General features: G+C 35.3%; 3 protein-coding genes across 4 annotated transcripts; 1 reads left to right on the top strand and 2 right to left on the bottom strand.

Annotated features, from left to right (window-relative positions):
• Nucleotides 1-14,344: 14,344 nt before the first annotated feature.
• Nucleotides 14,345-29,836, bottom strand: LOC131644459 (uncharacterized). 2 transcript variants are annotated; one of them, XM_058914969.1, is made up of 8 exons: nucleotides 29,522-29,836; nucleotides 29,167-29,298; nucleotides 29,005-29,085; nucleotides 28,727-28,827; nucleotides 15,611-15,733; nucleotides 15,448-15,534; nucleotides 15,234-15,333; nucleotides 14,345-15,124 (listed from the first exon to the last, which is right to left on the bottom strand). In XM_058914969.1, the coding sequence occupies exons 5-8, from the start codon at nucleotides 15,640-15,642 to the stop codon at nucleotides 15,008-15,010; spliced, it is 336 nt and encodes a 111-aa protein (XP_058770952.1). In that variant the 5' UTR covers nucleotides 15,643-15,733; nucleotides 28,727-28,827; nucleotides 29,005-29,085; nucleotides 29,167-29,298; nucleotides 29,522-29,836; the 3' UTR covers nucleotides 14,345-15,007. The 2 variants fall into 2 exon arrangements, with proteins under 2 accessions (XP_058770952.1, XP_058770953.1); XM_058914970.1 differs by having other exon boundaries at nucleotides 15,611-15,656.
• Nucleotides 29,837-39,315: 9,479 nt separating this feature from the next.
• On the bottom strand, nucleotides 39,316-43,458 carry LOC131657233 (uncharacterized). The gene is made up of 4 exons (XM_058926697.1): nucleotides 43,426-43,458; nucleotides 39,861-40,376; nucleotides 39,663-39,798; nucleotides 39,316-39,521 (listed from the first exon to the last, which is right to left on the bottom strand). The coding sequence occupies exons 1-4, from the start codon at nucleotides 43,456-43,458 to the stop codon at nucleotides 39,316-39,318; spliced, it is 891 nt and encodes a 296-aa protein (XP_058782680.1).
• A 15,613-nt stretch (nucleotides 43,459-59,071) lies between these two features.
• Nucleotides 59,072-60,246, top strand: LOC131657223 (zinc finger BED domain-containing protein RICESLEEPER 2-like). Its single transcript, XM_058926687.1, has 3 exons — nucleotides 59,072-59,185; nucleotides 59,477-59,963; nucleotides 60,005-60,246. Exons 1-3 carry the CDS (start codon nucleotides 59,072-59,074, stop codon nucleotides 60,244-60,246), a joined length of 843 nt encoding a protein of 280 aa, XP_058782670.1.
• Nucleotides 60,247-72,089: the final 11,843 nt, after the last annotated feature.

The following is a 72,089-nucleotide window of genomic DNA, read 5'->3' as shown; positions in this document are numbered from 1 at the left end:
GCTTTGACGATGACATGACTTTTTCTTAGAGGGTAATCTTCGAAAGATAATCTTGATAATATTGATTTAGGCATGACGTTGAGAGAGGATCCATTGTCTATTAGGAATCCTGTGAGTGTATCACCCATGCAGCCAACTGAGATGTGAAGTGGAAGATTGTGGTCCACTCCTTCTTCGGGAAGATCTTCGTCACAGAAACTTAGGCTAGTTCCCGCAGAGATGTTGGCAACGATGTTGTTGAATTGGCTTATTGTAACACTTGGTTCTACGAAAGCTTGTTCCAAAACTTTCTGTAGAGCTTCCCTATGAGCTTCAGAACTCAATAGCAGGGAAAGAACAGAAATCCTAGACGGAGTATGTAGTAATTGGTCTACAATGTTGTATTCACTCCTCTGGATTAACTTCAAGATCTCATCATTTTCTTTCGCTTGAACAGCATTGGTCGGATGATTGTCTTGCCTATGTGGTACTTTCTCCGAAGGTTTCTCCACATTTTCTGTTGTTCTGTTGAAGACTCGTCCACTTCTGGTGACTCGACTAACATCAGCAACGTTGACAACAGATGGTAATGGTATTTCCTTACCATTTTCAATGAATGTAGCGTTGTACTTGTATGGTATGGCCTTGCTGGACTCATACGGTACAGGACCTGGTAAGTAGATGACTAAAGGAGCAATTGCTGTCTTCCTGCTGTCATACTTAACTTGCATAGGTTCAACTTGATTAATTTGAGGAGATACGGTAAAGACTTCATCATCTTCTCTGTTGGCAAGAACAGTAATGGTATTGTCATCCATCAGCTTTTGAATGTCGTTGCGAACACGCAAACATCCTCGTGAATTTCTTCGATAGATTTCGCATCTACTGTAAGCGTGGAAATCAGTTCCAAAGTAGGCAAGTCCATTTAAAGTTTTGTGGAACCTGACTACCGATCCTTCAAGGTCTTCAACTTTGTAGATCTTGTATTCTCCTGGACATCCTTGAACCATGTTGATGTCGTACTCAGTTCTGACTCGGATATGTTGAATCCATCCCAAGTCCATTTGTTCTTGTAATGCAGCTTGAACTATGGCACATCCTTGATTATTCTTTGGACAAATTTCACATGTGAAGTAGTTGTGAGGTGGTACATGACCGTACCCAGCTTGTTTAGCGTGCATCTTGACAAGATTTTCCCCTATCTGACGAATGTCGTAGATTTGAATGACGTTGGGGTGTTGATCTATCAGATTTACTGAAGCTTCTTTATGATGCGGCAAAGGATTTGCTTGGACGTTTGGATTAGTATCTTTGAAGGATAGCATTCCGCTTTTCACTAATCGTTGGACGTCAATCTTGAAAGGGAAACAGTTCTCAATATTGTGACCTGGTGCCCCCTGATGATAGGGACAAGATTGGTCAGCCTTATACCATGGTGAGGAACTGTTTGTAGGATTTGGAGGACTCCTTGTCTGAATGAGTCCTTTTGCCAGTAATGTTGGAAACAATTCTGCATACGGCATTGGTACGGGGTCAAAGGCAGGATACCTTGGGGCCCGATTGTTGTAATTTGGAGGTCGAACCTGCTGCTGAGGTTGCTGCGACCTTTGTTGAATTTGTTGTTGCGAGACCTGAGGTTGATAAGCTGGCGCTGAGTTAACAACCGGAGTTATTGTTGCAACTTGAGGTTGGAATTTCTTCTTGATTTTGTGCAAGACATTGCTGACATCTTGATCCTTTTTCTTCTGGAAAGAACTTCCATACTTCCTTGGACCAATAGAAGATTCTGGTTCTTTGTTCAAGCGTCCTTCTCGAACTGCTTCTTCTAAACGTACACCCATGTTTACCATCTCGGTAAAGTCACTTGGTGCACTTGCAACCATTCGTCCGTAGTAAAATGGACTTAAAGTTTTGAGATAGATTTTTGTCATTTCTTTCTCTTCAAGTGGTGGACAAATTTGAGCAGCAACTTCACGCCATCTCTGAGCGTATTCCTTGAAGCTTTCTCTATCCTTTTGAGTCATGGCCCGGAGTTGATCTCTGTCGGGAGCCATATCCAGATTGTACTTATACTGTTTGACGAAGGCCTCTCCGAGGTCTCGAAAAGTACGAATCTCTGAACTGTCCAAGTTCATGTACCATTTGAGTGCAGCACCAGTCAGGCTGTCTTGAAAATAATGAATGAGCAATTGTTGATTATCAGTCTGAGTTGACATTCTTCGAGCGTACATCACAAGATGACTTTGTGGGCATGAATTCCCTTTGTACTTCTCGAACTCTGGTACTTTGAATTTGTGAGGAATCTTAACATTTGGAACCAGACAGAGGTCTGCAGCATTCTTTCCAAATAGATCTTGTCCTCGGAGAGTCTTGAGTTCCTTCTGCATTTGCAGAAACTGTTCTTGGAACTCGTCCAATCTTTCATACACGCCAGCATCCTCACTTGGAGCGTGATGATATACTTGTCCGCCCTGCGGGGGAAAAGTATGCATAATGGGCTGTGGAGAAGTCATGACAGCAGATCTTGGAATCTCAGCGTTCTGTTGTGCGAAACCCATTGTCGTTGCTCTTGGAACTTCAATTTCCAGAGGTTTGTAACCCTCCGGTGGACGCATATCCATGGTGACTTTTGGAGCTTCAGAAGCTGGAGGTATGTACCCTTCTGGAGTAAAGTTATACGGCATGCCCCAAGGTCGATCAGGCGGCATGGTATACTGAGGAATAGGAGTAGAAACAATCTCGGAAACCACAGTCCTTTGTGGTTCTTCTGGCGTTGGTCGATTCTGCGCAACTACCAGGGCTTCCACCATACTATTGAGTCTTTCAACAGTACCTAAGAGTATTAATCTCTTCTCTGAGTTCTTCATTCTCTTGCTCAAAGTCTTCCATTCTTTTCTTGCGATTTGAACGAGTGTTGTATGGATGAGACAGCTTGAAAGTCTTGGTTCACCTCCTTCTCCTCCTCTCTTTCTGGAGAAAGGAAAGTGACTATTAGATCCGCGACAATTCTCGTGTCAGTGCGTACGACTAAAGCGATGTATGATATGCAATTAAGTTATTATTTTTCAAGGAAACACCATAATTACGTTATGAAACATCAAACTTTTATTAATTAAGCGAAAACGCTATTTTTACACACTTTGAAAATGGAAATACAGAGAAACTGAGAGAAAGGACTCTAAAACTTTGACGATGAGCCGACTTCACGTTCTAACATCTTCTTCTGTTTCTTGAGCTGAGCGTTCTCTGACGTGAGCTGATCGATGATCCAGGAAGCAGGAGGGATATGATGAGAAAGTGGCGTTTGTGACACTTGTCGATCGAGCACTTCAAGTAACTCATCCTTCCTTCTTAGGATGTTATGAATCTCAACGTTTTCCGTGTTGACAATTCGATACTTGTTCCTCCAAGCATTCCTTTCTTGGCATACTTTGTTTAATGCTGCTTGCAGTTTTTCAACATCGGTGGAGAAAAGGTATATTGGTTCCCTCAGGGGAATGGGTTCCTGATGTTGATATGGCATCCTAAGCTTGAATGCTCTGACGCGTACCCATTGAAGGTAAGGATCCAGGGAGATGCAAAGATGTTTTCCTAACAATCTTCTCCCTTTGCTATGTACAAGACGCCAGGCTTGGACAATTTCCTTCTTCAGCATGTTGCCATGATCGTCGATGTTCTTGAAGAACAGACCCTCCAATTGAATGTTACTTGGTATATTTTTCATGGGATAGCCGTATTGACGACGGGCTAAAGCTGGATTGTAACTAATTCCTCCCTTAGTTCCAATAAGGGGTATGTTGGGAAAACTTCCGCAACTGAAGATGATCTTGGTTTCGTCGTTGTCAGGACTACACCAATCAATGTCTGTATGAGTGAGAGACATGATTTTCTGTGACCAGTAAAGGCCATCCCTCATATTCCAGAAAGTGCTAGACTTTGGCAGGTGCGAAACGAACCATTCGTATAACAACGGTACGCAGCATGTGATTAATCCTCCTTGCTGCAGGTTTCTTGAATGCACAGAGTGATAAGCATCCGCAAGCAAGGTTGGAACTGGATTTCCAATTAAGAAGATCTTAATTGCGTTGATATCGACGAAATCGTTAATGTTAGGGAACAAAAACAATCCGTAGATAAGCAAAGCCAAGACTTCCTCAAAAGCATTCATATCTTGGATGCTGACGAAGTACCGAGCTTGATCAAACAGGAATTTGGAGGGCAATCCTTGAATTCCTCCTCTACTCACCATATGAGTTCTGATGTCGACTACGTTCAAAGGAGTAGTTGCAGCAATGATAATGTCGTCAGGATTCTTTTCCAAACCGGAGTACGGATCTTGCGCGTACACGGGTATTCCAATCAGACGAGAGTACTCCTCCAACGTAGGCATGAGCTGATAATCTGGAAAGGTGAAGCAGTGATACGTTGGATCGTAAAACTGTACCAAGGTGGGAAGGATCCCATCCACCATGTTGGTATTGAGCAAAGGCAGAAGTTTTCCATACTTCTCCTTGAAAGCCTGGGGGTTGACCACCAGTTTTCCGAGCTTTCCCAGTTCCTCGACCTGGGGAATCTTGAAGGTGTATTTCCTAGATCTCTTTCTTCCGTAATCCATAATATAGATCCTTAAGTCCTTTCTCCGTTTCTCTCTTTCTCTGAAGTTCAAAACGTTCGTTATTTAGTTTCCTTGAAAAACGACTCGAAAAAGACTCTTTTTGTTTTTAGTTGTTTATTAATGAATGATGCATGAATGCATGAATGCACACACAAGAGTTTTAAACAAACATGGCGTTGAAGGGTATAGTGGTCATGAAGTCCAAACGCAAACCCCGCCCCAATGGTAAACTAAGGTTAAGGATTTTTGTACCTGTAGAACGGGTTCTAGGGGTCTCAGAGTTTTTGCTCAACCTTAAAGATACGTTGATTGGTATCTATAAGAGAGTTTTCTCTGAGTGTAGTATCTGCGTGACAATTACTTCCGTAATCACCGCTCTACGTCCTAAAAAAAAGGCTTTAAGTGGGGTTAATGTGTTTCTAGGTCCTCCTGGTACAAATCAGTCTCGGAATGCAGTGGCGCAGTTAATCACAACCAGCCAGGCAAATCCCAAGAGTAGACTTGGAAACCAAGATTAGAGGGCCTTCACCGGGAAGACATCCTCCATCCTATCTTATGTTGCACTCAAATCCGGGTATAGGATTTCTCACCACAAGGGGGAATCAAGCCCTTTCCCGATACAAAATAAACAAAATAAACAAATATAAATGCAGCAAACACATGAAATGACACAGAGGTTAGGCAGGACCAGCAACAGGTCAACCATTGGTTTGGATGAAAAACCAAGGTTTTTAACACTTATATCCCCAGCAGAGTCGCCATTTTTCTGTGGTGGTCGTTTTCTTTACCTCCCCGTTTCACTTGGGAGGACGGCACGCTAAACCCTTCACGCGAAATTTGGAAGGAGAATGCGCCCGTGGTGGGATGAATTTTGTTTCAGTTCTTCCTACGATATCACACGAACTTTCTTATTGGTCCTACGAGTAGGAAAGGGAAAAAAAGATCTCAACTAAACCCTAGGAGTTTGCTAAGTGTGGGGATTTCACCTAGACTAGAAATTCTGGAGTCCGGGGGGTCGGTTATACATAGGGAAGTGTTTAAACACCCTACATATCTGTAGTACTCTACAGGAACCTTCTCTGTGTCATTTGTGATTGTGTTTGCTGCTAATGATTGGGAAAGTTTCTCCTTTGTGTTAGGAGAGAGAATTGAATTAATTAAAGAAAGACAGACAGACAGACTATTTTTGGTATTTTATTAGCTCGCTGAGATTCCTTGTGAACCTCATGCCTACATATCCCTAGTGGAAGTCAGAGCTTAATGTAGTTCGGGGAACTAACTAGGGAAATTAATTATTTTTGGTGCCTTGCTTGAAGCTCAAGGTTGAAGCTTTGAATTAAATCTCTGTTTACAGTAAAGAGACATGAAATCATCTTTACAGAGAGGTATTTGTACTATTCTACCACAAACATTTAAAGGAGTGACAGAATAACTGGATTCATTTCATTCAAGAGGGGGACCTTACTTGTGTGTGCAAGTATGCCAGTCAGATGCCTCTATAAATGAAAGAAAGATGCTCGTCCAAATTAGGGAAAGTGTACAAGTCTGGGGATGTGCCAGAGCATGTCTTTCAGAGTCCTAAATGGGAGACTTTGATTGAAATTGAGATTGAAATGGAAATGTTTGTTTGTTTGAATGTGGTAGAGTAGTAAAAATATCTCTCTATAGAGATAAGCTATGTCTATCTACTGTATAAAAGATTTGAATTTAGCTGGCTTGTATGAGGCCCAAGCTTGAGGCTTTTGATTGATTAATTAATTATTATTGACTTTGGGAGATGGCTTCACTGGGGATTAATTACAGGGTATTTTTGTGTTCTGTACGAAGCCCAGAATTGAGGCTGACTCTGTTTATTTGATGGATTTTTATTTGGTGTTCTGTACAAAGCCCAGAATTGAGGCTGACTCTACTTAGGGAGACTATATTTGTGTGCCTTGTACAAAGCCCAAAGTTGTGGCTGACTGCTGAGGATAATTGAATTTTTGAGACTATGAATGACTCTATTTTATGTGCCTTGTACAAAGCCCAAGGTTGTGGCTTACTCTAGCTAGGGAAAACATTATTTTCTGCCTTGTACAAAGCCCAAGGTTGTGGCAGACTCTTAAATAAACTGAGTATGGATGACTCTATGGGGAAAAGATCCTAGGTGTTAGGAATCTTTGACACATGATAATATGGTTTATCTGCCTTGTATAAAGCCCAAGGTTGTGGCTACTGAGTGATGAAGAACTCACTGGGGAGACTCTATTATCTGCCTTGTACAATGCCCAAGGTTGAGGCTGACTCTTGACAGGGGAGTTTTATTGTTTGGGTGCCTTGTATGAAGCCCAAGGTTGAGGCTAACTGTTTTTGTTGGTTTTGACTCTACTGAGGAGGTTTTATTTATTGAAAGACTGTTTTTTCTTTGGAAGCTAACCCTTTCCAGGGATTTTGACTCAGCTGGTGAATTTGTCTATTAAAAGACTGACTTTATCATGTTTTTGGAGGCTGACCCTTTCCAGGGGTTTTGACTCTTTTGGGGAAATTATCTCCTAAGAGAAATGAATCCTTATTTTTGACATTTTTATTAATTGACTTTGGAGGCTAACCCTTTCCAGGGAATTTTATTGAAATGATGGATTGATTTTGGAGGCTAACCCTTTCCAGGGAATTTTGATTAAAATGAAGGAATGTGTGGAGGCTAACCCTTTCCAAGGGTTTTATGAAAATGAAAGAACGATTTTGGAGGCTAACCCTTTCCAGGGAATTTTGATTAAAATGGATGGCAGAAAGATTATCTAATGGAGACTTCTTGTTTAAAGCCCAAGATGAAGGCTGACACATGTTGAGGAGAAAATAAACATAGATCCTAGACTCTGCTAAGGAAGATTGATGAAGATAAGGGTGACAGAGACTGTCCATGTCTCTCATTCCAAAAGGTGTACTCAATGCAAAATTGAGACAAACTTAGCTTGTTTAAAGTCTGGTTTAAATTGGAAGAAACTCACCAGGGTAGGCTAAAAGGTGACTAAAGACCTGTTCCTATGTTTATAAGAAACCTGATGGGTCCTTGTATACAAGCTCAAGAGGAAGCTGGAAATGCTTTTAAGAAGCCTGTGGGTCCTTGTACAAAGCCCAAGAGGAGGCTAATCGAAGGTCCTTGTTATAGCACAAGAGAAAGCTATGTAGTTTTGAACTTATTTTGGCTCTAAGCAAATGGGTAAGAGGTTTCACCGGGAATAATGCCTCTTTGGGTGGATGTGTCCTATTATTTGGATTCTAAGGTTTTTGCCAAGATGTTTCACCGGGAATAATTCATCTTGGGGGTTTGAACTACAGATCTCTAATTAGGAACGAGCCTTCACCGGGAAGACATTCTCAATCCTAGGTCATATTCCTATAATATATATATATATAGTTTTAACTGTCCTAGGGTTTACACTCAAACGTAGTTTTAAACTAATATATGCACAGTTTATATTTGACAGTAATTTAAATAAAGACTGTAAATTGAAAGCTTGTAAAGCCTAACCTGGATGGAGTGGAGGCCTTTGGAGAAGTATGTACAGAGCCTCAACAGTAATTTTGTTGTTTTGTTGATAACAGTTAAATATATATGATAAACAGTTAATGGTTTTTTGAAAACAGAAGAAGTGAAGATGGACAAAGGTCACATAGGTATCTGAAGAGTTTCACCGGGAATAATGCCCTTCAAATACCAGAAGAATGTTTTGAAAACAGAAAGAAGATTTTGAAAATACAGTTTTGAAAACAAGCTAAGAAGAGAAGGTTTTTGGGACTTACACTCTATTAGAGGCCCAGTACTTTACAGTACTGGTGTAAAAGCAATTTTAAAAAAATGATTTGGAATGATACAAGGTTTTGTTGTTTGAAAACCTTAATCATTTGATTTATTCGGAGATTGAAAACAATTTTGAAATTTGACAAAAAGTCAACTTAATTAAGGTAAAGATGAAGATCTATGCCTAATTAAGACCTAAACAATTAGGGTTTTATCATAAACTTTATTTACAAAATGATTAGGTTAAAACAAAGTGAATGTATATATTTAAAGTTTTTAATAAAGCACTTAAAACATATTATTTTAAACCTAATAAAAATATATGAAATAAATAATATTTTTATGATTTTTTGATTATTCACAAAATAGATGTATTAAATGACAAGTGTGTGAAAAATGAAGTGAAAATAAATTAGTTTGATAGGTTAATTAATTGTGTGAAGTTGTGAAGAAAATAAGTGTGAAAAGTGGTAAAAAAAATAGGAATGTCTCCACCAAGGCTTGAACTCACGCCCTTATAGTCACCACACCAAAACAAAGCCAACTGAGCTACACGCTCAGTGTGACTAAAGAGGGATCCCAGTTGTTTATATGTGAAACACGCGCGTTAAAATGGAAAATAAAAACAAAAGGTCCGAGGGGGGGATCGAACCCCAGACCTTATGGCAAGAGAGAGTGGAAGCGCATGTGACCAAGTGAGCTAAACGATGTATTCGTTTAAAACTCGCTTTCAGTTAAATATATTTTAAACTTCCCACTGAGAATTCAAAAATGGCGCGCTTCACCATCTTCATCTTCAACCTCAAGCTCCATCGATTTGAAATTATGAACTTCCTCAATTCTCAACCATTTGCAATGATATAAAAACCAAACTTGGTCTAAATTCACTCACGATTCTAGATATGTAACTAACATGGATTTATATTAACTGTATCTACTGAATTATCTAAAATACGTGAAGAACCCTAAAATTTGGAATTTAAATTAAATGACTATACTGAAGCATAAATGACTGATGATAGAGGGTTTTTGATCCTCTTATGATGCTGAATAGAATGGTGTTGAGTTTTAGCCAGAAAGATACACGAATTAGAGGGATGGAGTTGAGAAACTTACCTCTGAAAATGAAGGTCGTGAGGATGTTAGAGAGCACCTGGGTTTGAATGAATGATCTCAATAGCTTCCTTGAGACTCAATGATGCTAACTGAATGCTTGTTGGAGCTTGAATCCTTCTGAATTGCTCTATGGACCTCCCTCGATTTCAGCTTCAAGTGAACATGGAGGGTGATGATTCTCGAGTTACAGATGAGCTGCAGCCACCTGGTTAGCTTCACTATGACCTGAGGAGTGTGTCTGGATGATTGGCTTGGCTTGAAAACTCCTGAATTACTCCATGGTCCTCCAACTGCAAGTGCTCCAAATGAGAGGTGAAGGTGATGATTCTCCACTCCCAGAAGTGTTCCAGAGGTTTGGATCACTCCCAAATGCCTCCCTCAATGTGTTTGAATACTTACTTTCAAAGAGAGAGCTTTGGTTTGAAGAATCCGAGTCTTCTTGCCAAAGGACCTTTGAAAAAACTAAGTATGAAGAAAGAAAAGAGAAAGCAAGAATTCTGTTGCTTTGGTGTGTTTTTTAAATGAGAATGAGGCCTCTATTTATAGGCAATTGGTTCAGTACTGATTGAGAGAGTGAGCTTGCTTAGTGGGAGAGTTTTGGTTTCTTAGCCATGAAGAAATTCAAAGAATATCCCAAGTGCAATGATGAGAATTTTGATTCCATTTGATCAATCCTCTAGCCCTCGATTTTGCTTGATCTTAGGGAACAATTCTGAGCCAGAAATAAGCTCTAATTGGTTGGTGAGAAGATTCCTTGGGTGATTCATCAATTTGCCATAAATTCACAAATGTAATCATTACATAATCACATGTTCTTGTTTTTAGAATCTTCTTCAATTCTTATGGCATGGTGAAAATGAATGCATGGCATTGTTTCAGACATGTTATGGGTCGTGTAGCATCCATAATTGAGGTCATGTGCACAAAATTTCAAAGTTCAAAAATGATGCATGACCTATAATTTTACTTCATGAGGCCAACTTTGAACAAGCATAACTCTTAGCTCAAATTGAATTTGGAGAAGGCTGAACACAATTTGGAAAGCCCTAAACATCTACTTCAAATCATTAGTTTATGTCTTCTTCAGAATCATTTGGGAAATTTGTGAAAAATGAGCCCAAAGTTGGATGAAAACTAGGTTAAAACACTTAGAAAATTTTCTAAGTGTTTATGACCTAAAACTTCAAAATTTTCAAAACCCTTAAATGGTTGATCTTTTGAAAAAAGTTCTTATGTAAGATGTTGTTTTATTTTGCAAGATCTACAACTTTCATGTTGGAAGTTTTTTGAGTTGTGTAGGTGAAATTTTGAGTTCTCACCATGCCCTCAAAAACCCTAATTCCCGACTTTTTGCTCCTTGATGAATTTCTTTGAATTTCTTTGGTCAAATGACTTTGACATCCATATATTGGTGATATTGATCTTTGAAAGTCATTTTTTGACCAAAAACCTTAAAAGTCAATGATGATCCCACACAGTTGACTTTTCCTGACAAAGTGAATTTTTGGGCTTTTGTGTAGGAACAAGATCTTTTCCTCAAATGAATGATGTAAATGGATTATATTGAGGTAGTAGAGACTCTTGAATCATGTCTTGAGTTTTGGATTCATGCCCTGATTAAAAAGTCAACTATCTTGGGGAATTAGGTCAAAAACCCTAATTGTCGACCAGATGAGAATGATGACTGTAGACTTTGAATTGAGGTGTGATGTCCAGTGGATCTTGCCATATGGGTTATTTGAAGATGATTGATGTCTTTGAATGATCCCCTGGGGCTTTTTATGGTTTCCCAAAGGTGATCCCTGATTTTAGTCCTTGATGAGGCTCAAAACCCTAGTCTGTGGATCTGAGTAATTCTGTGTTTAGATGACTGGGTGTCTTAATCAATCATAGGTGAAATAATGAAGCTCTTGAGTCTCATGATTGTGTTAGAGACTAATCCTCCTATTGATTGATCCTTTGCCTGAGTTTTCTTGTCTTTGAACACCCTCGATTGAATGTCAGGTTGCTCTGGGTACTTGCTTTGACTTGATGAAAATCCTGAAGATATGTCATCTCAGGGGGGGTCAAAAATTAGGGTATGACAATCACATATGCATCATAAATCGAATTTGAATACATGTTTGTGTTTATAATCTTGTTCAGAATCTCCCTGTGTCATTTAATTAAAGTTTTATTGCAGGTTTCGTGAATCACCATTGCTAGGGTTCTTGAGCTCTGATTTGGGGATTGTTAATTAGGGACGGAATTAGAAAAGATTAAGGACATTAATGGACTCGGGAGGTTATGCACGGTTGATTGGGGTTATTATTTGTTATTAATTGATGATGAATCGCAGGTTACTTAGGAGGAAGGCTGAGGCCGGTTGAAAGTTTCTGCGGTTCAGGAAAAAAAGTGGAGGAGACGAAGCTACAGTATCGGCGTGCAGGTTTTAAATTTATGAAGCAGTTTTGTTTAATATATCATGTTATCGATGCATCTTTTAAACAGACGGATTTCTTGGTTGGAATGGTAAGTGGGGTGTTTTGAGGTAAGGGGCGTGGTTTCGATCCCCACCCTCAAAATTATTTTTATTGAAAACGCATGTTACTTGATCTAGTGCCATGCGTCCTCATTGGCTTATGACGCACCATCCGCTCTCACCACTGGATGAGCAGTTCATCAGATCTAACGTCAGCAAGGAAGAGGTTCATCATGCACCCTCAAAACCTCAACATACATGATTACTACCAGGTTTTCTTCATATATTTATTTTATTATTTATTTTATTTAATTAGGTTAATTGTTTAGAATTAATAGTTAATTTAATTTAATTAATTCTTTTTAGGGTTTGGTGAAAATTAGGATTAGAATAGTAAACTGGGATTAGGTTTAAGATTATCACCCGATTATTCGATTATTTCGGTTAATTTATTTAATTAATTTTAACTATGATAAATCATAAAAAACCCTAGGAATGTGTAACCAATAAATTAGGGTTTGCCCAATCCCACTGGCCACTTGGCCAAAGTTTTAGGATTTAATTTGTTATTCGTTTCGACTAAATCTATTAGTCGCAATGATTAATAATCGATTAATTTAATTAATCAAATCCAACAATAAAACACATTTTATTTTGCTAAATGGTTCTAACCAAATCTATTGGTTACAATGATTAGCATACTTAACTCGTTATCGTGTAGTAATCAAACCTATTGGTTATGAGGAATAACGATAAATAATTTTAATTACAATATTAAAATATACTCCATTTGTTGTCTGTGACGATCGAATCTATCGATCAGAGCAACTAACAATACATTATTTAATCCGTTAACTATAACGATCAAACCTATTGATCATTGCAACTAACGGTGACATATTAAACCAGGGTTGTATGCCAAACATTTAAAACACACTAAACCACGAAACTACGGATTTTCATCTCTTCAATACTGCGATTTTCAAATCTGCGATAAGGTAACTCAAAATGCCTTCGAACTTCGCATTTCAAAGCTACGATAGGCCATTCAAAAAGCCTTCAAACAACCTCATACTAATTCTAAGGCGTACAACCCTGTGCCCGAACTACGTTGACTCTGATTCTCCCTAAGGAGATACGTAGGCACTTGGTAACAAGGCGAGTCCCCTTCCTCCAAACTCTAATCATGTTCAAATATTTGCCTTTAACTCTATTAACTGTCTGTCATCTTTATTTATTTTAGCCATAAACCTTAACTTTATAATGCAGACCTTAGGAAAGGGTTGAGGGTGCCTAACACCTTCCCTCGACCTGATTATAATAATCTTACCCCGATCTCATAACTGCGTAGGGTTTCCTATTCGCCCTGGTAGAATAGGTGGCGACTCTAAAAAGTTAATTTTAGGGCAGGTTGCTACACTTACGTTAACAAAGATCCATCCTCTGCTGGAGACAAACCCTGTCCTTGCAAAAGATATATTATAGGCATGATATTTGCATTAAGTTGTATGTTATATATTTCGACCATATAGTTATATTGTTTTTGATAGAGTATGGATTATCAATCAAATTAAAAAGTCTTTTATTTCCTTTTATGATGCAGTTATCGTGAAAGGATTGATGCTGGTAAAAATACGGATGCTTATAGGTATTATGTGTGGAAAAAAGAAATCAAGTGTGGGAAGACTACATCGAATAATGTCTTTGTAAGGATATAAACATTTACATGTAATTATATAAGTAAGTGAATTTATTTAGAATTGTGTTTATTGAAATATCCTTTGTTTTGTTACGTGTAGCAATTCCATCAGAAGGTGATAAAGAACTGCTTTTCATTTGGTCAGAAGAGCATTCAGCTGTTGGATTCAGATACAAGGAAAACCTATGAATGCAAACTTCATAGCACAATGAAGAAGTATTATGTTGAAAGGTACATTTGGGAGGGCCGGACACAATTTGTGAAGGACAGGGGGCTGAAAAATGGTGATAGGCTTGCGTTAACGGTACGGGACCCTCCATCCAATATGCTTGGAGTGGCTCGGAAGAGAAAGATCCTGGATAAGTGAAGGTGGTTGACAATGTTTGTGGGTGTGGTTTTTTGATTTAGTATTTAAAAACAGTATTTAGTTATATTGGCAATGCTTTTGTGGATGTGATTAATGAGCTACCAAGTTTTTAATCATCATGCATTTGCCATATAAAATATTTTGTCTCTTATGTTTGAAAACATGCTTTATTTTGTATGTAATGTTAAAAATATTTGGTTTTTAATATTGTATTTTGACATTATTTAATATTTGGTTTTTAATGTTAAAAATATTGTTATGGTATTCAATGTTATATGTGTTGTTTGTAAGAGACTGTTTATTGGGACCACTTATAATTGGTTTGATGAGATGACAAAATGGGATAGTTAGTAAAGGCAAAATACAGGAGAATATTTAAAAGCAGCTTTGGAAATTACTTGAGTTTACAAATTACTTGATGTATGTTTAAGGAATGTAGGATCATAATTGGTAAAATATTAATGACATAACAACATGAATAACAACATGTAAGTATGTCGTCATTATATGCAATTGTTGTAATGGAACGTTGGTTAAGGTGTTGTGAAGAATTGATTTATAAATTAATCAAGCAATGGAAGAAATTAACCAAAGTTTTTAGACAAACAAAGTTCTCACGTAAAAACCTTACACAAGGAGGAAATTAACCAAAGTTTTTAGACAAACAAAGTTTAACATAACACTTGTTTAACATATAAGTTGGACAACAATAAATACAAGAAATTCATAAAAACGTAACAATTAGTACATCACATAACACTGGTTCAACAAGATATACAATCACATAACACTTCCAAAAACTAAATTACATCATTGTTCAAAAAAATAAATACATCCTTGTTAAAAAAATAAAGCAATACATCTAAAAACGATAATATTTGGATTCAACGGTACAAACAAGTCACGGTCATGCGTCTAGCCGGGGGATATTTGATGCTAAATCCCAACACATCTCCTTTTTTTAGCCGCATGAACTTCTCCATACAATCCTACTTCATACTTGTGTGAAGATCACAAAGACAACTATCACCGATCGCAGAATCAACAAGCTCTATACAACTGTTTCCTATTAAATCACAGGTCTTTATCACTGACTGAGGTAATTGCTGCACATTTCAAAAGCAACCGTCAATTAAATTAAATGAACATCCTTACTACAATAACATATAACTATCAATGTGGCAGGTTGGATCACTGAAACAATAACTATCTTACCAGAACAATTTTCTCCATAATCTTGGGATCATTTACTTCTATCTTCCAAAGGCACCATGTTTTCCTTGCGGCAACATCACCAATTACTTCTTCCACATTGCTGACCAGAAATAACATGCAAACCAAATATGGAGTTCAAATATTTCTTATTTAACTCTAACCATTACAGATTTTTAGATCTACTGCTTTAAAATATCAGCCTTTGAAATTTTACCTTGACTCTAACCATTCAAACTCCTCAAAGTTATCATCCATGTACATTATTCTCACATCTATTAATTCTACCACCTCCTCAAGGGATCTGGAAAAACGGATATTAAAACTACATACCAACAAAGAATAATCGACATGCAAAATGAATATTGACAAAATTTTACCTTGCCATGCCGATTGATTTCATTGATTCCATGGTAGAAAAATGGGCTGCAAATGAGTAGTTGTTACTTGTTGCTTGTTGCAAGTGAAAGTGCTTCCAAAGAGTAATTATATCTTACCAAAACCTTTCACCATACCGAGAACTGTTACCCATTAACCTCAGAATACGTATAATCATTACACCTATTAATTCTGATTTTAATTTTTTTCATTTTCTTTTACTTTTAATACTTCCATTTTCTTTTACTTTTAATTTAGACCAATAGTGGCTTTTAACACAAGTGACTACTCACTTTTCTATTTATTGTGCACCAACATTTGCATTTTTCAAGTGCATTGAATACACAAAATCTGAAATGACTATTGGCATTCTAAACAAGCCAACTGCCTAAACATTTTAACTAAGCACTTTCTCTTCCAAAACCTCCCAACTTCACAACTCCATTTACATTTGAAACACATCACAACTTCATAAACAATCAAAATAAAGCAAACTTCTCCAGCAATGGGAAACAGGCGTACAAAATGCAACAACACTAAAGAGAGTTCAACATATAAGGTGAACAAAAAGACTTCAAACATTTCATCTCACTCCAAACAAATTAGGGATGGATACTCTAAGTCTCGCATGAAGCACATACAAACTGAGATTATCGATATGTCATCCGGGTAATAAATCATTGTTTCTTATTTTCTACTATAGCAGTCTATTATTTTCTTCCCTTTATACTTCACATATTGTGGTTTGAAAATGCATAAGAACATTGGTAAGTGTGTGTGTCTGTGCACTGAGCTATATTATTTTAGCAACAAAATTTGAGTTTCCAATGAAATTCTAAAGTCAAGGAAACTAGTAAGCAATGCTTTTCATTCATTTTATGTAAACTTACTTCAAAATTTGTAAGGAAGTTTCATTCATATTTATGAAAAGGTTCTTCCCTTTATACATCACAAATTGGTTTGAAAACACATTAGAACATATATAAGGGTGTGTGCCTTGAACTATCTTTTTTTACCAACAACATTTTAGTGTATCCAAAAATTTATAAACTCAAGGTCTTAAATGTGTTTGATTGATAATTTTTTGAATTTGAGAATCAACTTTTCAATTTCATATATGTTAGTTATAACACACTTGTTAGAACAAGATTTGTTCTGATTAATATTCTTGTTTTGATGATAACAATATATATGAATTTTGTATAAGACAATGTGGTACTCTAATCCTTTGCATTTTCCATTTCAGGAAATATATAAAGAGTATGCACAATTCAGCGCTAGAAGCACTGACTCAGAAGGTTCAAGATTGCAACATCAGAACATGCTCTCGCAAGACATCAGAAGATGGTCAAGCAGAATCAGAACATGGTCTATGAAGCATCAGAAGAACATGAGATCAGAAGCAGAAGCACTGAAGTTCTTATGGTATCACGCTCAAGCACTTCAAAGTCAGAAGACAAGAAGATGCTCTGCACCAAGCTGTTTGACTCTGATAATTCAAACGTTGTATCTACAAATATCATATCAGAAGCAAGTACAATATGACAGGCTACGCTGACTGACAAAACTAATGTTAGAAGCTACAAAAGGCAAAGTCAGTAAAAGTAAGAAAAGCAAGGCTCGAGGTAGTTGACAAAAGTGTGAAACATTAAATGCAGAGCTGTACCGAACATGCAACGCATTAAATGCAACCCAACGGTCATCTTCTCAAACTCCTATATATAGTGAAGTTCTCATCAGAAGCATAACAACAACTCTTGCAAAATACTGAAGCGCTGCTGAAATCAATACTCACGAACTTCATCTTCAACCTCACTACACTTGTAATATCTTAGTGAGAGATAAGCTTAGAACTTAAGAGAAATATCATAGTTGAGATTATAGCTTTCTAAGAAGCATTTGAATACTCTTGTAAACATTTATTTTACAGTGATTGTAAAAGGTTCCTGTAGTGATCAGTGAGATCAGAATACTCTAGAAGACTAAGAGGTTATCTAAGTGTTGATATCCTAGAGTGATCAAGTTGTGATCAGTATATTCTAGAAGACATAGAGGGTATCTAAGTGGAAAACCATTGTAATCAAGATTGATTAGTGGATTAAATCCTCAGTTGAGGTAAATCACTCTAAGGGGGTGGACTAGAGTAGTTTCGTTAACAACGAACCAGGATAAAATAGTTGTGTTAATTGTTTTTGTCTTAAGAGTTTTTAAAGTCACACTTATTCAACCCCCCCCCCCCCTTTCTAAGTGTTTTTCTATCTTTCAATTGGCATCAGAGCGACTGTTCTAGGTGCAAGCACTTAATCGTGTTAGTAAAAGATTCAGGGAGAAAAACACTAAGTCAAGATGGTTGATCCACCAACATCTACATCTGGTTCTACTGAACAAAACAATGGAAATGGTAACAACAATGGCTACACTAGACCACCAGTGTTTGATGGTGAAAATTTTGAATACTGGAAAGATAAAATTGAAAGTTACTTTCTTGGTTTAGATGGTGACTTATGGGATCTACTTGTGGATGGTTACAAACATCCTCTAAATGCTAGTGGAGCAAAGATATCTAGGAAAGAAATGAGTGATGATCAAAAGAAGCAAGTCAAAAATCATCACAAGTCAAGGACAACCCTGCTGAATGCTATCTCTCATGCTGAATATGAGAAGATATCAAATAGAGAAACTGCCTATGATATCTATGAATCATTGAAGATGACTCATTAAGGAAACGCCCAAGTCAAGGAGACTAAAGCTCTTGCATTTATCCAGAAGTATGAAGCCTTCAAGATGGAGGATGATGAAAACATTGAAACAATGTTTTCAAGATTTACTCTAACTGCTGGATTAAGAGTACTTGACAAGGGATACACAAAGGCTGATCACGTCAAGAAGATCATCAGAAGTTTGCCCAGAAGAGGGTCTAATGGTGACTGCATTCAAAATTGCCAAGAATCTGAATGAAATCTCTCTTGAAGAGTTGATCATTGCTCTGAGGAGTCATGAAATAGAGCTGGATGCTAATGAACCTCAGAAGAAAGGTAAGTCTATTGCGTTAAAATCTAACAATAAAAAATGTACTAACACATTTCAGGCTGAAGAAGAAGATTCTGAAGAGTCAGAATCAGAAGAAGAAGAAGATGAACTGTCCATGATCTCCAGAAGGGTAAACCAACTCTGGAAGAGCAAACAAAGGAAGTTCAAGAACTTCAAAAGCTTCAAAAAGCCTGAAAGAGGAGAATCTTCTGGAATTAGAAGATCTGATAAAAAGAAGGTTATGTGCTTTGAATGCAAGGAGCCAGGACATTACAAGAGTGAGTGTCCAAAGCTTCAGAGGGAAAAGCCCAAGAAGAAGTTTCATAAGAAGAAAGGCCTTATGGCAACTTGGGATGATTCAGATTCATCAGAATCAGAATCAGACTCTGAAGACGAGTAGGCAAACATTGCGCTGATGGCCACTGTTGATGATGGATCAGAATCTACATCAGACTCAGATTCTAAAGAGGTATTTTCTGAACAATCTAGAGAAGAGTTAGTTTCCAGTTTAACAGAACTTCTCGAACTCAAGGCTCAGCTTAGTATCAAATACAAAAAGCTGAAAAAGCTATTTGAATCTGAAACAAAGAAGCTTGAAGTAGAAAATTCTGAACTAAAGGAAAAAGTTTTAAAATTATCCAAAGATGTTGAATCATCTCCTAGTTCAGAAAAGTCCACTTTTAGCTTGACAATATTCTTAAAGAGTATGACTTGAGCTTTAGAAAGTTCTTATCTAGAGGTATTGGAAGAAGTCAACTTGCCTCTATGATATATACTGTTAGTGGAAACAAACGAGTTGGCATAGGCTATGAGGTGAAACCCCATACAAACTTGAATCTGTGGATGATATGAAAATCTCATACAAGCCATTGTATGATCAATTCAAGTATGGCCACTCTCATGATATTAGGCTCACATCACATGCAAAGAGTTTTCACATAGCACACACTAAGAAGCATGTGACACAACCTAGAAAATATCATGTTGCTCAAGCTAAGGAATATCATGTTGTACCTCCTGTTATTTATAATGCTAAACCCAAGTTCAATCAGAACTTGAGGAGAACTAACAAGAAAGGACCCAAGAAATTGTGGGTACCTAAGGAAAAGATTATCCCTGTTGCAGATATCCTTCGCTGCAAAGAAGAAAAAGGAAAACATGTCATGGTACCTGGACTCTGGGTGCTCGCGGCATATGACGGGAAAAAGGTCTTTGTTCCAAGACCTGACGCTTAAATCTGCTGGAAAAGTTAAGTTTGGAGGGAATCAGAAGGGCAAGATAATTAGCTCTGGAACCATAAGTATTGGTAACTCTCCTTCCATAACTAATGTTCTGCTAGTAGATGGATTAGCTTATAACTTATTGTCCATAAGTCAATTAAGTGACAATGGTTATGACATAATCTTTAATCAAAAGTCTTGTAAGGCTATTAGTCAGAAGGATGGCTCAATCCTATTTACAAGCAAGAGAAAGAACAACATTTACAAGATTGATCTTCAAGATCTTAAGAATCAGAAGGTAACTTGTCTTATGTCTGTTAGTGGAGAGCAATGGGTCTGGCACAGAAGATTAGACCATGCTAGTTTGAGAAGGATTTCTCAGATTAACAAACTAAATCTGGTCAGAGGACTCCCTAATCTGAAATATAAATCAGATGCTCTTTACGAAGCATGTCACAAGGGGAAGTTTTCCAAACCTACATTCAAGTCTAAGAATGTTGTCTCTTCCTCTAGGCCGCTAGAACTTTTGCACATTGATCTATTTGGCCTAGTCAAAACAACATCAGTCAGAGGGAAGAAATATAGATTAGTCATCGTAGATGATTATAGTCGATGGACATGGGTAAGTTTCTTGAAACACAAGGATGAGTCTCATACATTGTTCTTTGATTTCTGCACTCAGATCCAATATGAGAAAGAGTGTAAAATCATAAAGGTCAGAAGTGATCATGGTGGCGAATTTGAGAACAGATTCTTTGAGATTTATTTCAAAGAAAATGGTATTGACCATGATTTCTCTTGCCCTAGAACTCCATAGAAAAATAGAGTTGTAGAGCGAAAGAATAGGACTCTACAAGAAATGGCCAGAACCATGATCAATGAAACCAATATGGCTAAGCATTTCTCGACAGAAGCAATAAACATTGCATGTTATATTCAGAATAGAATCTCTATCAGACCTATTCTCAATAAGACTCCTTATGAATTGTGGAAGAACAGAAAACCCAACATTTCATATTTCCATCCATTTGGATGTGTTTGTTATATTCTGAATACTAAAGATCATCTGCATAAGTTTGATTCTAAGGCACATAAGTGTTTCCTTCTTGGATATTCTGAACGCTTAAAAGGCTATAGAGTATACAATACTGAAACATTGATTGTTGAAGAATCAATCACTATCAGATTTGATGATAAGCTTGGTCTTGAAAAGCCAAAGCAGTTTGAGAATTTTGCAGATATAGAAATCTCTATTTCAGAAGCTGAAGAACCCAGAAGCAAAGTATCAGAAGATCAAGTTGCTGCTTCACTAGAGAATCTCAAAATTTTTGAAGAGCCAACTATCAGAAGATCTTCTAGACTCAACTCTGCTCACTCAGAAGATGTTATTCTTGGAAAGAAAGAAGATCCTATCAGAACAAGAGCATTCCTTAAGAACAATGCAAAATGTCAATTTGGTGTTGTATCTCTTTTTGAGCCAACTTCTATTGATCAAGCTCTGGAGGATGCTGACTGGATAATTGCAATGCAAGAAGAACTAAATCAGTTTACAAGGAATGATGTTTGGGATCTGGTTCCTAGACCAAAAGGATTTAACATCATTGGTACGAAGTGGGTCTTCAGAAACAAGCTAAGCGAAAAAGGAGAATTTGTAATAAACAAAGCCCGACTGGTTGCTCAGGGCTATAGCCAGCAATAAGGTATTGACTATACAGAAACCTTTGCACCAGTGGCCAAGTTAGAATCTATTCGCTTATTAATTTCTTTTGCCACTCAACATAACATCACTCTCTATCAGATGGATGTTAAGAGTGCCTTTTTAAATGGTTATATAGATGAGGAAGTTTATGTCCACCAACCTCCTGGTTTTGAAGACTCTAAGTCTCCAGAACATGTTTTTAAACTAAAGAAGTCAATGTACGGATTGAAGCAAGCTCCTAGAGCTTGGTATGAAAGATTAAGTTCTTTCCTTCTGGATAATGGTTTCACTAGAGGAAAAGTGGACACTACTCTCTTTTGTAAAACCTTTAAAAAGGATATTTTAATTTGCCAAATTTATGTTGATGATATTATCTTTAGAACCTCTAATGCTACACTTGGAAAGGAGTTTGCTAAGTCTATGCAGGATGAGTTTGAAATGAGCATGATGGGAGAACTCAAGTATTTCCTTGGGATCCAGATCAATCAAACGTCTGAAGGAACTTATGTTCATCAGACCAAGTATGTGAAAGAACTTCTGAAGAAGTTCAATCTTTCAGATAGCAAAGAAGCAAAAACTCATATGCATCCAACGTGTGTCCTAGGTAAGGATGAGGTAAGTAAGAAGGTAGATCATAAGCTCTACAGAGGTATGATTGGATCTCTTTTATATCTTACTGCTTCTAGACCTGATATTTTATTTAGTGTTTGTCTGTATGCAAGATTCCAATCAGATCCTAGAGAATCTCACTTAACAGTTGTTAAGAGAATTCTGAGGTATCTAAAAGGTACTACTAATGTTTGTTTAGCCTACAGAAGATCTAAAGAATACAACTTAGTAGGATATTATGATGCTGATTACGCTGGAGATATAGTTGAAAGGAAAAGTACTTCTGGAAGTTATCAATTTCTTGGAAGTCACCTGATCTCCTGGTACAGCAAGAAGCAAGCTACAATATCCCTCTCTACAACAGAAGCAGAATATGTTACTGCTGCTGGATGTAGTACACAGATGCTTTGGGTGAAGAGTCAGCTAGAAGATTAACAGATATATGAGAGTAACATTCCTATCTTCTGTGGTAATACTTCTGCTATTTGTTTATCTAAGAATCCTATCTTACATTTCAAAGCTAAACATATTGAGATTAAACATCATTTCATTAGGGACTATGTTCAGAAGGGTGTTCTATCTTTGAACTTCGTGGATACAGACCATCAATGGGTTGATATCTTTACAAAACCCCTTGCTGATGATAGGTTTAAGTTCATTCTGAAGAATATCAGTATGGATTTATGCCCAGAATGAAAGGATGAGAAGTTCTGATATATGGATTGGATTTGAAATAAACAGTTTTATTTTCTTATAAGAAGTTCTGATGTTGATCAGTTAGATATTTTGATTCTGTTATTGCTAACGTTTCATATGTCTAAGTTGATTCAGAATCTCTTTTAAAGCAAAACAGCTGTCACCAACTATTCCAGATGTTGAACACATGTTCATTCTATTTGGACAAGCACACGTGCAGTTGAGGAGATGCCGCCCTATGTAACTGTGCAAATCATTTCAAATATCATGTTTTACCCTAACGTCACTCAACATTAAATGCATTTGTTTTCTGCATCTTGTAACTGTTCACTCTCAAAAACATATTGCATTTCATTTCAAATCTGTGCCTATTAAAATACATCCCCATAAGATTTCATCTTTTTACATTCTCTCTCTTTGTTCATTATCTTTTCGCTCATCTCTCTCTTGTTCTGCATAAACCCTAGTTACTAAACCTTAATCTCAGTATCCATGGCTTCATCCTCGAATGTTCAACGCAAGGTATCATCGTCTCATCAAATTCAACCACCTCCACCACATATTCTTCATCCTCCTTAACCTCTTCTACCACCCTTGCTTTGTTCTCAAGAGAATCAAAACCCTACAGTCTTCCTTACCCTGACTATCGTTTCACTTTCAATCCTCCTGAACCCTCTGTTAACTCTTGTTATGACTTATTGATGGATAAGGTCAAAACAGGGTTGGAAACTTTGAAAGCTGCTCATGAATCCAAGATGGATCATGTTGTTCTTCGCAAGTTGTGGAGAATATTTAAGAAGGATATTTAGACTGATTTTCTAAACATCCAGAAGAGATGCTTGACTGATGCATTAGGATCTTCTGGTTATTTTCTAAACTTAGATGATGGTAAGTACTATCAGCCCATCACGAACTGGATATCTCTTGAAGAGAAGAAATTTATTGATGAGCTCAAAGAAGTACATCCACTTGCTATGGTTGTATGGAAGCCTCATTACAGTGTTCTGACGGGAGACTTTCAGTTCTTATTTAACTGGCTAAGGGAGAATCCCTCTGAGAAAGCGCCAAATATGGTATATCCAAAAGTTGAATACCCATCAGAACCCCTTGCTCCTACACCTCCAAAGAATTTGGCTGAAATTCTTCTGGCTTTAGAGAATTCAGAAGCTGAACTCCCTTCTCCTGATTATGCTAAAGCTGCTTCTGAATCAGAAGCTGATGCTGGGACCTAAGATGCTGCAACTCAAGATGCTGAGAATCATCCTGCTATGCAACCTCCTCTTAAGGAAAATCAAGCTGATGTTCTCATGGTCGATGCTCCTGTTGAGAATCCTCTTCTGGACAATAGCTTTGATGCTTCTTCTACTGGACATTCTGTTCTGGTGAACACCATGAAGGCCATTCAAAAGAACCAAGCTGAAAGCTTCTAATCTAGGCTAGTCGTAGTGTGTCTTGGTCTTAGATGTTCTCTTGTTTCTTGCATCTTTTTCTTGCATCCGCTTCTATCCCTTTTGTACTTCTGATATATTTTCTTAATCAATGAAATATTATCTTCTTCACGTTATGTGTCTTTCATCATCTGAATCTTTTAAATGCTTTTTGATGTTATGACAAAAAGGGGGAGAAACATGATAATTGATTTGGTTTATTATATCAGTTGCTGGGATTAAGTCTCAACATTCCTAACATTATTTGCAAGTTATATGTCTTTGAGATTTTTTGCAGGATTGAAGATATTCTGAAAAAGCTCAACATGAGAAGCAAATACATGGGAAATGCAATTCTATAAAGAAGCATGTTCTAGGATATTTGAAGCAAGCTTAGTACTGTGAAGCTTCAAGATCAGAAGCAAGAAGAATGTTCTGATATTCTCTTTGAAGAATATACTCTGATACATTTTCTTCTCTCATTTGCTCTAATACATGTTCTTTCTTATAAGAATGTTCTGATCCATTCATGATCTGATTATTTTCGTCTAGTATGCTCTGAAACATTCCAGGATGTAAAGATGCTCTGATGATGCTCTGATACATTCAAGAATGTTCTGATTCAATCAAGCATGCTATGATTCAAGAAGAAATTCAAAGCTCTGAAGCTGTCCTATGGAAACAAGAAGCAGAAGCTCTGAATGTACTGAAGTTCTAGGCAAAGTGAACGTCTCTACCAAAATGAAAAATACTCAGGGAAGTCTTTTATTTATAAATTCTTCTAGTATTTATTTCAGGGGGAGATTTTTAATCTCAGGGGGAGACATTTTCACACACTCTGATTATAAGCTTATGCTATATCTGTGTAATTGTCTTTTGACATCTGATATTCTGATTGCAAATTCATATCAATTATATATGTTTTTGTCATCATCAAAAATGGGGAGATTGTTAGAAAAAGATTTGTTCTGATTAATATTCTTGTTTTGATGATAACAATATATATGAATTTTGTATAAGACAATGTGGTACTCTAATCCTTTGCATTTTCCATTTCAGGAAATATATAAAGAGTATGCACAATTCAGCGCTAGAAGCACTGACTCAGAAGGTTCAAGATTGCAACATCAGAACATGCTCTCGCAAGACATCGGAAGATGGTCAAGCAGAATCAGAACATGGTCTATGAAGCAATAGAAGAACATGAGATAAGAAGCAGAAGCACTGAAGTTCTTATGGTATCACGCTCAAGCACTTCAAAGTCAGAAGACAAGAAGATACTCTGCACCAAGCTGTTTGACTCTGATAATTCAAACATTGTATCTACAAATATCAGATCAGAAGCAAGTACAAGATTACAGGCTACGCTGACTGACAAAACTAACGTTAGAAGCTACAAAATGCAAAGTTAGTAAAAGTAGGAAAAGCAAGGCTCGAGGTAGTTGACAAAAGTGTGAAACATTAAATGCAGAGCTGTACGGAACACGTAACGCATTAAATGCAACCCAACGGTCATCTTCTCAAACGCCTATATATAGTGAAGTTCTCATCAGAAGCATAACAACAACTCTTGCAAAATACTGAAGCATTGCTGAAATCAATACTCACGAACTTCATCTTCAACCTCACTACACTTGTAACATCTTAGTGAGAGATAAGCTTAGAACTTAAGAGAAATATCACAGTTGTGATTATAGCTTTCTAAGAAGCATTTGAATACTCTTGTAAACATTTATTTTACATTGATTGTAAAATGTTCCTGGAGTGATCAGTGAGATCAGAATACTCTAGAAGACTTAGAGGTTATCTAAGTGTTGATTTCCTAGAGTGATCAAGTTGTGATCAGTATACTCTAAAAGACATAGAGGGTATCTAAGTGGAAAACCATTGTAAGCGATATTGATTAGTGGATTAAATCCTCAGTTGAGGTAAATCACTCTAAGGAGGTGGACTGGAGTAGTTTCGTTAACAACGAACCAGGATAAAAATAATTGTGTTAATTGTTTTTGTCTTAAGAGTTTTTAAAGTCACACTTATTCAAACCCTCTTTCTAAGTGTTTTTCTATCCTTCACCACTGTGTATCATTAGTTTGTATTCTACTTCTATACTATTAGTAAACTGATTAATAATATTTTTTGTGTAGCCATCATACTACTACATTGGGCAGTCACAACTATGAAGCACATGATTATGAATCCTCAGCGTCTACACCTATCTTGGATCGCAAGCGTACCACTAAGAATTTTGCAGCAACTAAAAGGAAAGCCACAATGTATAAAAGTAGGGCGATTATGGGCACATCCTCAGCTCCCCCGAAAAACCACAAAAATGATGAGGGTACGAGAAATATAAATGATGGGAAATTACAAAAGATTCAGAAGACGCTTTTCAGTCAAGATGAGGAACCCAACGATAATGAAACCTGCGATCATGACTTTTACATCAACTGCCATGTAGGTGATTTTGTTGGATATGAAAGTGTTCATGCTCCTACCACAATTCCTGACGTAAGTATTCATTATTTATTTCCAATAAATCCTAATACTACACGATACTATATAATTTATCGTGACAACATTTTTTGTTTCATGTATATTTAATGACAGTGGATGCCAATCACATTTAGACCACCTCAATGCACCCATCTAAATGACATTTGTTCTTACATAGCCGTATACATCTTTATGCGCGATGAAGAAAAACTTAACGAGTATTTATTTTTAATACACGTGCTTAAACCTAATAGAAAGTTTATTTTTCACAGTCATTTTGATGATTATTTCTATTTTCTCTGTAGTGAGGAGGTTTTGGTCAAAACAACTACAGATGTATACGGAAATAGGAAAGCTCTGAATACGTTGATGCAAGGATGCCCTATGGATCAGGAGATTATTGTTAATATGATTATGAGTATAATTTATCCCATTAATGTATAATCTATGTTAATATAATCTTCATTTGACTATACAGGTTATCAATCTCGTTGTTGCAAGACAAAACTGGTTCATAAATAATGTGGTAAGAAACAAGTCCTCTTGGTATCTGCCTACTTAGTTTGCGGTGAGTACTACTACTAATAGTAATTTGAAATGTAAATTCCTTCAGTATAAATTATTGACTTAAGATACACTTATTCTAATTGTAGCAATATGCCCTGAGCGGACATCATACTTCTGAGTATGTGAGGAACATATACCAACCTCACATATTGAAACGAAAACAATGGATTGGCAAGGTGATTTCTGTTTCACTTTGTTGCAAAAACATTAGGCACATAAAAAAATTCTTACTACAACTTAATATTATGTTTTTGCATATTTTTATTCCCATAAACGACGATTGAGTGCACTGGTTTCTAATTGTAGTTGACTTTGAGGGGAACAAATTGGTTTGGTTAGACTCATGGGATTGTCTTGAAAGACATTATATCAAACACAGAGTAATTAGAAAATTGGTATGCACGTGTGTGTGCGAATTGGTTTTTATACTGTCCAATCAATCTAGCTTTTTTTAACTTTGGTTTGTACTATGTGGCAGGCCATATTTCTTGAGGACATTCTGATGCATGAATCCTTCTATGATATGAAATCACCTTGTCCAACAAATTTAATAACATTCAGCATATGTCAACCGACATGCCTTCAACAAATACCCGTATCGTAAGTACTCTCAGAAATTACTGTTTTTTATTCGATTGATAGTATTACATATTATGTGTCACTAATGCACTTACTGACTGAACGTAGAAATGATTGTGGAGTTTGGGTCTGTAAATGGATGATTGAGTGTTTCTTACACTGGTGGTATTTAGATGATATGACTGTAATTTGAATTCATGTGAAAATGGTTAATTTAATAATTTCTCTTGTAACTATTTCTAATTATCCTAAATATTCATAATTATATTTAGGTTTCGACATCGACGAGAATGAAACTAGCGCTATATTTGGTACATTCACCCAATAATGTGTTGCTCGATGAAGTGGTGTCAAAGTCAAAGGCTTATTGGAATAATCAAGAAAAGCTTCATAAGGCATTTTAAACACCGTTGGGATAATCCTTGTGAAAGGATTGGCATTATATAATGTTTAACAGTTGAAGTTTTAAAACTTTGTTTCATTGACATGATTAGTACGCTTATTTATAGTTTGAGTTTGGGATTTTTAAGACATCAAATCTAGTTGCATTGTTCCAGCTTGTCACAGTTATAGTTTTAAGACATTGTTGCTTATGTGATTTGAACTAATAGTTTATATAGCTTAATGGATTGGCAGTGACAGCTGTTAGTCACTGCTACCACATATATACAAAAAGAATGCCAAACATATATGGTAAGAGAATTCAGTTGAATCAATAACAAACTATTTCACTCCAGTATATGACAAATACACACCAAATCACAAAAATAATGATTTTCACATCTGGATTTCACATACCTGTGTTATCTGGCCATGCACAACTGAATTGAACTAACGTCTGACTTGAGCGGTTTCAGGTTGGCTTCACCTCTATTCAACACTATTGGGACTCATATATGCTGTTTTGAAATGCAACAAAACCACATTGTATCATCAAATCAAAATCATAAGCTCACCGTGATCATCAAATATTCAATTCATACTTTTTACAAAATAATACCAAATAAAATTTTAGACGGAATTTAAACACAATTTTAGACTAAGTTTAAATACAATTAAACTCCACAATCACTTACCACAATTTTAGACTACTTTTAAATGCATCAATTTTCCTGCTCAATATCAGTACATTATTCCTCAAATACTTGCATTATTCCCTAAACACATAATAACATAGATCATTAGTAAACTATAATGACAACCAACTACAATAACCACCAATGGACCATTACACATACCTTTTGCTAATCAGACATGAAGCGCCACCTACTCTCTCCACCAATGTCATCAGGAAGAAACTAGACAAACCAGCTCCAAGAGTCCTTGGTGAAGCTTATTTACAACCCCAATCTTCAACTTGTCAAAGGTAACTAACAAAATTGAAAATCGAAATCATTACATTTGAAACCCATATACAGAAAACAAAATCAGACATAAAACCTAATTCCCAAATTGAAATACCCATATATAGAAAAAAAATTCAAGAATGAACCCTAATTCCCAAATTGAAAACAAATTTAACACCTCCAATTTCGAAATCAGTAAATTTAATAAATAAATTCAAATAAATATAACAAACAATTTCGTATTCACCTTAGCAACTGTGTCTTCAATACGAATGTCGGAATCTGAGGTTGCAAATCTCTTGATAATTGTGTTGTTATATCCGATGAGCAATTGAATCGGAAAACGCCATTAGAAAGGTTTGGACGAAGAACGCCATAGAATCGGAATCTAAGGTTGCTAATACAAAGGTTTTGGCTATGAATGACAATGATTTGGAGTGTGACGTTGCTGTTACAGAGATTCATGTTGGGAGAACCTGTGAGGTTGGTGTTTGAAGTGGTCAGAAAATAATGGTTTGAAGGTGGAAAAATGAAGAACGAAGATGAAAAATGAAGATGAAGAACTCTGTCATTTCATTTAAATTATATAATTTAAATTTATATAAATGTTATTTTAAATATTTTTTAAATTATTATTAATTTAATGAAAGACTGAAATTCAATAAATAAAAGTTTTAAATAAAAAGTTCTCACTATAAATGTGCTGCACTATAACGTTGATGTGGCATTGGGTTTTGTCTTTTATAAGGCTGATGTGTCATTGATTAAGTTAGGGCTTGTTTCTTATTGGCCAGTATAGTGACTTCACCAAAGAAGTCATTTTAATGACTTCACCTAAGAAGCTCCCTTAATTTATATATAATTCAACAAGAATACTTTTTGAGACATGGATCAATGCAAAGGTGATGTTATTGGTTTCTCTTTATTGATTGGTACAAAGCACATACAACAATTGTTGATGAATAAAGGCAGTACCGTCCAACATATTTTGAGGCTTAAAACAAGACGTTGGTTATGTAAAAGAAACCTTATGCATGACATTGAAATATTTTTGCGACTAGTAAAATTCGTTGGAACGCTTGGATAATATTTTTCAAATTCCATATGGTTTTTCTGTGAAATTTTGTTTCCACATTCCAACATAACTAAGAGTACTTTAATCCAAATCCTAAAGCAAACAGTCATATTTTCTAAACAAAACACCTAAAAATAGAAAGAACAACGGAACAGCACCAAGTAGTGACCATCCTTCACAAACCAAAAGCTAGCTAGGTAAAGTAACTGCTTCTTGTTTTCCTGTATCATAGAAAGAATATATTGATTACTTTTCAAAGGGATTACATAACAGTGCCCTCTAAGTCCTGCGACACTGTTATGTAATTCAAAGGGAATTCTCTATTTTACTTTTCAAAGGGACTTCTAAGTCCCTATAAGTCCTGCTGCAAGTTCAATGACTCCAAACTCACTAACAAAATACAAATTTGATAAGTTCAGTGAGTATCGTAAACTAGAACAATAATGAGTATAGAAAAAGTGTCACATATATAATCTGAGCATGTTTGAAATAAGTATTATGGAAATAGTTTATAATTGTTTATAAGCTGTTTCCAACTTATTTTTTCATAAGTTATCCAATGTAGCTTCTGAGAACAGTAACTTAGACTAAAAATTTAACTTCATGATTTGCTAGCTAGAAATTGTAATGTCTAAACTGCCATGTAATTAGATGATAGTATGGAGAAATGGTATTTCACAAGTTTTAATAGATATACGTTAAAAAAAGAGTATCGACCTTTCAAACCAATTGTTTTGGTTATGCGGCGTATTCACCAAAATCACGTAAAACCAATGGCAGATCAACAGAAACTTATGTGGCATGTTATATTCATGCATTTCTTATAATTTCTAACAATTAAACCAATCCTTGGAAAGAAAGACTTCAGGAACCTCTTGAAAAACTAATAGAGAACTATCATAGGATTCAGGATGCTGACAAACCAAAAAACCAATTATTTTTCATTGAACATTTTCATTAAGATTAACCAAGATCCAAAACATTTTCATTGATTCAAAATATTAACATTCTACTTACACATTGATCCACAACTCTTTGAACATTCTCATTATCAATCACCCCATTCTTATTGACACGGGCAACCTTCCACAGTTGACTATGATTTATCTCACCAACTTCCGACTTTACTACCTATATATATATATATATATATATATATATATATATATATATATATATATATATATATATATATATATATATATATATATATATATATATATATATATATATATTTTTGAAAAATTAACATAGCAATTAAAAAAATTTATAATCTTGTACAACACATTTATACACATACTTACCATATCAGCTTCAAGACGAGTACACCCTAAACGTGACTTTCTATAGGGATGTTGAGGATTTAACGCTCTTTCTCGATTCTCATTACTTATAAAAAATTTAGACCATAACACTATCACTAATACTAGAATTGCAAATGGTATTACGATGAGGTAAAACTATAATCATGCAAAGCTTTAAGGATCTATAACCAAGTGATAAAAGTATTACCTGAAACTTTGCAGTCATACGTTGGACTACAAATTTATCTCAATCCTCTTGTTTTATACAGTAAGAATATTTTTCCGGACGATGTTTAACAAAACCACCCTTACTATCTCTTAGATATTACCTCGTCATTTTTTTTCCAAATGCCCTGTGCAACTTTCCAACTTCTCTATATACAAAGGCACAATGTTCCTCGCCAATTACAAAAACTTTCTGCAAACAATTCAATTTATTAAAACATAGTTCAGTTTATTTAAACAAACAAATAGATTTATGGAATTAAAATTTTACAAATAGCTTGAGTCAATGTGTTACTTCAATTTCATCCCAAATGTTTTGTTTATAAACAGCCATAGCCTATTTATTTTTTTTCGCACTCCAATTGTCAAAGCTTATTGGAACTAACTGACAAACTGTGACACAAACGTAACTAGCAAAAATCTTGCTATTATGCTTGATTGGTTGACCTCTTACATTCCATTGAACCTATAACAAAATTAAAGTGTTAATAAAGAATCAACAGTCTCGCTAATAGCGTTTAACATTCAAATAGTTTCAAGCAACGAACTCATGGAAGATAATCATGTCAGTAACCATCACTCATACATAGTTCAGTACAAGAGAAATTGAAAAAAAAATACTGATCTTAGTTATCATATAAGAAACTCAAATTAACCAAGGCATGCGCTGCTTCCTCTTTGAAGAAAAAAATTCCAAAAGAGGCTTATACTACTGCTAGTGTTGTTAATGTGGCAGATACTCATGTCCTTTTTAGACAACATTTTCAAATTAAGCTCATCAATTTGTGTACTTAGAATTATACTATGAATATTTACTCTAGAACTAGGACAAGATCTTAATGTAACTTTTATTCTTATTTTTTATCCAATGGCAACCAATTGTCGTTTTGTACGCAGCTGGAAGCAAGTTACAAAATTAAAGTTCCGCCACGCATGCCAATGTTCAAATGCAAAACAACAGTAATATTAAATAAAATAATAATATAATTTGGAAACTGTGCTGCAACGGCTCTTCTGCCTTTTTTTTTCTTTCTATTTTAATAATTTATTTGGTTATAAATAGAAGCAAATGTTAGTCAAATTTTATCTTACAAATTTATTCCTTATTCATAGTATTTTAAATTTTTCTCTAACAATTTCATCTTATTAGCCTTCAATTGATCATATATTTTACCAAATTTTTCATCATCTTAGTTCAAATTATTATTGTTAAGGTCAAATGGACTCTAATCAATATAATTTTCAACAATCTATGTTCCATCTCATGCAAAATCAGCAAAATTCTAATCCTCGAAATTCTCAATTTCCCTCACCGTCAACAAACTCTACCGTATTTTTTCCGCCACCAAACAACCCAAATATTTATTTTAGACCACAAATAAATACTCATGGGATGAATTTTTCTCATCATGAACCTGAAACACCAAATGTGTTTATGCCTGAACGCCAAGTTCCACAATTTTCAACTCAAGTTGGTATTGAAAATTTACAATTGAAAAAGAACAAAGGCGTTCAAAAAAAAACCTCGAGAGGTATTCACAAGGGAAGAGGATACACTTCTTATGCAATCATGGCTCAATATTTCAAAGGATCCAATTGTGGGAGTTGATCAAAAAGTCGATAGCTTTTGGTTAAGAATCACCGATAATTATAACCTATATCGTGGACAGTCACGAGAAAAGCTACAAGGCCAATTAAAATCTCGATGGTATCGAATAAAAGGCCTTGTTCAAAAATTTGTTGGGTGTTACAAACAAGCTATTCTTGAAAAATAAAGTGGGGCATCAGAGAAAGATATCTTAGTCAATGCACATGCTTTTTTTGAACAAGATGAAGGTGCACCATTCAATCTTGAGTATGCATGGAGGCTTTTAAAAGATGAACCTAAATGGATGGGAGCATCCACCGAAAATTCTTCAAAGAGAACAAAGAATTATGTTAGCAGTGCATACACGGCATCGCCAAACTCAGTGACACCTTCAAGTTATGAGTTTAACTCATCATCTTCATTGGAGCGTCCAATGGGACAAAAGGCGGCAACGAAAAGGTAAGGCAAAGGAAAATGCAAATGCAACTGAACCTCCTTCTAGTGTTATTTCTGATACAATGAATAAAAGAATGGAAGTAATGGAAAACCTAGCACGACTTAAGGAGGAAGAAAACAAATTAGTCAAGAAAAAGATGGAGTTTGAAGCACGACTTAAGGAGGAAGAAAACAAATTAGTCAAGGAAAACATGGAGTTTGAAGCAATGAAATTTATAATGTCAGACACTTCTAAGATGAATAATAGTCAACGTGAATTTCATGAAAAATGTTGTAATAACCTAAAAGAAAAATATGGATGGTAATAGTATGCAATGTTCTAGTATTTATTATATTGAAATATTATGTAGTATATATCAACACCTATTGCAATAAGATGAAATGTTCTAGTATTTATTATATTTAAAAATTATGTAGTACTTGTTATGTATCAACAACTATTGTAATAAGATGCAATGTTCTAGTATTTATTATATTTAAATATTATTCAAACTAGCCATTATTCAAACTAGTCGTTATTCAAACTAGCCGTTATTCAAACTGGCCTTATATATACTTTCATTCTTTTCTCACTTTTCTACCACCATCTCTCATTCTTCTATCATTTTTTATATCACCCTTCTCTCATTCTTCTATCATTTTTCTATCACTTTTCTCTCACTTCAATGGATTCAAACAATTCAAACAACCTCAACAAACTTTTTGGCAGGTGATTGAAGAAGAACTTATGGACAATATAGATGAAGAGCTATTGTTGTCAATGTTCGAGAAGGAACGTCAATCTGGAAGTTCATCAAAGCGATAAAGAATATTAGTGATAGATCGGAATCGTAAAGAAGGGAATATACGATTATTCAACGACTACTTCTCAGAAAATCTAGTATACACGGATGCCCAATTCCGTAGAAGGTTCAGAATGCATAGGCATTTGTTTTTTCGAATTGTAGAAACCCTTGGAAATCATGATGAATATTTTCAAATAAGGGTCGATGCAACTGGTAAAATGGGTCTTTTACCATTGCAGAAGTGTACTTCTGCTATTCGTATGTTGGCATACGGATCTTCCGCTGATATTATAGACGAATATGTTCGAATTGGTGAAAGCGCTGCAATTGAGTGCTTAGAGAAATTCGAAAGGGGCGTGAATGAGGTATTTGGGGCCGAGTATTTGTACCTTTTAAATTCCACCACCAAAATAGTACCAACTTCAATTTGCTTAGTAGGTGGGGACTTAGTGGTGTATAGCACTCAGTACCATTAATATCACACCACATCTTATAACATGTGAACAACATAGGCTAAACGTATAGATTTTATCTATACATTAGACGAGGTAAAATTAATGGTTGATTAATATCAGTTGGTTTATTCGTCTCCGTTCTACAGTTATAATTCAGTTTAGGATACTAAAATTTGTATTATAATTAAACATCTTATCATAGTACAATATTGTGTTATATTGTTAATCTATAATGGCTGGAATTTGTGAATGCATAATTACTATGTTTATTCACTCTCATTGTATTATCATTAAATTAAATATGTTATCACAAAACAACTTTGTTTTGAATTGTTAATTATAATGGCTGAAATTTGTGGATGAAGAGCTACTGTGTTTAGTCACTCTCAGACAATTGTGATAATGTAATATGATACTAGTAAGTAAGACCTAACTCTACATTCGTTTTCTTTCTATATCCCCATTTTGAAGTAAGATTTAGTCTAGGATTAGTAAATTCACCTCCGTAATTTGTTTGTAAGGAACGCTTTAATGGAACAATAAAACTGAGTTTTAGCCAAGAGAAAAAAGGCCTGACAAGTAACTAACACATCACATCTGTGTTTTAGAAAATAAATACAAATGTGTCTATAGTGCACAACAACAAAAGACTGTAAAATGTGATAAAAATATCACAAGTTTTAAATCATGTGTAGCAATTTGTTTGATAAGTAATTTTGTTCCTGTTATGATATTCTATACTTTTGTATGCGCCTCTAATCTAACACAATTATTCTATACTTTTATATTCGCCATAAGTGGTAGATTAATAGTGAAGAGTTTAAGTAGTTTGCATGAATAAGGTTAAAGATGGCGTGAAATATTCCGACCAAAGTATTTCAACTCTATTTAAATTTTATATGTAGTTTTAATCATGTAAAGGAAGTGTAGGCCTAATTCTTTTATATCTATCTAGTTATATATCTATTAAGTTATTCATAATAGAGATAGAAATATAGTTTCAAAACATTGAAGTACATTTGCATCTGTTACTAATCATGATTTGCGCCTCTTCTAACATAAATTGTGAAAAGGCGGCAACAAATTAGTTGGTCATGATTCATAAGGTGGGTTGCATTGCATTATCCTGTCTGGTTAACTACATAAACAACATTGGTGGTTGATTATGTCATGGTGTCCAGGTTCATCACAAGGTCATCATAATGCTAAAATAAAATTTGCTTCATCTGTAATTATACATATGGAGCCTCTTTTAGAAAAATCAAACTATTTTGTACGACGATTTTTATACAAGATAAACTACAAAGTGATCTAAACATCAGTGGCAACACTATTACTACATAAACTGATAAATATGGGTTCAGTGTGAGTAATGTGGAATGGAAGAGTGTGAAATTATGATAAGATTAGTTAGTGTAATCAAGCTTGTTACTACAATAAGCTTATAGTTAGTTTGTGATAAGTTTTACATTCCATTCCAACTACTTTTCAATTTCCTGCCTAATTTCATTTTGAATTATTTGTGTAGACCCTTAAGTGATTTTTCGATAACTCTCTCCACAACTTGGTTACGAATCGCCGTTGCACGCCGGTAATCTCAAAGTTTTTATTCGAGTGAGTAAAACAGAATTGATCATGAAACTACTGCCTGGATAAGTTTTACATTCAAACTTACTAACAGTGTGGATTTTCCATCATTAACTAACATAAAATAGAGCTGCTAACTTACATAAACACTTCTAATACTAACATTTCACTAACTTACATAAACACTTCTAATACTAACTTACATAAACACTCATAATACTAACATTTCACTAAAATGCTAACCACTAGCAGTATGGAATTTCTATCATTAACTAACATAAAATAGAGCTGCTAACTGTCCAAATACAATAGAACAGAATAAACCTAACAAAATTGATCTCTAACTTTCTATAGACACGTCCCGACAAATGGATGATTCTATGTTTACGTTGAGCAAATCACATTTTGAGATACTACCTTAAACATAAATCTCAGATTTTATCAAAACCACCTCAATCACACTCGAATAAATCTCAGTCCAAAATCCATATGTTTCCAAACTACCGATTCAAATAGAACAAAGAACAAATACGTAAGTGAAAAAGCTCAAAATAAAAAAGAATATGTATACCTACCTTCAAAGATTTCGGCAAAGACTTCAACTATCTCAGGTAGTTTCCTCTTTCTGGTGGTGAATCGATGAATCGTCGTAAATAGTACGTGAGTTCTCAGGTAGTTTCCTCTTTTCGGTGGTGAATAGATGGCTGACGAGGGAGAATCGATGAATGACGGTGGTGAATCGATGTTGTTTCCACCGAGCTTCTTCTTGTCCGGCTTAGGGTTTTTAGTGCTTGAGGCACTTTTAGTGAGGAGAGAAAGAGAGAATAATAAAGGATTATATTATTCACTTGAATTGTACAAATAATGATACAGACTATGACTATTTATATACAACTCAGATTGGGCTTACACAACTTGGATTATATTTTATATTATTAGATTTGATTTGATATTATATTAATAATATCAATCCCAATAATATCTCAACAAATCCTAATAATATCTCAACATACCCCCTATAATCCAAGTTGTTGTACAACTCTAAAAATAGTCAATCTGAACTATTCCTAATTTCTTTCTCAAATTTAAAAATCTGTCGATCTTCAATCCTTTGGTGAAAATGTCGGCCAACTGTGCTTCACTCGAGCAATGCCTAACTTCAAGTTCACCTCGATTTACCTTTTCCCTCAGGAAGTGAAATCTAGCTTCGATATGCTTACTCCTTCCAGGAAAAACTGGATTCTTCGCCAGATCTATGACTGACTTATTGTAGATTTGCAAAACAAGAGGTTTCTTTACTTCGACCTCCATTTCTTCAAGTATCAATCTGATCCAAATTGCTTGACATGCAACATATGATCCTGCTATATATTCAGCTTCACGCGATGATAATTCCACCACAGAATGTTTCTTCGAACACCATGAAATTGGAGTACCAAATACTTGAAAGAAATATCCATTTGTGCTTCTTCGATCTTCCTTATCTCCACACTAATCATGATCTGAAAAACAAGTGACTTTTGCTTCTTTGTCTTTAGAATTTTGTCGAAATAGAATTCCATACTCTATCGATCCTTTTAAGTAACTTAGAATTCTTCTTGCAGCTTTCATGTGTGACACTCTTGGTTCACTCATGTATCTGCTCACTAATCCGACAGCGGAACCTATATCAGGTAGACTGTTGCACATATACCTCAGAGATCCCATAATTTGCTTGAACAAAGTTACATCAACTTTGTCTTCCTCTCCATGCTTCTCCAACTTTAAGTTTGTTTCGACAGGTGAGGTTACTAGATTCGAATCATCCATTATGAATCTCTTGAGTATATCTTTGACATACTTCCTTTGATGTAGCACCATACTTTACTTCGACATTTGAAATTTCGTGCCTAGGAAATAAGACAATTTTCCAAAATATGACATTTCAAATTCCTTCATCATCAACTCTTTGAACTTCGACAAGTTCTCCAAGCTATTTCCAGTTACTAGCAAGTCATCGACATATAAGAAGATTATTGTTATATTTTGTGCCACAACCTGAACATACACACCATACTCAGATTTGCATTTGACAAATCCTAACTCGACTAAGTATGAGTCAATCTTATTGTTCCATGCCTAGGTGCCTGCTTAAGGCCATATAGCGCTTTGTGCAACTTATATACTTTACTCGATTCCTTCTCAATCACAAAACCAGGAGGTTGTGTCATATAGACCTCTTAGTCTAAAGGACCATTCACAAATGGTGATTTCATATCTAAATGAAATATCGACCAGTCTCGACTGCATGCCAATTCTACCACTAGTCGAATAGTCTCCAATCTTGCTACTGGAGCAAATACTTCAGAGTAGTCGAGCCCTGCTCTCTTTTTAGATATCCTTGAGCTACTAATCTTTCTTTATGTCTTGCCATTGACCCTCCAGGATTGTGTTTCAGTTTGAACACCCACTTTATGTCGATAGCTCTTTTATGTGCTGGCAATTCGATTAACTTCCATGTGTTGTTTCTTTCAATTTCCTGTAACTTTTCGACCATAACTAACTTCCATTGTCGAATCTTTAAAGCCTAGCTATAGTTGATTGATTCATCACCTGCAAGTAAAGCAAAATGAAATAATTCTCCATCTGGCGTGACTTCATCATCACCAGCTACTTCATAGTCTTTAAGTATTGATGGAAGAATTCGAGTTCTTTGAGGTCTTTGGCTTGTAGCAGCCACACCCTCTTCAACTTCGACTCTGTCAGGAATGTTGGAAAATCCTTCGACTTCGACTGGAGTTTAGACAATTGCATCAACTTCGACTTCAGCAATTTTTTCTTCGAAGTCAAAGCTCATCAATGGCTTGTCTGATTATACTTTTACTTCGACTGGAGTCTCAACTTTTCCTTCAACTTCGACTTCATCAGTTATACCAAACCAGATCTTGGATTCAACATGGTTATCCGTGATTGCAGCCATAACCACCATACCTCCTTCAGAATCATCTGAATCTTGGAGTGCAAGGTTCGCTCCTTCGTCTTTGCCTTTTGTCGATCCATTATATTTTCTCTAACAACAATGTTTAGACCAGTGACCCCACTTCTCACAGTGATAACACTGCACACCTTTACCTTTTTATCTTCTTTGTCCTTTCGATAGTTTTCTCCTTCCTCTTTTGAGGGTTCAAAAGTCTTATCTTCCACATGTTGCTTGTGAGGGTTTGACCAAGGATTCTTGCCCTGATTCTTGTCGAATTTGCCTTTAAATTTGTTGGAACCACCATTCTTTTTCCATAACTGAGCTTGCAAAGCTTGTATCGAATCTTGAACTCCTTTCCTTTCGACAATCCTAATCACATGTGCTTCCAACGAACCAACCAAATCTTCCAATTTTAGGGTTTCAAGTTGATTGAATTCTTGAATAGCTACGATAACGTGATCAAAGTGAGAAGTCAACGTATACATTACCTTCTCAACTATCATCTTATCAGTTAGGGTTTCACCATAACCCTTCATGAGATGGACGCGTTTCTGCACCTTTGACATATACTCTGCAACCTTTTCGTCTTTTCCCTTCGACAATAATTCATATTTTCGACGCAAGGTCTGTAATTTGACAACCTTGAATTTCTCACCTCCTTCATAATACTGTTAGAACAAGATTTATTCAGATCAATATTCTTAGTTTTGATGATAACAATGTATATGAATTTTGCTTGAGATAATGTGGTACTATAATTCTATGCAATTTCCATTTCAGGAAATATATACAGAGTATGCATAAAATCAGCGCAAGAAGCACTGACTCAGAAGGTTCAAGTATGCAACATCAGAACATGCTCTCACAAGACATCAGAAGATGGTCAAGCAGAATCAGAACATGGTCTATTGAAGCATCAGAAGAACTTGAGATCAGAAGCAGAAGCATTGAAGTTCTCATGGTATCACGCTAGAAGCACTTCAAGGTCAGAAGACAAGAAGATGCTCTGCACCAAGCTGTTTGACTCTGATGATATTCAAACGTTGTTTACACAAACATCAGATCAGAAGCAAGTACAAGATAGAAGGCTACGCTGACTAGCAAAAGGAACATTAGAAGCTATTAAAGGCAACGTCAGTAGACACAGCAAAATCAAGGCTCAAGGTAGTTGACAAAAGAGTGAAACATTAAATGCAACGCTGTACGGATCACGCAACGCATTAAATGCTCCCAACGGTCATCTTCTCAAACGCCTATATATAGAAGTTCTGATGAGAAGCTGAATACAACACTTTGCGCAAACTTACAGAAACGCTGTTCAAATCAAAAGCTCTCAAATTTTCATCATCAACCTCACTTCATTACTGTTGTAATATCTTAGTGAGATTAAGCTTAAACTTTAAGAGAAATATCACAGTTGTGATTATAGCTTTATAAGAAGCATTGTATAGACTCTTGTAAGAATTTACATTCATTTGTAAAGAGGTAGAGAAGATCAAGTTGTGATCGGATTCTCTAGAAAGTCTTAGAGGGTATCTAAGCAGTGTGTTCCTAGAGTGATCATGTTGTGATCAGGATACTCTAGAAGACTTAGAGGTTATCTAAGTGGAAAACCATTGTAATCATGTGTGATTAGTGGATTAAATCCTCAGTTGAGGTAAATCACCTTGTCAGGGGTGGACTGGTGTAGTTTAGTTAACAACGAACCAGGATAAAAATAATCGTTCAAGTTGTTTTTATCTTAAGAGTTTTGAAACTACACTTATTCAAGACGAAGAAGACGAAGAAGAGAAAAGGGTGAGCAGTGAGTTGTGGAAGGAGAAAGCGGCTCGTTTTGGTTTTTCGTGGTTAGTGGCAAAATGAAATGTTTCCGCCAGAACGTGTTTTAGTTTTTATTTTATTTTATTAATTATATATTATAAAACAATAGGCCATATGTGTTTAGAATTATTTATTTATTTTATTAATTAATTATATATTATGAAGACAATATTATGGCTTTTGTATAGGATAGTACAATAATAGCAATTTACTAAAAGTGCTATCTTTATGAACAATATTAATAGCGATGTGAATAAAAAGTGTTATCTTAGGGTTTGTTTGGTTCAAATGAGGGGGAGGGGATGAGAGGGATTTTAATGGAGGGAAGGGGAGGGATTTTTATTAATTATATGTATATTTGGTTCAAACGAGGGTAGGGGAGGGGAGGTGAGAGATTTTGGTTAAAAATATGTTTGGTTCACGAGGGGAGGGGAGGGGTTTTATTAATAATTTACATTTTCATCCTTATGATTTTATATAACTGATATGATATTCAAAGGTGAAAATTTGATAAATAATTTTTTGGAAATATTATTTATAATATTGAATGATTAAAAATTTATAACTTACCACATAACGTTAAAAATATTGAATACACTTGATACATATTATAACTTTCGACGCAAAATTATATATCCGTCGATAACAACTTTTGAATGCATAAAATAACTTATTATAACTATATATATATATATATATATATATATATATATATATATATATATATATATATATATATATATATATATATATAATAAAAAAATGAAAGGTTTAAATTTTATATAAAAAATATATATAATAGAATACATAACAAAAGAAGAAAAAATTAATATAAATAAACATAAAGATAAAAATTATAATAAAAAATATAAAAAATTGTAGTTATTATAATTTTTATTGAATAAAAATAATAATTTAAAGGTAAAAAATAATTATAGTAAATCAATATAAGTAATAGAGAAAAATCACAAAAAAAGAAAAAGCAGACAAAAGAAAATAATAATTTTGAAATAATAAAATAAAATTAAGTGTATTTTAGTAAATATATTAATTTATTAAATATTAACAATTACATTCCCTCCCCTTCCCTCCGAATCCCTCCGATTCGGGGAACGCAAAAAGTGTGATTTGGAGAGATTTTGCTCCCCTTCCCTCATCTCCCCTCCTAAAAATTGAACCAAACACATTTTATTATAAATATTCCCTCCCCTCCCCTCCATTTACCTCGAACCAAACACACCCTTAGTGTATAAAATTAATAGCATTTTATAGAAAGTGCTATTTTACTAAAGTTTAATAATAGCGTTATTTTACAAAGTGCAATCAAAATGTTTGTATCCTATAATAGCACCTGACAATAAAGTGCTATTATAGATGTGTTTTTTGGTTTTTAATAGCACTTTCTTTAAAAGTGCTATTAAATTAAGCGATACAAAATATCAATTTTGGCGTGGTGGTAACTTGCATTTAATAAAAGGATTGGACAATTCTAAAAGGTGCAATGATCGGTGGACTCTAAACTGGTATTTTGTGATTATCGAAGTATCAAACTAATAAAGTAGACCACCTAAATCATGAAAATAGATGTTGTGTTTGGCTATATTAAAATATGTTAAGTATTAAAGCCGGTAATAGGTTGTACATCTTTATTGTCTGACAAATTGTATATGTACCAAAAAGTTGTTTATTCTTTGTTATGTCAATTCTTGGATAAACATTTTTATGTACTGGTTTTTGCGGATTGTATTAATAGTGAGGATATTGAAAATATATGTCTAGAAAAGATGGAGAAAAATCAGACATTAGTTTTTGCAGACTGTACTAAATGATAGTTTGACAACATTGTATTTAAAGGCCAAAATAAAGATAAGTTGGTGAACATGCATTGATACTAACTGTGCCAGCATGCATCCCCCATTTGTAAATCATTTTAAACTCCCTAAAAATTGCAGTACATGAAAACTCTTTTAAATAATAATAATAATAAGTAATACATATTTTATGTCTGCAAGAAAGCTCTCTAGAATGCTCTCTCTGGCCTCTCTCTAAAAGGGAGCTAGGGTTCGGTGTCCTATTCCGATGGCCGGAATATCGCAGCAGCACGGTGGCGAGTGGGAAGTGTACAGAAGTAGACGACGCGGTGGGACGTTTTCCCGTGGGGCGGAGGCATTTGCAGGAACAAGAATTCAGAGGTTACGTCCATCTTCTTTTCCGAGTTTCCTGATTCTTACACAGCAAAATCCTTCTATGAGGTCTTTGGGTGCTTGGGGAATGTGGTGGAGGTCGTAATTTTTCCGAGGAAGAACAATTTGGGGAAGAAATTTGGATTTGTCAGGTTCGAAGATGTCGAGGATGGTAGATTGTTGGCGGTTCGATGCGATAACGTAATGATTTTGGGGAAGAAAATCCACGCCAATCTTCCGAGATTCGATCGGTCTAGTGCGAGGAAGAATTCTTTTATGGAAACCAAGTCTTTTCACAGGCAAGGTAAAGCGGTGCAACATCAACGGCCGGCGGTGGGGTGCAGCAAGGATTCTTTGATGGGTCTCAGAAGAGACGTTTTGTGGAGGTTTTGAATGAAGGTTTGGTAAAGGGACGTGAGAAGGTGGTTAACACTTTCGATTTCTGTTATAGTTCTCAGCCAGATAACAGGAAGAGGTTGGAGAAAGCTTACGTAGGGGTGGTGATGATTCTGGGTTCGACATACAACATCCAATCTCACTTTCTGATGGAGGGATTCTTTGATATCAAGGTGACTCCTATGGGGGGAAATTTGTGTTTATTAGAAGAGGAGGAGGAGGGAGTGATTGAGGACTTTGTAGGGGAAGGCGAAACGTGGTGGAAGCAATGGTTTGCGGAGGTCAGAAGGTGGAATGAGAAAGACATTGATGATGGCAGAGTTATTTGGGTAAGCGTTTACGGTATTCCGTTGCACGCTTGGTGCTTGGACTTTTTCGTAAAGCTGGCAAATTCGATGAGAGAGTTTATTTTCATGGATGAATCTACGGCGACTGGGTCTAACTTCGACACGGCAAGGTTTATGGCGAGAGTGAAATTATCTCATGAGTTGAAGAAGTTTATGATGGTGCAGATTGACGGAAAGGAAGTTACGCTTGTTCTAAGGGAGGATGCTATTGGCTCGATTCGAAACTCTTCAGGTACGCAGAAATCTCATACTTGTCTCTGATTCTTCGGAACCCGAAGATGTTTGATCTGAAAACTTGTTAAATGATGAAGGGGTGTTAGAAAGGGCTGATAACTTGAATTGCAGTCTCTTAGACCCAGTGGTTAGTCTGGTAGTTGTTCCAAATAGTGTCTCTTCGTATGTTAATGAAGTCTCGTCTGGTGGTAATTTGTTGATTGGTCCGTGAGTGTTCCAAGGGAGGATACTCCTATATCAGTTCCTTCTGTTTGTGCTGCAGGGAGGAAGAAGGTCAAGAATGCAGAGGGAGGTTCCATTAACCAACCTTCGGTTTCCTGTAGTGACTCGGTGAAGGAGTTTGGTTCTTCTGTTAGGCCCCTGTTTGATACGGTTTTGAAGGAGGATAGTGGTTTGGTTACGAGTAGGTTGGCCGGGAATGGTGTGAGTAGGAACACGGGTTCTTTTGATTCGGCGCTTCTCTCACTGAAGGACAATGGCAGTGTTGGTGTGGGTAGGAGGCAGAAAGCGTTGGGAGACGGTGAGGAGCGATTTTCACAGTTTGCTACTATGGATAGTGAAGGTCCATTGATACCTTGTTCTTTTGGGGGGTCTGGGAGTAAATTTAAGTCGAAGAAAGTGAAATATAAAAGTTTGTTAGATGTTGGTGTGATGAATGGTGGGCCAGTGGTGGATGGAGGCAGTAAGGGTGTTGTCTTGAAGTCTCAAGGTAAGAGGAAAAATGTTGTGGTTAAGAAGGTGGGGAAGAAAGGGTCGTAGGTTCATATTGCTCCATGTGTTGTTTCGGACTCTATCCATTCTTTTGGCGGAGACAGTTCGGAGGTTTATGGTGTTCACAAGGAGGAATCGGATATTCGGAGGAGTAATAGTAGACAATGGGAGTTCCTTAAAGGGGGTGTGGGGGGAAAACTTTGGGCGGCCATTGTTGCTTTGGGTGTTGCGGAGACGGAGGGAAGGGATAATTTGTCAAGTAAGATTGAGAAACTTGAGAATTATAGCGGAGAGAAATCGTTAGATAGGAAGGAGTCTTCAAAAAGTTTGAGATGATTATCGGCTCTTTGAATATTAGGGGAGGATGTAGTGTTTTAAAGAGAAGGAGGGTTAGTTCTATAATTAATAAGGGGAAAGCGGACATCTTTTTGTTACAAGAAACAAAAATTAAAGATTTCAAGGATTCCTTTGGCAAGAGTTTTTGGAGTGGACCAGACATTGGATTTTCCTTTTCTAATTCTAATGGTTTATCGGGGGGTATGCTAATTCTTTGGAGGGTTGGCAAAGTGGAGGTGGTGAATAGTTTCAAAGGGGAAGGTTACTTGGGCATCAAAGTTAAGAGAGATAATTTGTGGTACTACATTGTAAATGTGTACTCTTCGTGTGTCCTCGAGAAGAAGAGAAAATTATGGAAGGATTTGTTGTCTTTGAAGGAGAAATTTAAGGACGGGGAATGGATCATAGGAGGAGATTTCAACGCGATCAAAAACCGTAGAGAAAGGAAGGGGCGGGCCGCGGTGGTAAATCTAAATGAGGTGGATCTTTTTGCCGAATTTATTCACAAAAGCTCATTGGTGGATGTTCCTTTTAAATGCAAAAAATTCTCGTGGTATAGTGGAGATGGTAAGTCCATGAGTAGAATCGACCGGTTCCTTTTATCGGATGAGGTGGTGAATAGATGGAGTGTGGTCGGACAATTCATTGGCTCAAGGGACATTTCGGACCATTGTCCTATTTGGTTGGTTGTGGACAATGTTGATTGGGGTCCAAAACCATTTAAATTTAATAATGAATGGTTTTCTTTGGACTCTTTCTTTCCGTTCGTCGAGAAGGAGTGGAAAAGCCTTGAGGTGAAGGGGATGGGAGACTATGTTCTAAAGGAGAAGTTGAAACTTCTTAAACCCATTTTAAAGAAGTGGAATTTCGAGGTTTTTGGGAGGTTTGACTTGGAAGTGGAGGAAGGAGTGAGGGACATTAATTTTGGCGATGAAAAGTTGGAAGAGGTGGGCGACATTTTGTTTAACGAGGTGGTGGAGAAGAGAAGGGAAGCAAATTTTAGTTTTTGGAGGAACTTGAGGATTAAAGAGAATATGATAATTCAAAAGTCGAGATTGAAATAGTTAAATGAGGGAGATGCTAATAGTGGTTACTTTCATAAGGTGATGGTTTTCAATACATAATGGGTTTCGAACACCTTTTTGGGAGTCGGTTTGGTTGGACGGGATGGTTTTGAAGGTTGAGTTTCCGGCCCTTTTTGAGGCTTCGGCGTTGAAAGGGGTAGCGGTAGCCGCGATGGGTGGATGGGTGGATGGTAAATGGTTGTGGGTGGATCTTGGTATAGAGGAGCACTTGTTGTCTAACGGTGCTATTTTGGCCGAATGGGAGGATATTAGGAAATTGTTGGTGGATTTTGGGGATTTGGGGGAGGACAAGGACGGAGTGGAATGGAGTCTCAATAGCGGTGAAGGTTTTTCGGTTGCATCGTGTTATACGGAGTATGCTAGCAAGCGTGCTCCGTTTGGTCCTCTTTGTAGATTTCATGAGGCGAAGGGGTTGGTTTGGAAGTCGAACGTCCCTTTCAAGATTACAGATTTTGCGTGGAGGCTTCTTGCTAATAGGCTTCCAACAAAAGACCTATTGGTGCTTCGAGGTATCCCTTTCTCTCTTGATAATTTAAAGTGTTCCTTTTGTATGAGGGATTTGGAAAATAGAGACCATTCTTTTTTTGCTTGTTCTTTTGTAAAGAATATTTGGAGGAATATAGCGGGGTGGATTGGAAAGAGTGGGATAGAGGAAAAAGAGAGCTTGTCGAGTTTTATGGATTGACACTCGTTTTGTATATCAAAGAAGGTAGATGTAAAGAAAGTAGATATTATTTGGTTGGCAACGACGTGGGCTATTTGGTTAGGTAGGAATGGGGTTTGTTTTAGGGAAGAGGTTTGGAATTTTGATGATTTAGCTTGGAACATCAAAATCTTGGCTTGGAGGTGGTCTTTTTGCGGAGAAATTACTCACTCCAATTATTCCTTTTACGATTTTGTCAAAGAACCTCTAAGGTTCTTATCGTAATTATATTTGGGATGTAATTTCTGTGTTTATGCGTTTTTGCCGTTCCTTTTGTAAACAGGTTGGAGAACCCTTAATTCTCCGGTTATATGATATCTTGTTTACTAAAAAAATTATAATAATAATAAGTGAAGAAATAATATTCATTTAGAATAGCTTAGAAAAATAATAAGTAAAGCAACAATTTCCATTTTTTAAGGCAATTTCAATAATCATAATTAAAGAAATTGTATCAAAATACAAATACATTCCATAGTAAAACCGAGTCATAGTCCATAGCCAAACAAAGCAATATTTGTTTCATATTTCCTATCTCCAAGTCAACCTTTGAAAATGAAGTTCATGGAACATAAAGCTTCAACCTTTGAAAATGAGTTCAAGCAAAGGAAACGAAAACTCATTATAAAAGAAAAAAGAAAAGCTCAGGAAATCCCATTATCAAAGACAAACGAAAAGCTCATGAAATCTCATTATCAAACAAAAACGGAAAAGCTCAAGAAAACTCATGAATAAAACTGAACAACAGCACGAAAATGGTGACAAATGGAAGAAACAAAGGCAAGAAGACAACTTGGCAGCAAACAAAGGGAGGGAAACGGCGAAGAAATATACCTGATTTCGAAGGAAATGAGAGAGAGATGCAGTTATGTTTTGAGAGAGAGTGAGCTTCGGGAGAGAGACAAATTTGTAGGAAGTGTGTGAAAGTACCAACACGATGGGGGCCAAGAGAAAACAAAAGATATGTTTAGAGGTACTATTAATGGTCCATTGGTTTATTACAGGTGACAACATGAGATATGTTGTAAAGATAAGAATTATTTGTTGTTTATGATAAGACAAATGTATCCTTTTTGATGGATAAATTTTTGAACATGTAAGGGCATTTTAGGGAGTATGGTGGACTATTCTAATAATGGCTAGATTGTTAATTAACAGCAAAATCCCAGATATACCTGCGGATATATTTTCATGAAAATCTACAAATAAAATAAATATTCTTAATAATAAAATAGAATAAAGTAACAATACAGTTATTATTCACACAAATCTCACCTTAAACCTACTCCGATCATTCCTAAAGACCAAAATCCGACATGAGAAAGCATCTACCCAACATTAAAATTCTATGATACTAATCCAATATGCAGACACTAATTAGAATAAGAAGGTAAGATCAATGACACAAAAGTAAGAAAGAAACAACAAAATTGTGAATCACACAATCCAAGCGTTCCCTAAAAACTAATATCCAAGACAAACACAATGCGAATGAAAAACATAACCCATTCACACAAAACTCTTTAATACAAAGAAAATTCCTTATCTTTTTTTCTAACCATATTTTCTCAAGTTCTCAATTCTATAAATTGTCTATACAAAGTCAATACAATACATTTTTTTAATCTTATATACCATTCTTTAAATCAATTGAACCTTCTTCATTATTCCTAATTTTCAAGATTATTTAGCACAAAAATTTATTAAACAAATGGATTTACATACAATATAAATTTTATTGCTAGGTTGTTAAGTGAATTTTGTATTATGTATATTTGTTAATATAACTATTTAACTTATTAAGAGACAAAGAAGAAATCCAATATTTTTTAAACTCAAATAAAAGTTGTTTTGTTTTTCTAATCTTTAAAACTAGTAAAGCACGGGTTTTGTTACGGCACGCGCATTTGTTTCAAATATATATGTTTTAATAGAAAAATATTTGGTTATCTGTAAAATCTAATAATGTATAATTAATAAAAAAATATTTTTATCAGTAACTTCATGTCCCGTTAATAATCAATATCTTGATCAATAATTTCATGTTCCCGTGTATAAATATTAGTTTGATTAATAACCTCATGTCCCCGTGTATAATTAATAAAAAAATATTTTGATCAGTAACTTCATGTCCCGTTAATAATCAATATTTTGATCAATAACTTCATGTTTCTGTGTACAAATATTAGTTTGATCACTAACTTTATGTTCCCATTAATATTCAATATTTTGATTAGTAACTTCATGTTCCCGTTAATATTCAATATTTTGATCATAACTTCATGTTCCGTTACTATTTAATATTTTAATCAGAAAATTCATGATCTTGTTAAAATTAAATGATTGATATGATGTTTGAATCTCTATATTTAAAAAAACATATTTTCCATTCTCAAATATAGCTTGTTGAGAACCGAGATAGTATTAATATAATTAAGCAAATCATTCTCTATGTGTTTTGTTTATAGTTAAATACAAATCATGTCTATATAATTTACATAACCCAATATTCCAATGGTAAAGCAAAGCACTTTTTTTTAAGAGATTCAACTAAATATTTAGTAAAACTGGAATAGCAAGAATGAAACTTCTAATCACACTTTATTATAAAAAGTTTGAATTTGGAGAATGTCTAGAATTTTCTACATTCTTAAAAGCTTAAGTTATAATGTAAAAACTGTAAACTATTTTGCTTAAAATAAAAGGTTCCTTACATTACAATAAAATATATGAACCTATAAGTTTTCAGTCATGAAATCCAAAAATGTAATCTATTGATATGAATGATTGAAAGGTATGAATACTGAGTGGGAAGCCAGTAATTACATGTAAGTTATGAATTGAAAAAAAAGTTATGGACATGTCATAAGAATTATGTGTCGTCACAACATGGATATGTAGTTCTTTCAAAATAACAATGATGGTTTTATAAATAAAATAACTTATCTAGACTTGTCTTATTACATAAACACTTAAATAATTATATTAAAAAGCTTATAAAAGCCACTTATATATATATATATATATATATATATATATATATATATATATATATATATATATATATATATGCTGTATTTTTCTATCTTGCATGAAGGTTTCTGGTATCACCATGCTGAGCCAAACTATGTAATGCTAGTTTACTGGATTTCTAAAACAGGCTGCACAATCCATCAAATGCTTCTCATCGCGTAAGAGTTGGCATCATTATCTTGAATGATAAGAAAGAGGTATAACATAAGATCCATCAGTGGTTCTCCTTTTTATCGAGTTCGGTTTCTACTTATTAAGAAAATTATAATTCATCTGTTTCATTTGGCTCGGTTCTTTTGTAGGTTTCCACCTCATAAAAAGTTTCTAATATATCGATGATTGGGTGATGTCTGGTGCAAACCATGGTCCGACCGGTGTCAACTTCAGTCTTCAGAACATGCATAACTACAACAGCCACTCGGGCATCCAAACCCGATGTAGCTTCATGAATAAAAATTAGTGTACAATTTGATACAATACAACCTCTACTGCTATGATTAACCAAAATGCAAGACATAAGTCTACATGAAATTAGAAGAAATTACCTTTCACTCTCAAAACTTTTAGGAAATTTACCTGCAACATTTGTTTTTGTTTTTTCCCAACAGATGCAATACGGGAGCCATTTAATTACTCAATTGAAATATCCAAGTCACCCCATCGCGTGAAGAGATTAGATACAAATGACCCAAATGGTTCAATAGTTGATCTTGTTCCAAAAATTGAGTAAACTTGTAATTTTAAGTTCATAAATTTCATAACTTAAAACAAAAATATTTTGCTCGTTGCTACAAGATACAGGAGCTCGCGCTTTCTGTTCATTATCACCACCAAATATCGGACTCCATTGGTTAAGTTGGAGCAGGAATAGCTAACAAACTACGATGACAGGCATACCAAGTTAAATTCTATTTGTTAGTTATGTAGCAAATTCTATTTTGAGGTCTCCCCTTCGTCGAAATAGGTCTGCAAGAACCAAGTTACAAATAAACCATAAAATAGCAACTTAAATGAAAGATATCTTGCGTTCTGAAGAATGACACTTCCCTAGGATGATAGATGGCAATCAAACTCCAATGAAGACTGTCATAAATAATTTATCAACATACATAAATAATTCTTAAGATGTTGTAGAAACCATATTTCCTCACAAAATATTGTTTTAGGCTCTTACCTGTAGTTTACGGGAATCACGATATAATCTTTCTCAAAAATGTAAACTTTCCTTGTCCATTTACATACACATTGAAAATTTGCTCTGCCATCACAAGCACTTGAAGGATCTTTATCTAAATCAACTAACTTTCGAAAGAAGAAGCTATTGAAAAAGTGAAACCTCTTTGGCGCACCTTAAAAAGGTTGGCATCCAAATCAGACTGCGAGCTGCAAGCATGAAACAACAATGAAAGATATTTTTAAACTAACTCGATTAACATCAAGGTTATGAAAGGAAAAATGAAATTTTAACATCGCAAAAAGAGAAAGGGGATAGATAGGCAGTAGCATACACATCTAAAAGGCTGTTGTCTATGAGCAGCTTCTTTAGTTCAAGGGCAATTTTGATAGCCACACGATTTGGAATCTGAAATAACAACACATAAGATAGAGACATTAAATCAAAGTACAATCCTTTGTTGCTCCCATCCTTTGATCACTTTATGCTTCTGTTGAAACAAAAGCAATATATTTTTCTTTTGGAGCAACATTGTGAGCATAAGAAAACATACTTCCATGAATAAGAATATGCTCCTAAATCCATAAAGCACGTTAAACAAAGATAAATGATATTGCAAGCTTCCAGGAGTTTATCTTCATTGATAGATTAATTTAAGAAGTTTTGACATGAGCAAGGTCCTATGCAGTATATTCCAACAGCAAAGCACTCATAATAACTAAAAATATATATAAATTAAGGAGCAGGTTTTATAACTTACATTTTCAAACATTGTGATCTTCTACATTAATAGTTATAGCATCCTCCTCCTTCCCCGATTAGATTTGACTTGTGGCTGCAAAATCGATTGTGCAAAATCAAAAGATAAAATAAATTTAAAGATACAAAAGTTATTAGCTTGATATCTCCCAGTTTCTATTTCCGATGACGCACACTCTCTCAAGAAATTAGGGTTTGCAATTTAGGCCAAACTCTAATAAATGAAGATGATAACGTGAACACTCAAAAGTTAACCAACAGCAAAAACCAAACCTAGTTTAATGAATTAGTTTAATGACCGCAAAAACACTATGGTGATAAAGTACATGATAGCAATTGTCACTTACATTAAAGGTTGTAAACAGATTATATGAATTACAGATGGATTAGCCTAAGCAGAATCAACAAAAATCAATAATCAGTGCTTCAGTTTGACTGCACCTAAATTGATGATAATGAATTGTAGATGAATTAACGGAAAGCTTACAATCTAGATGAGTTGCTGGAGGAAACAAACACACGGAACAATTAGAGATAAGTTGAAACAAAAGTCTTCAAAAAACAAAATAAAAATCAAAGCGATAACTTGAAATGAATCACCTTGAGCATTCAGCCTGACAAATAAACACAAATGACTTATAAGCCAATTTGACACAACACACTTCTCTGAAAGGAAAAAAAATCACATTTTACTTTTCAAATAATAAAATAAAATCATTTTAATTCCTTGCCACTGGCTCAACTTCTTTTTCAATTTCTTCTTTAGTATTTGAATTGTTCATTTGACAATCGGTTTTCTCATCACCTGTAGGTTTCACCTCATCATGACATTCCAACACAACCTTTTTAATATAAGGAATCAAATCAATTTCAATTTCAATTTAGTTTCAAAATCAATCAAACAACATAGCCAAAAGAAAATTAGAATCAAATTACGGTGTTCTTCCAACGATCTTCAGCGTTGACATCGGCGCTAAAATCACAGAGGATTTAAAGAGACAAGATTCTTCCTTTTCCAAAGGATAGTGAAAGGATTTTTCAACTTTCATTGTGCTGGTAGTCGTCGGCGTTACTCCAGTTCCCTTCATTCAAACAAACATTTAATAGTATACATAAACAAAACTCTAAAAGAGTAACATTTAGAATCGTAGAAAAAACTAAATTGAATGAAGAAAATTAAAAGTAATAGAAGCGGTTGAAACCAAATGCTTTAAAACAACACTTACATCAGGAGTAAAATTAGGGCAATCTTCACTTACCTCACAATACAATCAAGAGGATTTTCATCTTTGACACCATATATGAAGACAATCTCCTTGTCAATAAGCTCCGGATGAATCTTAATAACACACATTCAAATCTCTAAAATCAAACATGATCCTAAAAATATAAACACTCACACAAAAAACAATTACACAAAAAACAATTAAAAAAATCTTACAATATCTCCGACTCTGTAAAACCACTGAGCGGTAAAAGATAGATCTTTGTCTTCAGATTCGAAGAACTCAACAATCCTTGTAATAAAATCAGGTTTATCATCTTCAGCCTAAAACAACACAGTTTAGAAAATCAACATCGTAAGAAAACCCTCAATAAATAAAACATATAAACCCTAAAACACTAAATCTTCAACATTGAACATGCCTTGAGGCAAATAGCAACGTTGGTGGCGAAATACATACGGTGGAATCGAACCGGATGACAAAGGAGTATTAGGTGGAAGTGCATTGGTTTTGATGTTGGAGCAGTGGGTTTGATATCTCAAAAAGTTAGGTTTAATGTGAGGTAAGAAAGAAGAAGAAGAAGGGTAAGGAAGAAGAAGCCGTAAGCAAGAGAGATGGAGAAAGAGAGCAAGGACGAGTTCGAGAAAGAGAGGGCATGCAGATTAATGAGTGAGGAACCATTTTTGAATTTGCAAGAGAAACAGTTTTTGAAACCATAGTAGAGGGAGTTGTTGAAATCAAACACAAAATGGATTGTAAAACATAGTGCTGAATGTTTAAGCTATACACGTGGCTAATATTGAGCTAGAAGGGCATTTTAGATTTTTAAAGAACATTGAATTTTCTTATATGATAGATATGCATTTTGATTTGGAATGCCTTAAGTTTACCTCGAACGGCCACTTTCCAAGCATTCTCAAAGTTTTAAAAAAAATTTGTGTTAAAAAATGCTGTAAAAATTATTGTTTGTATTTTCTCATTTTTAAAACACAAATTCCTTCTTTATCAGACCCGCTAATACAGTATTAAAAAAAATTAAGTTAATAATCTATTTGATTGGTCATGAGTATTGCATTACAAACTAAAAAAAAAATGTCACAATACTAGTACTAGTAATTTCTCTTTAAATAAATTAAACAAACACTCGAGTTTTTTATAAATATTATTATTATATTAAGTATTAGTAAATATAAAATATATAATACATTAAATTAAATTAATATAACATAATAATTAAATAATAAATTTAAAAATAAGTAATAATATTATTAAGATTAACTTTTATAAATTTAAAACAAATTTAAATTCATGGCTTAAATGCACTTTTGGTCCCTGTAAGTTAGCGAGTTTTTGATTTTCGTTGCTGTAAGTTTTTTTTTTGTTTGAGTTCCTATATCTTACTTTTTGCTTGAGGTTTAGTGCTTAATGCCAAAATCCGCAGGAAAATCTGCAGGTTTCCTGCGGATTTTCCTGCAGATTTTGATTTTAGGGACTAAAACGAACGCGAAAGTGAAATATAGGGACTCAAACCATAAAAAATAATGTACAGGGACAAAAATAAAAAACTCGCTAACTTACAGGGACCAAAAGTGTATTTAAGCCTAAATTCATAATTCAAATATTTGTTTAGTGTTTCTTTTAGTATTAGTGACAAATATTTGTCTATTTTAAATAAAAAAAATATACCAAAAACACATATTTATCTTTATTTATTCATTTATTTTGGATAACAAATAAGTCGCGGGTATTTTTTATATATTAATCAACAATAAATCATTATAATGTATTTTATTTATATCAATGATAAATTATAAATACGTGTCATATAGTTTTTGTTAAAATTTATTAATAATAAATATTTGTTCCGGGTATTTTATTTTAAATAATAACAACATTACTAAATATATCCTTTCTCTTAATGTCACCTCTTTCTCTTAATATCACTAATCAAGTAAACTTAGTTAAGAATATTAACAATATTATTCTCATCACTTATTTTAATATCACTCATCAAATAAACATACCTTGTTTTTGCATTTGAACAATACATCATAATAGTATGTCCTAACGTCTCTCTGATGACGAAAAGTAATATGTATTTCAAATTAACAACTTGTATGTATCCGAAAAACAAATAATCCTTATTGATTTTTGAATTTACTATCGTTTTTGCTTGTTCAGTTACTCTATCTTGTATGGTTCAATATTTAGTACAATGTAGAGGAACTAGCCAAACTCCTTATTATTATATTAAAGTTTATTTTTTAGGTTCTATATTTTATAGTATTTTTATTGTACTTTTTAGTATGTATTATTTAATGTTTGTTGTCATATTCATGTATGTTATGAATAAAACCTATTAGGTTATTACCTTTACCTTGTCAACTTTAATCAACTAAGTTGAAATCAATTAAGTTGAAATCAACTAAGTTGAAATGTAAGGTCTGTCTCATCGACGCTGCTGTAATAAGTTGTAAAATTAATATTTATAATGAAAATTGCTTTTAGGTTTGAAATTTTTTTGTTTTTATAATTAATATTCATTACGAAAGCAGAAACATAATGATACCAATTTGAAATTAGAAATAGTAAAACCTGTCTATATGAAAGTTGAAAAATTAAGGATTTAATTTTAAATACTGCAAAACCCTTTTTAATTAATTTGGAAATATAGAGGTTTCAAAAAGGTGATTTTAAGATTTTTAAGCGGACACGCAAGTGCCTAGGCTTACACGCTTAAAATTCAGTATCGGTCATGCTAATGCGGAGAGTACCTTTAAATTAATTTTTCTACTAAAAGCAATTTTTTAAGTAAAAAGTGATTATATTCCAAATAAGATTTCAGAGTTGTAATTGTATTCACACAAAATCGGCGATTGGATTACTGGTTCAAAATCCGACATTGTACACGCTCAAAGCTGGCAGTATATTTAATTTAATCATTTTGAATAAGAAAATATTTTCTTGTTATAAATTATAAGATACAACTTTGTGAGTGACAACGATCTATGAGAGCTGCATTCCAGTCTCTCGTCATTATTAATTTTTAAAATCTAGGTCATTGCTATTTGCATCGTCTTAGATAAACATCATAGTAGTAGAGAACGGTAGTTGTCAATTGATCTTTGTGAAATCGATAATCTTTTATATTAAATGTGATAAAGTCGTGCACTTGCAGATCTATCACTATGCAAAACTTCATTTTCCAATTCCATATTCGAATTTTCGATTACGAGAAAGGTCAACAATACAAACAATAAGGAATGCACTTAGTGGTAGATGAATGGCTCTGTTACTTTGAAGTATGATATTCATGCATTTTGCTCTTAGGTGTAGATTTATTTTGAATATTGCATGTTTTGGTAAAGAGTGGTCACTCCTTTTTGTATGATTTCACCCGTCCTTTTTGTGTGAAATTTTTAGTCTCTCATATTTTTTTGACATTGAGCTTGTTTTTCTTTTTTCTCTATGTTATGCAACAATAGTTTAGATATAATTTTGTGTTGAATATCTCTTCGCTCAGGGATAAATTTCTATTAAATATTGTCATTCTTCTCTTCTTTTTGGTTGATTTGTTTGTATATTTGTCTTAAGTTTTTGACAAATAGGCGATCATTTTTATAGCGAAGTCTTTTATTTTTTGTTACCAATTATACTAAAGTTGGTAATTGCTACCTTTTGTTATATAGTTGAGTTCAGAGCCAGTCCAAATAATTTTGAGGCCCTGATCTAATCTTTAATGTTGGGCCCTAATAAACAAAATATTGAATAAAAATTAAAATTTTATTTAAATTGTATGAGAGGTCATAACTAGGGATGTTATAGGAGGAACTCGGGTTGGAAGCAAGTCGGTCAATCTCGTAAGTAGACTTTCCTTTTCCTGTACAGCTAGTAGGCGGATAAATTAACTCGTGAAAAAAAAAGAAAGAGCGTAATATCGAGGGAAGGACCAGTCCCGACTAACTAATAGGGATTTAGGCAAGGGAAGTAGCTCTTACGAACACCTTAGTCTAAAACTAATAGATTCTTTATGTTGTTACCTGAAGTTCAAGGATTAAAGGGGAAGCGAAAACAGGCCTGCAGAACCGAGAACCAGACCTGTAGATCTGGACCAATGGACCGACCGGAATAAGCATTGGACCAGTACTGGATAAAAAATTCATCTGTTGCCCGAAGCAAGAACCGAACCGTTTATCCAACGAGTACCCGGTAGCTTCTCCTATTTAAAGTTATTTTCATTCATTTTTGTCAAATTTTTTCTCTCACTCCCTTTCAGTCACTCTCTACACTCTCTCGTCTCTATCCCTCTTTCCCACTTCCTCATCCATCTGTCTCTTTTCCTAACCCTATCTGATTTTACGTTGTTGATTGTTATTACTTAGTGTTTCTTTGTTAGAAACTTTGATTCTTAGGTTGAATCGTTGAACTCGAAGTCGTTCCTAAAATGTATTATAAAATTCCTTCCTTTTTATTTCTGTATTTGTATGTATATTTATTTTGCTTGCATGTTTCTATCTTACTGAGATTATTTGTTTGCTTGCATGTTTGATACACAAATCAATGTTTCAATTTTGACCTAAATGGAAGAGTTCAGTGAGTTTTACCTAGATTTTGCCATAATTTTTGTTGCGATAACAATAATTCTTTTGTTACAATTTGAGATTGTTCTGTGTTGTTGAGGGTTTTGATTTTGACCTAGGGTTTTTGAGTAATTGATTTTGAACATGATTTTGATTTGATTTAATTATTCTTATCGAAGAGGCTGTATACTTGAACGTGAGTTTGATTTGATTCTTAGTAAATACTTATAATTATTTTATGTTGCTGAGGTTGTCTTTGACCTGCTATTAATTTTGTTGCTGAGATTGTTGTATTGTTTGATTGATATTTTATTTTATGCCATGTCTTTTCAAGATTATTCACTGACTCCTCCTCAAACCATGGCCGGTCTTATTGATGTTAATATGTTGCTTGATTTGGATGGGGAAGAGGAGACCATGGATGGAGGAATTTAGAGGTTGGAGAGATGATTGACATGATGGAACATCCAGTTCCTATTCCAACTGACAACACTACCAATACTCAAAACACAACTACTACATAAAATACAATTACAACTGATGGGGAAACCCCTCTAGTTGACCAGCACAGAATTCTCAGAGTCATTTAAATTATGTTGGTAAGGCCCCTCGTCCCAAGAAATTTGTTGTTCATACTGAAATGGTTCTTGTTGAAATGCCAAATGGTGCCAAGAAGTGGAAATGCAAATGGTGTGGCAAGCTGTAGACCTATGATGCGAGATGGAAAAGCACTTCTAATGGTAAGAAGTACTTAGAGGCTTGTGTCTAAAGAAATATGAGGTTGAAACGTAATACTGATAAAGACGTGGTACAGTCTAGGTTAAATATAGGTGGTGGTAGTGATGATAGTACACCTAGTATTGCAACTTGGACTTATAATCATGCTAGGGTTAGAGATGTTGCTGCACATATGATTTTAGGTCATGAATTTCCTTTTTCTATTATGGATGGTGTTATCTTTAATGAGTTTATTAGATAAATTTACCCTTAATATAAAAAGATCACTAGGCAACAGGTGAAATTTGACTATGAGACATTCTATGAGGCTGACAGAGCTAAGATGAAAAAATCTATGTCTTTGATTAATAGAATTAGTCTTACGATTGACCTTTGGTAGTCTGGTGAGCAGAAAATTGGATACATGACTGTGAATAATCATTTTATTGATTCAAAATGGTAGCTTCACAAAAGAGTTTTGCCTTTTAAGAATGTGCCACCACCACATTCTAGGGAGGTTCTTTGTAGGGAGTTGATTAAAGTGATGGATGATTGGGGTATAAGGGATAAGGCTATATCAATTTCTGTTGATAATGCTAGTGCAAATGATAATTGTATTGCTAGGTTGAAGAGATATTATTCTGGTAGGAGAAATCTACCACTGAATGGAAAGTTGTTTCATGTGAGATGTTGTGCACACATCTTGAATTTGCTGGTTCAAGATGGTCTTGATATGATTAAGGAGACTGTTGATAAAATAAGAAATTGTGTCAAATACTTGTTAAATTCTGAAACTAGATGCAAAGCTTTCAAGAAATTTATTGATGAGTTGCAACTTGAAGGCAGAAAACAGATGTTGGGTACTAAGACTAGGTGGAACTCCACTTGGTTGATATTGTCCACTGCATACCATTACAGAGATGTTTGGCCTAGATATGCTGAAGAAAATGGTGCATTTCTAAATTTTTTCCTGATGCAAATGATTGGGAAGATGTTCATGATATTTGCAAGTTTTTGGAAGTTTTTGCTGATGTTACTTCTATTATTAGTGGTACATCTTACCCTACTGCTAACTTGTTTTTGGATGAGTTGTACAGGGTTAAGGTTTTACTTGATAAACCTGCAAGTATATCTAATAATCCCCATCCACAGGCCCTTGCTAATGAGATGAAGGTGAAATATGACAAATATTGGTCCGAGTCTAACACATTGATTTCTATTGTGCTGTTCTAGATACAAGGTATGATGATTTCAACCTTGATTTCTGATGCATGCCTCTGCCTGTGATGAATTTTGAGGCAATTAGGTTGCTTAATTATGTTGCTTAATTATGTTACTTAATTATGTTGTTTAATTAGGTTTCTTAATTATGTTGCTTGATTAGGTTGCCTAGTTAGGTTGCAACTTTATTTGATGATTTAGTCTTTATATTGCCTAATTAGGCCAATTTTGTGTGACTGAATTGTTGCTGATTCAATTCTGATGCCTGTCTGCCTGTGATGATTTATGAGTCAAATTTTGTGTGACTGAATTGTTTCTGATTCAATTATTTTTCATGTCTGCTGTGATGATTTATGAGGCCAATTTTGTGTGACTGAATTGTGTCTGATTCAATTCTAATGCCTGTATGTCTGTGATGATTTCTAAGGCCAATTTATTGTGACTCAAATGTATCTTGATTCAATTATGTTGCCTTTCTTCTTGTGATGATTTCTAAGAAAAATTTGGTGGGACTGAATTGTTTCTGATGTAATTATGTTGCTTGTCTGCCTGTGATAATTTCAGAGGCCAATTTGTTGTGGCTGAATTGTATCTTGATTCAATTATGTTGCCTGTTTGCCTGTGATGATTTCTAAGAAAAAATTTGTGTGACTGAATTGTTTCTGATTCAATTATGTTGCCTTTGCCTGTGATGATTTCTGAGGTCAATTTGCCTATGATGAATATAATTTCTGAGGCAAAAAATGTTTAAAACTCTACTTGTTCAAATAGGTATAGATGAATTTAAGTTAGTTGACAACTCTACTTGTTCAATTAGGTATAAAATGATCTTCATCAAATGGGTATATCCCTTCTTGTATCCAAATCTTTCTCAAGCCACTGAATATGAATAAGAGCTGGCAACTAACTTGAATTCTCTCTTCAAATTGTATCATGATACCTATGGAATAACATATGATATATCCCCTGTATCTGGAACCCTAGAAGTACGTTCTAGGTCTGGGTTGGGAAGGAGGAGTTTTTAGATGTTTTTAGAAACTGTTGTGAGTAGTAATTCAAAATCTGATCTTGAATTGTATCCTGAGGAGCCTTCATTGAAAGTTCCACAATAATCAAAGTTTGATGTATTAACTTGGTGGATGGGGAATGAAGCCAAGTATCCTTTTCTTAGTAAATTGGCAAAGGATATCCTAACTGTTCTAGTGACCACTGTTGCTTCTGAAGCAACTTTAAGTGCTGGTAAGAGGATTATTGATCCTAAACGATCTTCGATGAAAGCTAAGACGGTTGAAATGATTGTTTGTGGGGGTGATTGGGTGAAAGAGAGGTATGGAATCAAAAAGGGCTGCACTGCTAGTGTTTTTGAAGAACCACAGGATGAACCTTTATCGTATCATTTTGGTGAGGATCTGAATGTCGCTGCTTCTACAACTGCAGCTTGAAAATATTTGATGCCAATGATGACATTGTTCTGAGGCAAGAAAAAATGTAATCTTATTTTGTAGTTCTTTTAAAACAATGCTTGAAGAATATTTGTGGCAAATCTTATTTTGAACAATGTTCTGTAATCCTTTTTTGAACATCTTATTTTGAAGTGTAATGTTAATATGTTCTGTTATTTATTTGGTATATATTCTGCTTTTTTTCAACATTATTATATTAAAAGTGAATATAATTTAAGGAAAATTGGAATTCAGAAAATATTTAAAAATTCAATTATTTTGGGTGGACCGGATATCCATCCGATTAAAATCGGTCCGGTCTCGGTTCCATATGACTTTCACCCAATAATTCGACCCGGTTTCGGTTTACCCGAATGATTCGTTTCGGCTTCGGTTCCTTTTTTTGGACCATCACTGTTATGGTCCGGTCCCGGTTTACCCGATAAGGACCTCGGTCCGACTCTCGGGACCCTTGATATCCGGACCGATAACAGCCCTAGTCATAACAAATGTTTATAAAATAAATATAGTATGTTTTCCACAATTTTTAATAAATACAAAGTGGTATAGTAGTTAAGTTTTACACAGAAGCAAAATAAATAAAAATTATGGGGAACAGCAAAATCAAACTCGTGACATGCATTTTGCATAGCTGGTGCTTTTCACTAGGGCACTATGTAAGCATTGAAATTTTTTCCAATAAAATATTTATATTAAAAAAAGAGATATGCACTGTATAAAATTATTTTTCACTATCAATCAATCACCACCATGTATTTCATCATATTATACAGAAAATTTTAAGTTATTCGTATGACATGGCAGAATAATTAATTCCTATTGGTTGACAGTATAAAACTATTTTACAATGTCACTCTATTTATATTATGACATATTTTTTATAATTAAAAATTTAAGGCTCTGTGTGGTAGATCACCCAAAGGTTGGCTCTGATAGAGTTGCTGACATAAACTGAATTGACTGTCCATATGCTGTCTGGAAATGCATGATTTGTTTACTCTCTTGGATCTGCTATTCAGCATTTGATTTCTTAGAACATGAAGAAATATTTTACACATACAATGTATCATTTTCATGATTAAGTTAGGATGTTTGCTTCCATGGTTTTATTCAGCCCAGGAAGTTATTTGATAGATTTGTGTAGTAATCCTAGATCTAGAAATGCATAAAAAGACAATAAAATAAAACAACTTTTCTTCTTAGTTCATTAATAAGAACATACTGCATAATATATAGTTGGGTTATAACCACTACTTGGACCATGGGCCAGCATAACTAAACTGAACTAATAAAATGATACTAATAAAAATACTGATAATTGCACCCCTTATCCTAATATAAAATATTTCAGCAATACTGATTTCTTTTTAGTTCTCTTGGGCCTTGACAACTTCATAACATTACTCCCGGGCCTATAAAGAACCTCGTCCTCAAGGTTCAAGGGAATTGGAGTGGTTTTAGGAAGTAAGCTTGCTGGGCCAGAATTGAAGGCGTTGGGCCCATAAAACTTGGACCGGCTGGGAGAACAAATACGTGTGGGTGGAGGAGAGGAAACCACGTGAGGTGGAGTGGAAAAGGGGAAAATATCTGTGGGAGATAATGGGGAATTAGAACGGTGGCCTCTGATTGGCTATTGGAAGATAAGATTGTATCTTGGGCAGTGGGATACTGGGAAAACATGTATTGGGAACCGTGCTTAGACTTTTTGTCAGACCAAATCCTCCCGTTGGATTCTGTGGGGGTAAAATGGTCCATTTCGCCAACTGTGTTTGTACTTACCCATGTGTTTTTTACGGTCAAGTAAGCAATTATTAGAAACATAGTCAGACACTTCACATTCATTTTGAACACACCTTCCTCTCTCTCTCTCTCTCTCTCTCTCTCTCTCTCTCTCTCTCTCTCTTGCGGTGCTCTTCCTAGACACTTCATTTTTTTGTTTTTCCAACTCTGAAAGTTCTTTCTTCCTCTCTCTCGTGGTGCTAGTCTCTAATTGTGAAACAACATTCTTACTCTCTCTCGCGGTGCCCTTGGATATCACGGATAAATTGGTAAGCCTTTCTCCCTTTCGAGTGATTTTCGAAACCCCTTCTCCTCTAATTCGTAACTGACTTTCGTTCTTGTTTGTGTTGATGGTGTGTTCATGAAGGTTATGCTCAGATGTGGGGAAAACGACCAAGTCCGACGAGGGTAGCGGTTGGAAATCTGTGAGTTGTGGTGATCCGTGGAAAGCTTTCAACAAGGACACGTGAACCACCGGGTGTGTTTGTGACGACGAAGGTAGATCTAAGAGATAATCCACATTCCCTACTCTTTTGATGATACGGTACAGACCAAAATATTGCTTAGCCAACTTCTAAGATCCCCGACGCGACACCGTGACTTAACGATACGGCTGATGCTTCAACAAAACCAGATCCCCTTTATGAAAAGTAACATTTAGTTTTTTGAGGTTTGCTTGTTTGTCCATTACTATCTTGTTGCGTCGAAGATGATATTTTAACTTTGTGATAACTTGTTGTTGTTGTTGCAAAATGGTGTCCAATGTTTCTTCCTTAGTTGAGCCACTGACGTAGTCCAGCAGTTCCGGTGGATCACGACCGTACTGAGCTTTGAAGGGTGTCATTTGGATCGCTGAGTGAAATGAAGTGTTATACCAATATTTGGCCAAATGCAAGAACTGGTGCCATTTTTTGGATGATCACCCGCTAAGCAACGTAGGTATGTCTCTAATGATCGATTCACCACCTCTGTTTGGCCGTCTGTCTCTGGGTGATAAGTTGTACTATATTCCAGGTGTGTTCCTTGCTGTTTGAAAAAAATGTTTCCAAAACTTGCGCAAAAATAGAGGATCACTGTCAGAGATAATGGATCTGGGTACCCCATGCAAGCGAAAGATTTCAACTGTAAAGCGGGCGGCAAGATCTTTAATAGTGAAGTGACTAGGTAACGGAATGAAATGCACAAACTTGCTCAAGCGATCGCAAAGGATCCAAACAACAGTGTGACCATAAGAGTTGAGTGAGTTTGTGATAAAATCCATTGTTATGTCTTCCCATACTTTGTTTGGAATTGGCAGTGGCTGTAGCAACCCCTTCTTATTTTGTGTTTCGTATTTGTTGTGCTGACAATGAGAATAATGTTTAACCATTTCCTTTACTGCAAGGTACACCCCTGGCCAACATAATGAAGAACGTAAACGAGCTAACGTGGCTTTAACACCCGAATGTCCACCTTCAAGTGTATGATGGTAATCCTACAAGATGCTCTGTCGCAGATTTTCCAGATCTGGTATGAACACTCTGTTTTTGTAATAAAGCAAACCTTGTGATACTGAATACTCTGCTATGTTTTGATTAGCTAGTGTAAGCAAATTATGACCCACTGGATCTGTGTGATAAAATATTTACAAGTAAACAAATCAGGCATTGGAGATGATAAGGAAAGCAACAAGGGTTCCTCTTTTTCAAATTTTCTACTCAAAGCATCCGCCACAACATTCGATTTCCCAGGTTTGTAAGAAATTTCGAAATCAAATCCTTGTAGTTTTGTTGTCCATCTTTGCTGTTTTGGAGTCTGAATCCTTTGCATTAATAGGTGACGTAGGCTCTTCTGATCTATATAAATGTGAAACTTGTTTCCAATGAGGTACTGACGCCATTTCTTGACAGATTCTGTTATTGCAAACATCTGCAAACACACACTTAGACAACTTCACAAAGAAAGAGTTTTCCTTTAATAACTAAGACACCACCTGCAAATGTTCAACATGCTCACTAAAATTGGAACTGTAAATTAAAATGTCATCAAAGAAAATTAAAACGAAACGCCTTAGAAACGATCGTAATAGATTATTCATCTCCGCTTGGAATGTAGAAGGTCCATTAGTTAAACCAAACGGGATAACTAGGAATTCATAGTGTCCATCAAAAGTGCGAAAAGCTATTTTATATGTATCTTTCGATGCAACCCTGATCTGGTGGTAACCTGAACACAAATCTATCTTGGTGAAAATGGTAGTTGATCCTAACTCATCTAAGAGTTCATCAATAGTTGGGATAGGAAACCTGTCTTTAAAAGTAAATGCATTTAATGCGTGGTAGTCAACGCAGAAACGCCATGTTCCGACCTTCTTTTTGACAAGTAGGACTGGTGATGAAAAGGGGCTAGTACTAGGGATGATTGTGCCATCTTCAAGCATTTGCTATATTAAGGTGGTCATGGCGTTTTTTTTGAAGTGTGGATAACGGTACGGTTTAACATTGATGGGGGAAGTGTTTGGTAAAAGGTTGATATGGTGGTCATGGGTTCGTTGGGGAGGAAGGCAGGTTGGTTGTTGGAAAATCATTTGGAACTTGGTCAATAATTTGGTAAGTGATTTTGGAAGGATGTCAAGTTCTTTTGGGTCTGGTTTGGGAGGAAGTTTTTGTGGTGAAGTTGTAACACCCGTATATTTTAATTTTTAATTTAAATGGAAATTTAATTTAATAATTAGAATTATTGGTGATTTGTAGAATTTAATTGGAAAATGATGGTTTATGGTGTTGGGCCATGTGTGACGTTAAGGAATGAGGGGGTGTTATGTTAGTAAAGGTCTTATTCCAATTAAAGGTTATTTTATAAAATAATAAGGAATTGAGAATAAGAAAAGGAACGTGAAAAGCAGAGCAGAGGAGATGAGGGATTGGGAAGCTGGTACGTGAAAAGGAGCAATGGAGGGAGAGACCAATCAAGAATCTTTGGCTAAGGTAAGGGGGGACTCTCCGGTTATCATCTATTATCGTGTTCTTAGATAATAATATTGACTAGGGATGTTGTTGAGTCAATTGGATTATATGATAGATTTAGGGATTTAGTCGAATTGTATGATGTTTGATCCCTATGTTTGAATCCATGATACCTATGTTGTTTTGGTCCCAATTGATGCGTGATTGAGGTATTATGAGGTGTTCTTCGTGTTGTTTGTGCATTCGATTTCCCTAGGTTCGTACTGGTATGAATTGGGTGTGTTTGGAATGCATAGAATGCTGTTTTCTGCAGGTTGGGGTTTCTGAAATCGCCGGTTGGCGCCGCGTGCACAGGGTTGGCGCCGCGAACAGGTGGGCAGAATGCCAGGAAATTGTGATACGCACAGGTCGCGCCGCGTACCTGTGTTGGCGCCGCGAAGGCGTACTTGTTTTCTCGTTTCGCGCCGCGTGCATAGGTTGGCGCCGCAAACGTGTTGGTGTGGTTCAGGTCGCGCCGTGAACTTTGGTTGCGCCGCGTGCTGTAGCGATAGTTATCTCTTGCGAAAGTTAAATGATGTGTAACTTTCGAACCATAGGTCTGTTTTTAGTGCCGTTTCGAGCACGATGAATCTTATGAGATAGCCTATGTTTTAAATGATGAAATGAGGTGTGAATCCAATTATTTTAAATATGATTTTATTTCTTGGTGTATGATGTATTGTACATATATGTGATGAGATGTGTTAAATACATGATATGTTGAAATATTAATCATGTGACGACTTGTTTAATTGGATGATGTATTGTTGACATATAGGATGAAATGTGACAATATGAGATGTTGTTTTGAAAAACATTATGATGTGATGATTTGTTTAGAGTCGTATGATGATGACTGATTTGCTTTGAAATGATGTGAATACATGTGTGTCCTTATTTTTGATGATGATGATTGATGTGGACACTTGTATGTTCTTTAATGATGATGATTGATTATATTTGAATGATGCTAATGTATATAGACATACTTTGATGATGATGATGATGATGATGATGATGATGAGGAAATGGGTATTTGATGATGTTACTCATTAGACTTGACGATGGTATAGTATGTTGTATATGTTGCATTCATTCATGTTCATTGATGATACTGTATCCATAAGGGTGTGTTGGATCAGTGAAGGGCATGATTCCCATTGTGTGGAATCTGTGCTGGCAGGGCCGTATCTTGATGATGTTGGATCGGTCATGGGTTATTCCCATTTGATGAGGTTGGTACCACATGCATAGTGTCAGTTCATACATATGCATACTTTTATAACATGATTGGAAGTATTCTAGTGTTATAAATATCGATGATGTGTTGGTTGTGTGTTTTGTTGAATTAATGTTGAGTATGATTGTCTGTTTGAAAGATGTGTTTTGTTGACGTTTGTGTAAATGATGGATGTTCCTGATAATCTGAATATGATGAAATTGGGTGAATGATATAACTATGATGTGTTGTTATTTAAGATGCAATAACATTTGTTAACTGTGATGAGACTCACCCTTACTGTTGACATTTTCAGATTGAGGATAGATGCTTTCGACTTGGTGAGGATTAGCTCATAAGTCAGTGTTTAGTGTAGCGTCAGGTGTCATGCTCTGATATTGTAACACTGGGGGAAACGCTAGTTTAGAGTTTATGATGATACTCTATCGTGTTGTTATTGTATTAGATTCTGTGGATTATTGCATAGATGATGTTATGCTTATCCGTATGATGAATTTTCCGCTGCGTAAACATGAGATTTTATGTATTATGGTGAATTGTTCCTTAGTGAAAGCATGACAATGAATATATGATGAATTTGTTTTAATTGGAATTGTGGCACCCTTGTTTTCATGTTTTACTCTGAAAATTAATTATTAATTCCTGTGGGGTTTAGAAGGGTGTTACAATAGTGGTATCAGAGCAGGTCGGTCCGTCCGGCCAATTGTTGAGTCAGTTGAGTTGCGCGACAGTTGTATATTGTCGGCATTTTATTCCTTGGTACGCGACATGTGAGTGAATCACTGTCGGTACTTGGTTGTTTGTTGCAGGTGTTGGATTGAAACAAGTGGGGGAGAAGCTTCGCTTCTCGATTATGTTTCAGTTGAAGAAGATTGATTCAGTAGGCTGTTGTTGGAAACAGTGCGAGCGTTGTCGGAGCTTGTTGTTTCCCGAGTTGAAGGTGACTTGGAATTAAGACTTCACTGGGAATTGAGTTGGAACATCTTGAAGGAAGGTGATTAGAGGTAATTGACAGTTATTGTAAGAGAAGGAGATTGGAGAGTTGCGATGTGTCAGCTCTGCTGGTGTGCTGCGAAGTTGTCAGTTGAGTAGCCTTGCGTCTCGGAAGAGGTTCAGTTACGAGTTTGCAATGAGGATTGTTGTCGTGATGTTGCAGAAAGCGGACTTCGGCGGGGGAATGTGTCGCTTAAGTTATAAGGATGTTTGGAAGTGAAGAGATACGATAAGGGGCTGTTTGGAATGTGATAGAGTTGAAGAGAATGAGTTTTGGAGAGAGATTTTCGTAAGCAAAACGCAGGAAAATTGCTGAATAGCTGCGGAACTTCGAAAATTCATAACTGGAGTTCTGGACACCCGAATTGAGTTCCGTTTGAAGCTTCGGAAAGCTAATGAGATGAACTTTGTTATAAAAATGGTTGCAACAGCTGTAAGATAATTAATTGTGACAGGATGACGTTGGTAAGAGGCGAAGTTACGGTTACTCTTGTTCTTATAACTAGACTTGTTTATGGGTACTGCATGGGATGTCAGTGTCAGTGTTGAAGGGATCGAAGGAACAATTAACAGGTTTGTTGAGGAGTAATTTTAAGAATTGAATTTACCAATTGAGAAGTTTTGGATATATCGTATAGAGTGTCACTGCATGATGTCAGTGTTGCAATTTTTCGGGCAATGATTGGAAAATTCATATCTTGAGTTCCGAGTGTCGGATTGATGTGCCGTTTGAACCTACGAAGAGGAGGGATTGTGTTCTAATTTATGGGAGAGTTATAAGTACAGTAGAGGTAATCCTATGAGGAGATAGTCTGAATCCGGTTAAGGAATGCGTAGAACGTGTTGAATAGGAATGCCTACTACCGTGATTATTCGAAACGAAGTTGAGCAGAACGTGATGTTGATGAATAAGTGGGTGAGATGCTCGATAATAAAGATGATTTGAGTGCCGATGGATTTTAGTAAAGATTGAATTAGTAGCAAAGATGGAATAAACTTTAGAACTCTTGGAATCGTGTTTGTGATGGCAAAGTAACGATAAGTATAAAAGAAGAATTGTAGGGAATTTCTAACATCTGTTAATGTGAGGAAGACTTTGTTGAGATTCTGAGTGGGATGATATTTGGACGTGAAGGATGTAATAGAATTTGGATTAAAACCACGAGTTATGAATGTTGTCTTGGTCTTGCAGGCTAATTGTATGGTTCAAAATTCGAAGTGTTTAGTGATCATAAGAGTTGAAGTACCTCTTTGATCAGAAAGGGCTTAATATGAGGCAGTAGAGATGATTAGAATATATTTTTGGATTAGGATTTTGGTTTGAATTACCATCCTAATGAGGAAAATGTTGTGTTATTGTGTTGCGTAAGAAGTCTTTAAAATGTCGGTGCTAATGATGAATGGGTTGGATTTAATTGGACAATTTAGAGACTTGAGTTGGTATGTGAAGGCACTCCTAATAGTGTTAGGTTGAGTATGCTAAAAGATGACTAGTGGTACTCTTGACGAGATTAGAGAAGGTCAGAAAGCTGATGTTGAGTTGATCGATAGGTTGACTTTGAAATACCAAAGTAAAGGCGGTGAATTCAGAATCGACGAAAACGATGTAATGAGGTTGAGTGATTGGATTTGTGTAACTGATGTTTTGAGCTTCAGAAGGATATTCTAGCAGGACACCGTAGTGAATTATTGGACTATGACGATGTTAATGAGTTTGGGTGCAAACTCGGAAAGGGACACTATTATGTAGTAACGACGGTTTATGCTTAAATATGATTTTCAACTAATATTGACAAATTTAGGACTTGATCACCCTAAATCTCTTGTTGGTAGTAGATGGAATCATATAGAAGAGATAAGCTTGTTTTGTTACCTTAATGGTTTAAGATGTGATGAATACTAAGCCGTGGGAATAATCACTCACTATGTTGTGTGAACTTATGAAGAAGTGAATATGAAAGAGTGCGACATGGTGGATGATGACTTAAGACGGGTAATCAGAGTCGCGCAGCGAAAGTGTGATGTGGAGTAGTGTTATGAGTACTACTCGCGGGCAGTAAAGGAATTAATATGTCGGAAGCCTACATAGAACATATGTGTTGATCTATATGTTGGATTCTGAATCCAGTGGATGTAAGGATGTCGTGTCGAAAAATTATAACTCTTTTGAATAATTGCCGAGATGATGAATATGTTATTACGGTTATAGGTAGTTAACGAGTATGTATTCGGTGAAATTAAAACGAAGAGTTGATGCTATATGACGTCGTAATAATTTTGTGTTGTTGTTAAGGGGTTATTGTAGATTCTAGATATAATGAGGAATTATACTCTATGAAGGGAGGAATTGATTTAGTTCTTAGAAAAGAGTGAAACTCAATTTGAGTTGTTTGTAAGGAATGGCGTATTGAGGCTGATGAGCGTGATTTTAATTACTTGTGTGCACTCGTTCCGATGGCCGGAATGTTTAATAGATGTAGTAACTCGGGAATTTGTTTTTGAGTGCGAGTAAGTATTACTGAATGGTAAATTGGTACCATGAATGATGAAGAATGATTCTTGGACGAATGAGTAAAGAGAATCGGAATCGGGTGAAACTCAGAAATCTATTTGGTATAGATGATTGTGATGAGTAATCAGAGTAGTGCGGAAAAAGCGGAATGCAACGAGTTGGATAATTGCTGGTGTGACTTAAGAGGAGACAGATAATTGGAATTCAATGGTATAGGAATATGAGTATTGAGTTTCTTGAAGGAAGCCGTTAGTGAAAAGTGTAAGTATTATTTTATCGCTCAGATGGAAGAATATGCCTAACGTTGGTGTGTTGGCAGATGGTATGCATTACTGCAGTGTTGATCAGTGTGATCATACTATAGATTGTGTAATTGTATTACTCGGCTGTTGGGCGTATTGTATAGGTTGTATCTCAATGTTCTGTTGTTGTTAACCTTTTGGAGCTATAGCGAGTGGTATACTTTTGGATAGCCAAAAGCGACGTAAGAACTGGGATTTGAATGTATGAAACATGTTTCCTGTTGGTTATGTCAGATGGATTTTTGAGGTTGACCGATGGTAATGTTAATTGGGAGCTGAAGAGTCAGGTGGAGGACTCTTATACGAGCTGGTTACTTGAGGTATGTTTTCGAGGACGAAAACTCTTTTAGTGGGGGAGAGTTGTAACACCCGTATATTTTAATTTTTAATTTAAATGGAAATTTAATTTAATAATTAGAATTATTGGTGATTTGTAGAATTTAATTGGAAAATGATGGTTTATGGTGTTGGGCCATGTGTGACGTTAAGGAATGAGGGGGTGTTATGTTAGTAAAGGTCTTATTCCAATTAAAGGTTATTTTATAAAATAATAAGGAATTGAGAATAAGAAAAGGAACGTGA

Source organism: Vicia villosa, linkage group LG1, assembly GCF_029867415.1.
Source record: "Vicia villosa cultivar HV-30 ecotype Madison, WI linkage group LG1, Vvil1.0, whole genome shotgun sequence".
Lineage (NCBI taxonomy): Eukaryota > Viridiplantae > Streptophyta > Magnoliopsida > Fabales > Fabaceae > Vicia > Vicia villosa.
This window is presented reverse-complemented; position numbering and strand designations above follow the sequence as displayed.

Excerpts from the sequence above, each read along its gene's own strand:
- LOC131644459 (XM_058914969.1), bottom strand. The coding sequence starts at position 15,642 with ATGGAATCAATGAAATCAATCGGCATGGCAAG. Across the intron at positions 15,535-15,610 it reads AAATCAATCGGCATGGCAAG|ATCCCTTGAGGAGGTGGTAG; the intron begins GTAAAATTTTGT and ends CCGTTTTTCCAG. Across the intron at positions 15,334-15,447 it reads TTTGAATGGTTAGAGTCAAG|CAATGTGGAAGAAGTAATTG; the intron begins GTAAAATTTCAA and ends ATTTCTGGTCAG.
- LOC131657233 (XM_058926697.1), bottom strand. The coding sequence starts at position 43,458 with ATGATTTACAAATGGGGGATGCATGCTGGCACA. Across the intron at positions 40,377-43,425 it reads GGGGGATGCATGCTGGCACA|TATTATGAAGGAGGTGAGAA; the intron begins GTTAGTATCAAT and ends TTGTTCTAACAG. Across the intron at positions 39,522-39,662 it reads TGAATCCAAGATCTGGTTTG|TCGAAGTCGAAGGATTTTCC; the intron begins GTATAACTGATG and ends TCTAAACTCCAG.
- LOC131657223 (XM_058926687.1), top strand. The coding sequence starts at position 59,072 with ATGAGGTTGAAACGTAATACTGATAAAGACGTGGTACAGTCTAGGTTA. Across the intron at positions 59,186-59,476 it reads GGACTTATAATCATGCTAGG|CTTCACAAAAGAGTTTTGCC; the intron begins GTTAGAGATGTT and ends TCAAAATGGTAG. Across the intron at positions 59,964-60,004 it reads TAGATATGCTGAAGAAAATG|ATGTTCATGATATTTGCAAG; the intron begins GTGCATTTCTAA and ends ATGATTGGGAAG.